The sequence below is a fragment of the Pelobates fuscus genome, chromosome 2 (genome assembly GCF_036172605.1).
Source record: "Pelobates fuscus isolate aPelFus1 chromosome 2, aPelFus1.pri, whole genome shotgun sequence".
In the NCBI taxonomy this organism is placed as follows: domain Eukaryota; kingdom Metazoa; phylum Chordata; class Amphibia; order Anura; family Pelobatidae; genus Pelobates; species Pelobates fuscus.
Genome location: NC_086318.1, coordinates 95,281,696 through 95,353,784, shown reverse-complemented (window position 1 = coordinate 95,353,784; position 72,089 = coordinate 95,281,696). Strand labels below are relative to the sequence as shown.

The 72,089-nt window shown below is 38.6% G+C and overlaps 2 protein-coding genes across 2 annotated transcripts in view; both read left to right on the top strand.

The window, feature by feature from the left end:
* The window catches only part of LOC134586720 (carboxypeptidase B-like), a 13,833-nt gene extending 11,558 nt beyond the window's left edge, over positions 1-2,275 (top strand). The window contains exons 9-11 of the mRNA XM_063442474.1: positions 1-66; positions 1,052-1,136; positions 1,887-2,275. The exon at positions 1-66 is cut by the window's left edge and continues 137 nt beyond it. Of these exons, the coding sequence (XP_063298544.1) occupies positions 1-66; positions 1,052-1,136; positions 1,887-2,071 (336 nt within the window). The 3' untranslated portion in view covers positions 2,072-2,275. The remainder of the gene's footprint in view (positions 67-1,051; positions 1,137-1,886) is intronic.
* A 17,139-nt stretch (positions 2,276-19,414) lies between these two features.
* Positions 19,415-63,964, top strand: LOC134585562 (carboxypeptidase B-like). Its single transcript, XM_063441000.1, has 11 exons — positions 19,415-19,511; positions 19,606-19,681; positions 37,960-38,084; positions 54,996-55,092; positions 55,182-55,283; positions 56,118-56,219; positions 57,036-57,146; positions 57,599-57,689; positions 60,198-60,400; positions 62,195-62,279; positions 63,668-63,964. Exons 1-11 carry the CDS (start codon positions 19,447-19,449, stop codon positions 63,850-63,852), a joined length of 1,242 nt encoding a protein of 413 aa, XP_063297070.1. The 5' UTR covers positions 19,415-19,446; the 3' UTR covers positions 63,853-63,964.
* The last annotated feature ends 8,125 nt before the right edge of the window (positions 63,965-72,089 follow it).

Genomic DNA, 72,089 nt, shown 5'->3' with positions numbered 1-72,089 from the left:
TATTCCCAGATGTTGCTGTTCCCCTACTCTTACTCTTATGCTGTAGCTAAGGACCACACTGAGTTGGTGAGTTTGCAATCACATAAGCAACAAACTTCATGTCTGCCATTGTAGAACGACAAATGTAATTTGTTAATGGTGAAACAATTGCCAAATGAAAGCAGCTATGTCCATTTATTGTGTTGATAAATAGAACATTCAAATTGTAAAATGGATAAACAACTGACTAAAAAAAAAAAAGTAACACAGATCTTTGGTGAGTGTGAACTACTTGCGTTCTTCAAAAAAGATCAGATGTAGGCCCATACAAGCAAAAAATTAAGTCTTGCAGATACTTTGAAAGACAGAGTATAGATTTTGTGGAATGGACTCTCAACTAAAACTCTATAAGCATGATATAGTTATCTTGAGAGACATATTTTAAGTAGCAAAAGGGAAAAAGTTAAAGGAAAAATATGTTGTCAGTTAAATTAACAAAAACTATGGTAGTATAAAGAATAATTTGACAAAGAGACAAAGTTTTAAATATTAAACAACCAGCAGAGACATTCCATTCATATCCATAGTAACTTCTCTATTCGTAGAACTTTGCACAGAGTAACTCTTTAATACATACATTTTGGTAGAACAAATGTCATTTCATTCCAAAAATCTAAAAATACATTTAGAAGTTAAAAATACATTTATATGAGCACTGTCATGACAATACCAGTTCACAATGAAGCACGTTATTACAATGTAGGGTTCAACTTTGAGGGAGTGTATCTCTATCTCACTTGACTGCTAATGATAATTGAAATAAAATTGTGGTCCAGGCAGTCAAGGGTCATTTATGCAGCAGATTTATTGGAAAAAGTGCAACGTTTCGATCCTTCGATCTTAACTCTAATTCTAAACACACAACCCAATTCTAACGCTTCAGTTTAAGAAGTACCCCATAGTTCTATACCTCTGTCAGTAACACTATCACAGACATTAAAAATAGAGTTATTATAAATGCCTGTGCCATATTAAGATGTTTTAACAAGATAAATATTTGTGCTTCTTTCAGAACACTGTAGCCAAGAATGCTGTGAGTCAGTTGACATCTTTGTACAACACCAAATACACATATGGAGCTGGAGGCACTACAATCTGTAAGTCATTTACAATAATATTTTGTAATTTAAAGTAAAATATGATGAAATATTACATACTTTTATATTTAGTTGACCAATTATACAGGTCTGCAGAATATGGTCTTTTTTTTACCTTTTAATTAACAATTAAATAATATTTTGATTACTTTTTTTAAAGGCTATGTTAGAACTTTGTTTTTTCCTATAATTTTGTTCATTTTCACACATTGTTCGTTCCAAGATGGCACACAGACGTGGTTGTGAATGGCTGCAGACAATAACTGCCCTCCCTTAATTATGGCATCCCGCAATTCATGGCATTGTCTCATTTGGAACTAGATGTGAACACTGATATTAATTGTCAGAGCAGGAGTTTTTTCTATTTGCAATTCGTGATGACTAGTAGACTCACCTTATTAAATCACCTTGTTATTTCTATAAATTTGAAAGCTGTTTGCTACTACAATATATAGGTAAGCTAACAGTACTAAAAATTGGCACTCTGAAATGTTTTGGTGACATAGTCCCTCTAACATAGTTTAAATAAATATGAAGAGTATATGAAGCTCCTGGAGCAAACTTCATTCAACAAAAATATCAAAGGCGACATGTCCACTTACAGTTCAAAATGATAATTTCCATCAAGCTATACTTACAAAAAAGATTATTTTATTTTTTTAATGGAAGTATTATTTTATAATACCTGTATATGAAAAAGATTTCATGACCTGTGTCCACAATTTAATGCACGTTTCTTTCTCTATATAGACCTTGCAGCTGGAGGGTCAGATGACTGGGCTTATGATGCAGGCGTGAAATACTCATTCACTTTTGAGCTCCGTGACACAGGAAGATATGGTTTCCTGTTGCCCGAATCTCAGATCCAGGCAACTAGTCAAGAAACCTTGCTGGCTGTCAAGTCCATTGCCACCCACATCCTGAACAACGCATAAGAAATGGTTTTACAGAAGATTGCGATTGTACACTTCAATCTTGTAATACATTGTCTATTTCTACTATCATTTTCAGAATTTAATCATTCTGACTACCTTGGATTTCAGTAATTGTTCCAAGAAATACTACGTGAATGGAATAATTAATTAAAAAAAAGAAAAGAAAATTTCTGCTCAAATAAATTTTGAAAACAAAATGAGAAACTGAGAAAGACTTTAATTTTTAAAAGCCTCACTTGTTAATTTAATCTTAGTAATTTAATATTAGTAAATCTTCACAACAAATAGTTTTAAAGACCTTCTGGCAATTGTTACAAAAGAATGCTTTCTATACAAACGTTCGACACAATGAACCATCTCGGCTGCATTTCAATTAGAAGCCCTGTTTATGCTGCTAATGTTATTGGTCCAGGGGTTTCTGTTTAAACTTCATGATTGATATTTTTCTATATTATTCATTTTAATCAAATATGAAATGTTGATCCAACATGGTAGAGGCAGTCTAGAAAGTATCACATTCTGACATGCACTGACAACGCTAAGTTCATGTCTGTAAGTCAAAGAAAAAGGAAGCATCTAATGGAGTACTATTGTTAATACAAAACACAAGTGGGTGGGAAAAAGAAGTGCAAATAAAGTGCAGGCTGACTACTGACCACTGGAGCAGTCCCCAATTCAACCAAACCAAAAGAAAAAAAATAGTATAGAATAAATCTATAAACAGATAAGGGCACCACAATCACCAATAAAATATATGGTTAACTCTTTGGAAGAGGAATTCTCATATGAAAGAGAAAAATAGAGAACAAATCATGCAAAACTTTAATCAAAAATGAACAGTGATTTAAAAGCCAGCAACACACTCACCGGACGGAATGGCACAGTTAAAATTAATTAACTATGCAAATTAAGCAAGTCAGCCTCAATGGGCTGAATCCCACCAGGGTAATCATACACAAGCTTATATTGGAAATAAACGTGATTCGGATGTTGAGTCATTGATGTGCCCAGCACAACACCATTCCATGTTTTAAGTCCCTGTATAATGCTCCCAGGAATATGTAATAAAGACATTCAAATTATGTACATTCTATTATCTATTTTATAAAAAGGGTTATAAATATCCACCCTAGAGAATCATTCTATATTTAACCATTGGTAATGCCATTCTACCAGAAATGCATTAAGTGGGATTGGTAAAACATGTTAAGTGTTTAAGTGGAATTCACTGGTGTAAAAGGGACACTATAAGTGGCAAAACTCCTTTTTACTCAATTGAGTGGTTTTGGTGTATAGTCCGTGCAGTCTGACTGCTCAAATCACTTTGTTTATGCATCCCTAGTCACACCTCCCTGCATGTGGCCTGCACAGTCTCCATTTACATTTGCTGTAAAGATAGATCTAATGTTTAAACATCCCTTTTTGCACAGTCTGTTTTATTTAGAATATATTATCTCATGCTCTGTTAATAGTCTGCTAGAGACTACAGTAGCCTCTTGGGTGTGATTAAAGTTCAATTAACAGAGCAGGAGATAAAAACATCTAATGCTGTCACATCAGATTTAAAATCAAACCATTTTTTCATGTAGGCTGTGTGAGTCACAGGTGTAGCTACATAAATGGGTGTGGCTCAAAAGTGTGGAGCCCCTCAAAAGTGATTTAACTGGAAGGATGAGCCCCTCACTTAGGGACTGAAAAAATAGGAGAATCCCTTAACTTTAGGGTAATGCCGCTTAAACACTTCCAGTGCTATTAGTATTGGGAAGGTGGCATGTCTACTAAATGTCTACCTTAACATTAGGAGTCTCAACATTAGTACTAGCAAGGTAAGGGGTATTTGAGAAGACTAAATCATATTTAAAAATGGTATGCTTGGGCTTGAAGCAAATTCCCAAACATACTATAAACCACATAAATCATATGACTCAGTGTAAATAAAGTATCCACTTAACAAACCCCACCTTAGTAACAATACCATTTAAAATGTAACAAGTAGGGAAAGAAAAAAAAAATACTAGAGTAATAAAGGAGAGATGAGGCAATGAGATCCTATACAGATAGACCAATATAAAGATAGGAGAGAGAATAGTGTAAAATCTTGCATAGAGTGTCCCTACATAAAAGGGTACATCAAGTATGTCAGACAAAAATCTCTCACTTAATAGAGTTTCAGGATCTTCTGAGGCCTCCTAAATGGCAGAAAATCTAGCAGTGAGGTGGTAGGAGCATGATTTATACACCAGAACTGCTTCATTAAGCTAAAGTTTTTTTGCTGCTTAGAGTATTCTTTAATTGTAATAGTTGGATGAAATTTGAAATCTGGTAGACTCTTTATTAGATTAAAAATCGAATCCAATGTCCTTTCTCTCCTTGACTACTGTAATCTGCTTCTCAGTGGTCTTATGTGTTCCCAACTTTCGCCATTACATAATGAATGCGGTGGCGAGGCTCATCTTCCTGTCCGCCCGCACCTCCCACGCCTCACCCTTCTGTCAGTCCCTACACTGGCTTACTGTAAGATATAGGGCTCAATTTAAAATTCTGCTTCTTGCTTTCAAATCTCTAAATAATGCTGCTCCCACCTATCTATCATCTATACTCTATCCTCACTGATACACAGTATGTCCCATCTAGGCCCTTTCGCTCTGCTGAAGACTTATGTCTATCTTCTGTCCATACTCCCACCTCTCATGCTCGCCTTCAAGGCTTCTCGAGGGCTGCATTGTTCCTCTGGAACTCTCTTCCCTCCTCCTTTAGATGCTCACCCAGTCTCCATGTAGCGGATGGCATGGGGCTGTCCTCAAAGGTTGTGTTAAAAATGCAATTTGTGGGTTTATTCTCATGTATCGCTAAAATTGTATTTAGCATTTGTATGATTGTTAGGTAGTTTTCATCCGTATTCCATACAAATGAAAACTACCGAACCATTAGACCACCCCAGAGAGAAGTGTGCACCTTATTAGGCTTTCACACTTCTCTAACCGCAAGTTAATTGGTGCAATCGGTACTTTGTATATGTATCTGGGTGGCCGCCGTTCGGCATACGAACACGTGGTGGCAACTATCTTACGCACGAAAAACTCAGCGGTGTTTGGTCGTCGAGTGTCTGGAACTCAAATCGGACACTCAATTACCCGAACACTGCTGAGACCTCCAGAGCTCCGTAACTCCCGAACGGAGGTGCCAACCAGCCCCTCCTTCGGTGAATTAAAAGTACTGAACAAGGGTATTCATACAAATACCGATTTAATGGTGGATGACAAGTATTTCTGTATATTTTATCTCCTGAACGGAGACCGACCGCAGGGCCAAAACACATGGAGCCCTTTTCGGCTACCACCTCATGTGCGGTCGGTCAAATTGTCTCTTCCACCTAACTCCCGAACCCCTGGTCCGATCTGGGTGAATTTTGAATATGTTGGTCACCCATATCAGGGCTACCAGGGGGTGCCAATTGGATACTTGTACCTGACTGTTTTGGGGTACATCCAGAAACCAGGTAAAACTGTATCAAGTGGATGATGTGTCACACTGAGGGGAGGAGATGTATGGGAGGTAACTATTGTACTATTGGCTACTGTACCAATTACTGTAAATCCCTCCCTTGCATTGGAGAAACCTTTAAAAGGAGTTTGTTTGATTAAAAGTTCAGTTCTGCTCCTGATGCTGTGTGTCGTCCAGTCATTGGGATTGATGTTGGGATATTGTTGGATTGTCTTGCCAGCTGGAATTATTGCCTTATGGGATTTTTAATACTTGTTCCTCAGCCTTACTGGGATCTTAAATGGAGATAACATGTGGAATAGCAGCTCTCCGCTACACTCCACTCCTTCAAAAAATCATTAAAAACCCATTTATTCAATTAAACTGTTAATTACCTTTTTGTGTCACTTTACCCCACTCAGTCTAACATGTAAGCTCATAGAGCAGGACCCTCAACCTCTATGCTCCTGTGTGTCTAACTTGTCTGATTACAACTACATGTTTGTTCATCCACCCACTGTAAAGTGCTGCGGAATTTGTTGGCGCTATGTAAATAATATAATAATAATAATAACAATAAAAACATTTTCACAATTAGTTTTAAAATCCAGTATTTCAAGAATAACCTAAACGAAGAGGACAGCATTCTACAGCATTGTTTAACATACCACACTATTGCATATCATTTTAGCTTGCAAATGAAAATATGAATGTAAGTAAACATACTTCCAATTTGAAGACAGAGTCTCATAATCTGTTTTGATTATTTTGATCTATTGAGCTCTGTTAAAAACTAAACTGGAATTTGTTGATCGTCACAGTGATTATAATAAATTAAACACCAAACAAAATTCAAGTGATGTTTTATTTCCCATGGAATCTTGATCAAAATGATAATATATCACTTTACCATATCGCCAGGAAGTTTTTGTCTATATACATTGAAAATAAATTGGGTTGCATTTTTAAAAAAAGATGTATGTAAATAAGTAATTTAAGAAAATATAAGAAAATGCTTTTTTATAGTTGCCATTACAATATTATTGTTCCTACTGGATGAGCTTTTGAAATAGGGGGAAAGGCTTTTTCCCTAAAAGTTAATATGCAGGTATTGTCTTGTGAAAATATACTATAAGGAGGTCCACTAATTTGTTGAAATTATAATGGCTGGATGGAGCTGGGTGGTCAGAGGGGGGCACATGTCTTGCATTCCCATTGCTGCTATGTAAAATCTGTATGTCTTCCCTACCTGAGCTTTGCCCTCCCTCCCCACTATCCTTTCTCTGTCCTCCCCCTTTTTTTCCTCTTCTTTCTCTCTCCCCCTCATCCGCTCTATCTTTCTAATATTTAAAGTATTTTCTCCCTTTCTCTACTGCTACCTCTTCTCCTACATATGTCCAACTAACTTCACTGATATACAGGGCTAATGACATAAGGCACCCTCTCATTCTGCTTATGAGCAAACAATCACACCCTTTAGTGTACCTTACGCATAAAGTTATGATATTAAATGCCCCGGACATGGATTTTGGCTGTTCTCTCTTAAGCTGTGCCTTGATTGCATTCTGATGGCCCAACAGTCTTATAGATTACTAATAGAGATCAGTGTTACAGAATGGTTGGAACATAGCAGGGAAAGAACTACATTTCTATCTTTCTATGCACAAAGAGTACTTTACTCGTTGATTATCATATTATACTCTCATCTTATTCATCACAGATTGTTTACTGACTGTATTCCACTCTTGTGAATTAGGTTTTCTGGCAACTGAATAGGTAACTTCGATTTACTTTTTAATACTGTACATTTTCTTTGACATAAGAATAAAATCTGGCATAACAAAAAATAAAAAATAAATAAAAAGTACAGTACAAGACTAGCGAGTAAACACAAAATTTTTGTATTGGTTCATATTGTCACAATGTAACATAGCTAAAAGGAATGGTAAATAAGAAATAAAGATAATAAGAGCACATTGTGGTTTCACAGTTGTTATATTGGTATTTCTAGAATGCAAGGAAAACTAGATGTAGCTACAATAGTTTTCACATTAGGACATGTTTTCATACGTTTTTTTTTCTGGCTGACATATTAGAAGCTCCCTTTTGAGGTAGTTCAAATGAGGGAAGTTGAAGCTCCAGTAGGAAGATTGTTTAAGAAGCATAGAAAAAAAAGAATGAGCTCTCTCTATCTGGTGCAATAGCTGCAGTTCACCAACAAGGAGTACCCCAACCTTGTGGAATACAAATCAATACAAACAAAACAAGGTGAACAGCGCTGGAACTTCAAATTACGTATGTAGAGGAAGAGGACGGTATCCAAGAATATGTATCTTAAGACAAATGGACAAAGTAATAGTGCAGCATTTTAACAAAATAGTGCAAATATTAGAATTGTGCCAAAGGAACACTCACACTTTATAGAGCTATATAAGCTCTATTTCATGGGACTGGACTGAATAATCCCCGTCTAAGGATATCTTTGTAGATGTCAGCAGTGCTTGATTCTCAAGTGGATAGAGGTCACCATGTATAAAGAGAAGAAGATAAAAAATGCAATGGTATGGTGTGTAAGGTGACAGTAATAGTAAAAGGATAAAACCTACTTACATAACCTAGAGCAAGGACCTGCTCTAGTGTATAGAAGTTTAAGTGGAACAATCCCCAACTAGGGATAGATGTGGACCCTGATCAGCAACAAGAACTGGATGTGAGGTAAGTATACAAAGGAATATGTATATGTGTTATAAAAAAAGTATTTTATTATTAAAACTGGTATATGTTAAAAAAATAAAATAAAATGAATGAAGATAAAAACCCGTCCTCTGTACTAGAGTCATTTCAAAGAAATACTGCAAACAGAGAAAATCTATAAACAATAACAGGGTGACACAATCACTATAAAATTATAATTACCAAATTCGAGGAGATGATTCTTATGGATAAAACAGAGAAGAAAAGCAATTAGGGCAAGCATGACAAACTCAAAGGCTAGCAAGGGCCAAATAAACAAGGTTTAAGTTTAAGTGGGCCACAAAAAAGAAAGAAAATTTTCATAGAAACGTAGGTTTATTTTGAAAAGTAAAGTATTAAAAAAACAGCAACCCCCTGTACTAAACCCAAGCCCCCCCTCGTCTACTAAATGCCAGCCCCCCCACATCTACTAAATCCCAGTCACCCCCTTGTCTACTAAATCTTAGTTGTCCCCCCCCTCATCTACTAAATCCCAGTTCTCACTCACACCCACTGAGACACACTCACTGACAGACATACACACACACTGACATACACACAGAATCATTCCAACACACACATGCACTCACAGACACACCGATTCACCAACAGACACACACTAACTGACAAACAGGCTCCCTAACAGACACACATAATCACTCAGACACACAGGCTCCATCACAGACACACACTGACAAACACACACAGCCAAACAGCCTCACTGACAGACACACACACACAGCCACACACACACACACACACAGACAGCCATACACACACAGCCATATACACACACAGCCACACACAGACAGCCATATACACACACACACAGACAGCCATACACACACACAGACAGCCAAACACACACACACACACACAGACAGCCATACACATACAAACAAACACACACACACACACACACAGACAGCCATGCACACACACAGACACCCATGCACACGCACAGACACCCATTTCCCCCAACACTTTTTAAAAAAATATATTTTCAATTTAAATCCATCCAGCCTCCCTACTTTTGGGGGAGCTGGGTGAATTTCTAACCTGGTGTCTAGTGGGACTGCTGGACAGGGAGCATTGATTTTGAGATCTCCTTGCTCAGCTTCCTCGTGCACCGCAGAGTGATGCCCAGACCCGGAATGTGACGTCATATTCCAGCTCCCAGCATCACTGTGGGAAGCTGAGCAGGGAGAATTTACACTCAGCGCTCTCTCGCCGTGGGCCACGGGCCACAAACATATTAGTTGTGGGCCGCATGCGGCCCGAGAGTTTGACATCCATGAATTAGGGGGTTACAATTTATTAAGATACTTATAAAAACACTTACATGTGCCTGTATATGCAGCTGTGGGTCAACAAAGAGGGGCTGGGGGAGTAGCAGCTCTGTAAAGTATAGTTAAGTGAAATGTATTGCTTGTCTGTGTCTCTCCCCCTTCCATTTCCTGTCACAGCAGGGCGTTGGCTGCTTTGTCCCTCTTCCATCCCCCATCAGCTTCTTGGGATAGAAACGCTTCTTGTTTTGTGTTGGAGACAGGCCCGTCGCTACCCGACAGGCAAACCAAGCAACTGCTTGGGGCCCCGAGCTGGCCTGGGGCCCCAAGCAGAGCCGGTGCTTCCTATAAGGCTGCAGCCGCCTGAGCGCTCTATAGAGAGCCTCAGGCGGCTGCAACACTTTCTCGTCAGTGGAGTACTAAGGGGGGGGGGGCCCAATCATCACGCTGCGCTCAGCCTCAGCCGCACCTTTGAGAAGGGGAGGAGTCTTTGGGACGCGGCGTGATGACGCCGTACGCAGCGCCGCCGTCAATCCGCCTTCACGGATCTTCAGCGCAAGGATCCAGTGGTCGGTCTCGGAGGGAAGGTATCATCAAAACGTGAGTAGTAATTTATGTGTTTTTGTAATCTATGTAATGTTATTTAATCAATTATGGGGGGTGTATATTAATTATGGGGGGGTGTATTAATTATGGGGGTGTATATTAATTATGGGGGGTGGATTAATTATGGGGGTGTATATTAATTATGGGGGGTGGATTAATTATGGGGGGGTGTATATTAATTATGGGGGGGTGTATATTAATTATGGGGGAGTGGATTAATTATGGGGGTGTATTAATAATGGGGTGATGTATATTAATTATGGGGGGTGGATTTATTATGGGGGTGTATTAATAATGGGGTGGTGTATATTAATTATGGGGGAGTGTATTAATTATGGGGGAGTGTATTAATTATGGGGGGTGGATTAATTATGGGGGGGTATATTAATTATGGGGGTGTATATTAATTATGTGGGGCTTATTAAGTATGGGGGGGTGTATATTAATTATGGGGGTGTATTAATAATGGGGTGGTGTATATTAATTATGGGGGAGTGTATTAATTATGGGGGAGTGTATTAATTATGGGGGAGTGTATTAATTATGGGGGGGTGTATTAATTATGGGGGGGTGTATTAATTATGGGGGGGTGTATTAATTATGGGGGGTGGATTAATTATGGGGGGTAGATTAATTATGGGGGGTAGATTAATTATGGGGGGGTGTATATTAATTATGGGGGTGGATTAATTATGGGGGGGTGGATTAATTATGGGGGTGTATTAATTATGGGGTGGATTAATTATGGGGGTGTATATTAATTATGGGGGGTGTATTAATTATTGGGGGGTTCTATTAATTATGGGGGGTATATTAATTATGGGGGGTGTATATTAATTATGGGGGGTATATTAATTATGGGGGGGTGTATATTAATTATGGGGGGTGTATATTAATTATGGGGGGTGTATGTTAATTATGGGGGGTGTATTAAGTATGGGGGGGTGTATATTAATTATGGGGGTGTATTAATAATGGGGTGGTGTATATTAATTATGGGGGGGTGGATTCATTATGGGGGGGTGGATTAATTATGGGGGAGTGTATTAATTATGGGGGAGTGTATTAATTATGGGGGGGTGTATATTAATTATGGGGGGTGTATATTAATTATGGGGGAGTGTATTAATTATGGAGGTGTATATTAATTATGGGGGTGTATTAATAATGGGGTGGTGTATATTAATTATGGGGGGTGGATTAATTATGGGGGAGTGTATTAATTATAGGGGAGTGTATTAATTATGGGGGAGTGTATTAATTATGGGGGAGTGTATTAATTATGGGGGGTGTATATTAATTATGGGGGGTATATTAATTATGGGGGGTAGATTAATTATGGGGGGTGTATATTAATTATGGGGGTGGATTAATTATGGGGGTGGATTAATTATGGGGGGTGGATTAATTATGGGGGTGTATTAATTATGGGGTGGATTAATTATGGGGGTGTATATTAATTATGGGGGGTGTATTAATTATTGGGGGTTCTATTAATTATGGGGGGTATATTAATTACGGGGGGTGTATATTAATTATGGGGGGGTATATTAATTATGGGGGGGTGTATATTAATTATGGGGGGTGTATATTAATTATGGGGGGTGTATGTTAATTATGGGGGGTGTATTAAGTATGGGGGGGTGTATATTAATTATGGGGGTGTATTAATAATGGGGTGGTGTATATTAATTATGGGGGGTGGATTAATTATGGGGGGTGGATTAATTATGGGGGAGTGGATTAATTATGGGGGAGTGTATTAATTATGGGAGAGTGTATTAATTATGGGGGAGTGTATTAATTATGGGGGGGTGTATATTAATTATGGGGGGTGTATATTAATTATGGGGGAGTGTATTAATTATGGGGGGAGTATATTAATTATGGGGGTGTATTAATAATGGGGTGGTGTATATTAATTATGGGGGGTGGATTAATTATGGGGGAGTGTATTAATTATAGGGGAGTGTATTAATTATGGGGGAGTGTATTAATTATGGGGGGGTGGATTAATTATGGGGGAGTGTATTAATTATGGGGGAGTGTATTAATTATGGGGGGGTGTATATTAATTATGGGGGAGTGTATTAATTATGGGGGGGTGTATATTAATTATGGGGGTGTATTAATAATGGGGTGGTGTATATTAATTATGGGGGGGTGGATTAATTATGGGGGAGTGTATTAATTATGGGGGAGTGTATTAATTATGGGGGGTGTATATTATGGGGGAGTGGATTAATTATGGGGGGTGGATTCATTATGGGGGGTGTATATTATGGGGGGGTGTATATTAATTATGGGGGAGTGTATTAATTATGGGGGGGTATATTAATTATGGGGGTGTATTAATAATGGGGTGGTGTATATTAATTATGGGGGGTGGATTAATTATGGGGGAGTGTATTAATTATGGGGGGGTGGATTAATTATGGGGGAGTGTATTAATTATGGGGGAGTGTATTAATTATGGGGGGGTGTATATTAATTATGGGGGTGTATTAATAATGGGGTGGTGTATATTAATTATGGGGGGGTGGATTAATTATGGGGGGTGTATATTATGGGGGAGTGGATTAATTATGGGGGGTGGATTAATTATGGGGGGTGTATATTATGGGGGTGTATTAATTATGGGGTGGTGTATGTTAATTATTGTGGTTCCTGTAGGCTTTGCGTGCGTAAGGTGGGGAGGGCGTGGAGGGGGGGGGCCTCCATGTCTATTTTGCTTGGGGCCCCCAAATTCCTTCAATCGGCCCTGGTTGGAGACCCTATGTAGGGGTCTGTGCATGTAAAATCTTGTGTGACGAAATAAACACTGAGGTCAGTCAGTGTTGTACCTCCAATGTTGTGTCTTGTCCAGTTACTGGGGGGAAATGGGTCTCCTGATACTCTGTATGGTTTCTAAACAGCTGACGGAAGTGAATTAGCGGAGGTAACAGGTTGGGTTACCCGTGGTCCGCTTCAGATATATAAGAGTTTGCGACTTGTTCACAACAAGATAACCAATTCTACTGGTTTTCTATCTATTATTCTTTCTTGTAAATGCTTTGTAACATTTCACAAATCATATTGATTCCATTGAGGGCCAATTGTTTCTAAAGGGTCATGATTTTTAAGTGTTGATTATATGTGACGTTTGACATTATTTTCCAGCTGCGTTTGCCCAACCTTATTGTAGCAAACTCACCCCTTTAAGAGAGTTTTCCATGAGCTTTTGGAGGGGCTTGCTTGCCCGCCTCCTGCCATGTGACTATGGCCCTGGGGGTATTGCCCTTTAAAGATAGTATTTGGGCATGATGGAGATTTATTACTCCCCAGCGGCAGAGCGCATTATTGGAAGGGGAGACAGTCGGTACCCCTCTCCACCAGCAGAAAGTGTGTAAGGGAGAGGAGCGTGTTACCCCCTCTCCCCAGCAGCAGTGTAGCCTACCAATGGGGAGACACTAAGCCCCCACCAGCACACATGGGACCGTGGTCTCTGCGCCCAAGCTTTACAGGGAGGGGAGACAACCGGTCTCACTCCCCAGCAGCTGAATATGATATTGGAAGGGGAGGCGGGCGGTCTTCCTTCCCCGCAGGACAATGTATCTCTCCCCAAAGGCCAAGTGTGTTTCAGGGAGAGGAGAGTGGCGTCCTCCATCTTCAGAAGCCAAGCGTGTTATTGGGAGAAGGGACAGGCGGTCTCTCTCCCCAGCGGCAGAGTGCCTTACCGGGAGGGGAGACAACCGGTCTCACTCCCCAGCGGCGGAATATAGTATTGGAAGGGGAGACGGTCGGTCGCACTTCCCAACAGCAGCAGAAGTTATTGGGAGAATAGACAGGAGGTCTCTCTCCACAGTGGCAGAGTGCCTTACAGGGAGGGGAGGTTATTGAAAGGGGAGACAGCCGGTCCAGATCCCCAACCACCCTCACAGGAATGCCAGGATGAAGAGGCAAAAGGTCCGTCCTCTCCACAGCCAATCCACAACCTGGTTCTGGGGATAGCACTCGCTGACCCCATCCCAGCAGAAGAGCTGGCATCTGGGCAGAGCGCAGGTAGCCTCTGCCCTCTCTACCTCTTTGTTTTGGGGCCTGACGACCCACCAACCAACCCAGTGGAACCGCTGACTACAGGGCAGAGCACCGCAGGCATCTACCCACCCGGCACCCACCGTCCCCAGCAACAGCATTGTCCAACCAGGGGAGAAGGCATCCTGGTTGTTTTTCCACAAGACCCGGGATCTACAACTGGGCACAGGTGGCAGCAGGCCATCTGGACAACTACACCTTTTGAGAAAGGCCGGCATACTATCAGAGCACCAGACCGCTGGGAGGTCTGGAGTCTGGATAGTCTCAATGGGAAAGGGGAGATATGTAGCAAACTCACCCCTTTAAGAGAGTTTGCCATGAGCTTTTGGAGGGGCTTGCTTGCCCGCCTCCTGCCATGTGACTATGGCCCTGGGGGTATTGCCCTTTAAAGACAGTATTTGGGCATGATGGATTTTTATTATGCGGCTACTGGCCCTTTAAGCACAGTGTTAATAAGTATAAATACCCCTCTCTGTCTCATATCTGTCTCATCTCTTATATAAAGATAGAGATGCTGATGTGTATTGTAGTCCTTGCTGCCAGCCCATTAGTGATGGGAGTGAGCGCAGGACTACTCTTTTTGTATTTGTATTTACTTTGTATAACACAGCCTGGTTAAAATGCTGCCGCCCATCCCATGTGTTCCCTATTAAGGGTTAATAAGTATATAGGGGTGTATGTAAAAAATACCCCTCTCTGTCTCATTAGAGATATCTTTGCCAGAAGCTCAAGGATCCAGGCTGAAGGGTCAGTGTTAGGACCCGCTTAGGGGGGTCTTCCTTGACGTTGGCAGGTGGGCATTCCCTCCAATGGCCATTGGAGCAACTAAATGACCTCCATTTGTCTAAATATACATAGGGATTAAGGAGAGAGCGCAGGTAACTTTTTTTTCTTTGGCTTTTACTATATATTGGGGCTGATGTGTATTGTAGTCCTTGCTGCCAGCCCATTAGTGATGGGAGTGAGCGCAGGACTACTCTTTTTGTATTTGTATTTACTTTGTATAACACAGCCTGGTTAAAATGCTGCCGCCCATCCCATGTGTTCCCTATTAAGGGTTAATAAGTATATAGGGGTGTATGTAAAAAATACCCCTCTCTGTCTCATTAGAGATATCTTTGCCAGAAGCTCAAGGAAGCAGGCTGAAGGGTCAGTGTTAGGACCCGCTTAGGGGGGTCTGCCTTGACGTTGGCAGGTGGGCATTCCCTCCAATGGCCATTGGAGCAACTAAATGACCTCCATTTGTCTAAATATACATAGGGATTAAGGAGAGAGCGCAGGTAACTTTTTTTTTTTCTTTGGCTTTTACTATATATTGGGGCTGATGTGTATTGTAGTCCTTGCTGCCAGCCCATTAGTGATGGGAGTGAGCGCAGGACTACTCTTTTTGTATTTGTATTTACTTTGTATCACACAGCCTGGTTAAAATGCTGCCGCCCATCCCATGTGTTCCCTATTAAGGGTTAATAAGTATATAGGGGTGTATGTAAAAAATACCCCTCTCTGTCTCATTAGAGATATCTTTGCCAGAAGCTCAAGGAAGCAGGCTGAAGGGTCAGTGTTAGGACCCGCTTAGGGGGGTCTGCCTTGACGTTGGCAGGTGGGCATTCCCTCCAATGGCCATTGGAGCAACTAAATGACCTCCATTTGTCTAAATATACATAGGGATTAAGGAGAGTTTTTACACTGCCAGACTAGTTGGAACTGGTTTGGGTTGGAAGGTTTGGGCTGGAAAGCCATGCTTCAGTGGTCCTAAAGGGACCTCCACCTAACTTTTTAACCCCCATAACTCCTGAACCCCTGGTCCGATCTGGGTGATTTTTGAATATGTTATTCACCCAGATAAGGGCTATCAGGGGTGTACCCTATGTATTTGAGGTACATTTAGAACTTGGGGAAAAATGTGTACATTTTAATTCTGTTAACAGATAAGCTGATTGGAGGGGATGTGTGGGTTGTACGTTCTACTTTATTGGTTAATGTACTAATTATTGTGGGTGGCTCCCTTGCATGGGGGCATTACATAAAAGCAGGGGTTGTGTAATTAAAAGTTAGTTCAGTTCTGCTCAAAAACAAAGTGTTGTCTCGTTATTGGGGGAATTGGATTGTATGCTGATTGCCAGGAGTGTAAGCTGATTGTATGCTTTTCCTGTTCAGCTGTTTACAGCATTCATGTGCTTCTCCGGTTCGGTGGTTGTGGTGTCTGCTGCAGTGCTTGTAGTCCTCAGGAAGCGCTAGGAGCATCCTTCAATGGAGGTACCCAGACGGGGTGCCCATCGATCCGTTACACTTATTTTATTGCTTCTTTCTAGAAATATTGACCTTTTGGCTGCTCAAATCTAGTCATTCAATAGAGGTGTGCTCCACTCACATACAACATTTTTTATCTTCTTCTGATTCTGACTGACTGAGTTGTATGCCAATGTCTACAGTAAAGAAAACATTGGACATACAGGGCTCAAATTCCAATATCTGACTGTGTGCATACTGTAAAATATATACATATTTACACTGATATCAGCATCGTCCCACTATCTGGTTTTCAGGTCAAGTAAAAAAAAATAACCAACAGAGGTAAAAGGAGGAGGAGCAGCAAAAAATATATATGTATATATTATACATTTATTATATCAATATCGATTTTTTCATTTTATTGTTATTTTGTTGCCTCTTCTCCTTTTTTCCCTTCGGTTGGTCACTTCTTATTTGATCATCATCTATCTTTTTCACCCACCAGTCATTTATTTTTGTTGATGCCATCAGAGAAATCTGAAATCACAAGCATGCTTGGGCATTGTACATCTTGGTTGATTTGTGATTTGGGTACATTTCAACAAGTTCAGGAATTCAACCAATCACCCAATCAGGTTAGCTTTGGATGAATTGCAGTTCTGATTGAAACGAATCTTCAAAGTCTAGCACCAACTAACAGAAAAATTCCAGAAAACAGAAAAAAATAGAAACAAACAAGAGAGGAGCCTGAGTAGAGAATGCTAAAGCACAAGGACAAGCTTCCAAATCCAAAAGACCAATAAAGCACTAAAAGGAGTTAAGTACACTGCAGAACATCCTCATAAGAGTAACATCTACATTTTCAGGTATAACTCTTTTTATAAAAAGCAACAATCACATGGATCATAAGACCAATGCAATTGGCAAGGGAAGCCACATTAATTATCACAAGGAGAAAGTAATTCTACGGTGCAATGGACAGCGATAATGTCAGCGATAAGTCACATGGACAGCGATAATGTCATGTGACCACAATCATATGGATCAAAGATTCAATGAGGAACAAAGATATAATCAAATATATTACATATTTGCAGCAAAAGGATGTACAGCCATCATGGGAAGTTCGGATATCTCAGAACTGGATACCACCATGTTTGAGGTGGCGAAAAGCCACAAGAAACTGACCATATTTGTTAATGGGCATTGGTTCATAACAATTAACACAACTAGACTAAATAAGAAAACTATGGGGGTATATATATATATATATATATATATATATATATATATATATATACATTGTATGAACATATGCACCTGAGGAAGACCCTGAGTTTGGTCGAAACACGTTGTGTAAGTATTTTTATAGTTTTACTTTGTTTTATGTACAATAAAGAGTTTTAACTTAATCTGTTTCCTGGCTACCTTTTATAGGATCATTGCTGCTTTCTGAGGGACCTGGCACTTGAAGTATTCTACCCTGCATCAACCTGAGATTGATGCAATGCCTGTATAGTCTAGAGCCAACTTCTAACTGTTTCTTTAATTTGTGAGTGATCCAAGTTATCTCATCATTCTGATTTGTGTTCACATACTATATCATGATATGTTTATCTATCATATTATATAGGTTTTAATTACCATTACCAACTGCGTGGTTTTACCACTGTGTGCGTAATCACCTTGTTCCCTGTTCGATTTTTTTATTTTAGTTCATTCTATTTATTTATTGTTCATTATGTTTGTTTACATATCAGTTTTTTTTGATCATTCACTGATAGAATGTGTAAGGTTTGGAGAGGTATTGCAGTGTTCAGAGCTCTTCTATTTCTTCTATGATACTACCAGTCTGCTTACAATTTTATCTATGTTCAACATACTACATTGAATAGCACGCATGTTCTATATCAATGGAACGCACAACGGATCAGAAGGTAGATTCAGAACAGGGCTTGATACGCACACCATCACACACGAGAAGCTGATTGACTTATGGCTATCAGCTGAAGATTCTGACATGGTATTAAAGAGGACTCAGCCAAGGTCTGAAATATGCCGGTTATCGCCAGACAAGAGTAACTTGATATTGTCACTGAAAAGGTCAGAGGAAATTGGACAAAACACGTTGGCATAGATGGACTTTTTATTTATTTTCATTAGTTTTAATATGTGTTTTTGCATATCCTGGTTTATTTATTTGGATGAAAATAACATATTTTGTGCCCAGGATTCCCCTGGATTGCAAGGTGGAGCATTCCGGTTTCGTAAACATTGAGATGTGCTTTTGATACTGTGTTATTTTTTTATTTCTGGCAATTCTGCACCATGTGTTTTCCTCTTTTCTAGGTTTATATACACAATACACTGGAAGAAGTCTGAAGAATCTCGGTTTTGGGAGATATGCCTACTAGCAAATTACCTACGATGAGTGTAATTCTCAACAGAACACATATTGGTGTATATACAATACTACTCTATGTTCCAATTTTTTTACATTTGTAGATATTTGTTTGTGACTGTTTTTGTGAAGATTTAAAGGAGTTTCGAAATATCTACATTGCAAGGTGTACAAGGGCAATATAATTTTAATCTCTACACTTGTTTTCTCACTGGTGTTTTTTGGTTGTCTTATGTAAATATAAAGTAGCATTGCTATCAACTTGCTCGCTATTAAGTAAAGAAACACCACAGTGTTATACACATAATTTAAGGCAAAATGTGGCATTTTACATGCAAATATTTGTTATCCAATTCCAAAAGGTCATTAAGTTGTTAAAATTCCACTTTTTTTACCTGTGAAATTTTCCATTGGTGTGCAAAAATACTTACAATCTTGACATCAAGGTCACATTAATAATTAATTACTCTGCAATACTTTGTGCTATCATTCACTGGCAGAAGCAAAAGCAAAGCTATAAAAGAGAGAGCCATCATCCACCAATCCTCTATCAAAACAGCATGTGGTCCATAATTATTTTAGTTAGCATTGCAGCAGTCTCTGCTGAACGTCTTAATTTCCATGGGTAAGAATATTTAAAATTTGCTGAATAAATAAAAGACAAAGTTAAAATGTGCTGGTTTGATCGTTTGTTTGATTGTCTGACTGTTTGTTTGAAGGGATAAAGTTTTCCGTGTAGTACCACAAAATGCTGAACACGTGGAACTTCTCAGATCCTTAGACATAAACGCTGAGGTATGTACTGATTTATTATAAAATAATTTAATTTCAATGTAATATTTTATTTTTTTACAGTTTATAGAACAATCTACACCAACAAAGTGCTCAGGTTTTTGTAGTCCAAAACACATAGTTTGCCATGATAGTCACCCTTTATGAACATAGGATTTTGAAACCTGTGATATTCTCTAAAGTCGATCCAGTTCTCTACTTCCACAAAATTGGATTTTTAAAGGTCTGTTTTTTGTTTCTAAGAAAATTAATGTAGAACTTTATTTAAAGCACTTTTTGTTTACCATCTCCATTAAAGAGGAAGCAAAAATACAAGATGTAAATATTTATCTTTCGAGAACACTGTTTCTTTTTTCATGCGGCTGTTATTATTTCTTTATGGTTTGTTTTCAACTTCATATATTAGAAGAATAAAAAACATGCTAGAGTTAACTAATATAGCAAAGGCAAAAGGGAATTGTAATTAATTAAAATACATAATTATGTAAAAATATTACATAAATATATATATACATATGTGTATATATATATGTATATAAACAAATGAGAAAACCCCTGCACTCCAACTTTTACTAATGATACTGCCAGGTGCCAAGTCCCAAATTCATAAAAAATCTAAAAATTACCGGCACTCATGGGCTTCTTTCATCCAATTTATTAATAGGTGAAGATAGTCAGGTCAACGTTTCAGCTCCCGATCGGAGCTTTCATCAGGACACCAAAGGCACATTACATGGCATAAAACAAACATATATAGGACAAAGAAATCACATTTAACCAATAAACACTGACCTTATCAGCTGTGCTCCATTAACTTAGATGCTCGGCGTTCACTCAGTCCCAAATCAAAGAATTTGATGGGGTATTAATAACAATGGATGTCAACAGTTTATATACAGTGATACCGCACCAGGAGGGTATTGAGGCGATGAGACAACTACTATCTACGTCTACACAGTACTGTGGTCCACCTATTGAATTTACTTTGGAATTATTATCTCTGGCGTTGTATAATAATTATTTTAGGTTTGAAAAGCAATGGTTCTTACAAGTCTCTGGTACGTCCATGGGGGCCGCGATGGCCCCAATGTATGCTAATACATTTATGTTCGACTTTGAACAAAAACATATATTGACACAATATCGAGAGCAAATAGTCAGATACTATCGCTTCATTGACGATATTTTAATTCTCTGGAGGGGCACAGATGAGGAAGCGAGGACGTTCGTACAACATATCAATGACCTGCCTACGCCAATAAGAGTGACCTCACACATCGATCACAATAATGTCCAATTCCTTGACCTTGAAATATCAGTCATCAATCATCAGTTGGAGTATAAGTTATATACAAAACCCACTGACAGGAACACCATCCTACACTATGATAGTTTTCACCCCCAACATCTGAAGAAAGCCCTGCCACTGTCTCAGTTCCTAAGGGTCTATAGAAACAATTCCCAGGAGGAACAACGCAAAGAACAATTGAAGATGATGTATTCTAAATTCAAAAAGAGGGGATACAAACGACCGATTCTTGAAAAAGCATTGACACAAGCAGGAGAACAATATCAGAAAGGAAATAATGTAAAAAAGGAACCCAACAATCGAATAATTTTTCCAGTAATATTACACACTGCAAGCCAGGAAATCTCTGAAATTGTAACTCGCAACTGGAACATCTTGCGACAAGACACAACACTGCCGAAGGAACTGACGAACAAGCCCATGTTCTGCTATAAGAAGAATAAAAACTTGAGAGACCTGTTAGTTAAAACAGATCCCATTCATTGTTATAACATCACAAAGAAAGGAACTATGAACAATGGTTGTGTCAGATGCTTAGGGTGTGTGACCTGTGGGCATATAATTCCTTCCAAGGTAGTTACCCACCCCCATAGTGGTAAAGTCTACAAAATAGCCCACAGGATACACTGTCGCACGGAATTTGTCATATATAAACTCACATGCCCTTGTGGGCTGAGTTATATAGGAAAGACAGAAACAGCACTGTGCGAGAGAATTAGGGGCCACAGATCAAGTATCCGCCTTGCCTATCGTGATGGCAAGTCGGACAAACCTGTGGCCCGACATTTTCTGGAAAAACAACACCCACTCTCTGCCTTGCGCTGCGTGGCATTTGACCATGTGCCAGTGGCGGCTAGAGGTGGGGATAGAGGGAGACTTCTCTTACAAAGAGAAACTTACTGGATAATAGAACTCGATACGATCTCCCCCAGAGGTCTTAATGAAAAATGTTCATTCTTTCCTTTTCTTTAACCGGTCCTTAGGTGTATGTTTAACAAGACTTACGGTTTAAGTATGTGCCCATGCCCTCTCCACTGTAATGTATGGAAATGGAACAATTCTGAGAGCCACCCTGGAGAGTAAGCTACAGGATTAGTACCATGTGTTAATAATATATGATATATATTATTTTTAAAGATATCCCCCAGAGGGAGAATTACTCTGGTCAAACTGGAATTTTAAAATGTACTTATTAATGTTTAGATTGTAACCATAGACACTGACCAAAAATCACTTACATATATATCTTAGCCTGAAGAAACTTATAATATAGACAATGCGTCTTATATTTTCTTGTTTTTCTTTTTTTACCTCACCACTAATCAGAGACAGATTATTAATGTTTTAGCACATATGAAACGCACATATTAGTACATCGAGGCACACACACAGTCTCAAATATTTGTAATATAACATAGTACATTCACTAAGGATCTTATATTTTATAAGCAAATCACTAGAACAAATATTGTTCATACAACACATTTATGATAGTGTACCAATACCTTACTGATGATACATATTGACTTATGTTTATATATAAATTGACACATGTTTATCACTTGTATAGATTTTTTTGAGCAAGCATATATTTTTTTTCTTTCCCTTTAGTTTTAAACTACTGGCTAACAGAATGTGAGTAATATAACCTACTTCTTGAATATGAATAATGAACATCTAAAGACGAATAGTAACAATAACAGTGTGAATCCATTGGGATGCTCGGCGAGCACCAAGGTTGGATCCAAACAGTCCGTAATCACTGAGAGACTGGCTCTGTATTAGTAGGGAGAATACTCCTAACGATGGCTGTAAACATAGTAGCATCCTTGCTGGTTAAACCAGCGGTTGCTTGGTTACTATGACGCTATCGGATCAGAGTTCCGGCCTCCCGATCATGTGATGCGGAAGTCCACACCAACGCTAGACATGCGCAATGGGACTGAGTGAACGCCGAGCATCTAAGTTAATGGAGCACAGCTGATAAGGTCAGTGTTTATTGGTTAAATGTGATTTCTTTGTCCTATATATGTTTGTTTTATGCCATGTAATGTGCCTTTGGTGTCCTGATGAAAGCTCCGATCGGGAGCTGAAACGTTGACCTGACTATCTTCACCTATTAATAAATTGGATGAAAGAAGCCCATGAGTGCCGGTAATTTTTTGATTTTTTATATATGTATATATATATTTTTTTAAATATTAGTTTTTATATATAGGTATATATATATAGATGTGTGTTATTTCGTTCTAACTGTATTGTGATATTAATATATATATATATATATATATATATATATATTTATATCAAAATACACGTAGAACGAAATAATATATATATATATATATATATATATATATATATATATTTATATATATATATATATTAATAGTAAAATACACCTAGACAGTGTATGTGTGTGTATGTATATGTGTGTATATATATATATATATATATATATATATATCTGATCTAAGTATATTATTTTTTTTTTTACCCTGATTTTAATTTAATTTTATTTGATTTCCAGCCAGCAAGGGGACTAACTGTTATTACATGCAGTCCCACTGCTAGCAATGCAGCAGCCATCTAACCTGGCCATGTGATTGTGAGGTCCTGGGGGGGCCAGAGGAGGCAGGAATCCGCCACGGGGGACTCCCTGGGATCCCAGGTGAGTCTCCCCAACCGCGATCGCCTATTGTGGGATCGCCGGCGGCCGGTTAAGTAAGAAAAAAAAATGGAGGACGTACTATTACGCCCTGCGGGTTTAGTGCCGCTTAGAATAGGGCGTAATAGTACGCCCTCCAGTTTTTTTTATATTCTTTATTTTTATAGTGCACAGCGTAACAATCAGAGTACACAGACAATTCCTCATGGGGATATTCAGCAATCACATAGTGGTAACATATTAGAAAATGTCATGAAATACTGCACTTTTTATATTTATGGTAGCTAAGGTAACAAGTATAGCTGGCATATCTATATGTTTCCAGCTGGGGAGACATCTTGTCAGAGGGGAGATACAGGAAATTAGAAATAATAAACATTTATGTTCTTAAGCTGGCTATCTAAATATAATCATAAAAGCTGACAAGTAATGCTGATTATGGTTTAGGAAACAGGCTAAGTGACCATAGTAGTACCGACTATGCCAGGCTTAGAAACGTGGGGTGAGTTATTCTATATTCAGGCCAGCGATACAATGATATTTTTGCTACTGAGCCTACAGCTGAAGGCAGTCACGCCCTGTCCTATGCATACAAACATATTAAAAAGTCATTTAATAAACCAAACAGCTTAACAAGATGAATACGTCAGTGAACTTAGGTTGAGGAAGTCGGCATTTGTTAGGCAGACTGATAAACAGAAAGACCTTAAACTTTGCCAATTAAATTATACAGTTGTTTGATAACACAAGAAAAAAGAGAAAAAAAAAACGAGAAATGAGCAGAGAAGACACACATAGCTCGGTTAGTGTGTAACACGCTGCGCAGTTCAGATAATTAATTATACCGCTGGGTATGGAAGCTGGGCAGTTGGAGTCGGCTAGCTGTAACAAGACTCGAGCTGGTAGACATTTTTACTTGTATGGTGTAATCTCATAAGGTCTGGCTAAACAAGATGGCGAAAGTTAATAACATGCTAGGCTCAATGCGGTTGAACAAGCTTTTAGGGCTTACTAATTGCACAATAAATGGCATGTGGTACAAGCTATAATTAAATAAATAAACCTGAGTGTATCAGAACATAAATTAAGAGCCTGAAAAATAAGCACTAACAAAATAAAAATGTTCAGGCAATGAATGATATTTTAAAATATAAGTCCATCTCTGTGCTTGCCGGCAGGCAGCTGAGTTTTCTCGGCGTCCTGGCCTGGCTTAGTGTACCGTGGTCAGTCACCCAGATATAGAGCGTGCTCTCGAGTCTTTAACCGATACCTTGTTGGGGTTGTGCTGGTCCCTACCTCGGACACCCATGTCGTCAAGTAACCGTGCGGTGAGCTTGTGGGCTTGCTGAGTGTCGTTGAGATGAATCAGTAGGCAGAGGTACAGGTGCCTTCATGGTAAGGGGCGCCTCTGGCTTGCTCGCGTTGCGGGCAGTCGGTGTTCGTTTCGCCACCCTGTATGAGTTGGGTGTCTGTTTACGTCTCCGCCATCTTCTCGCATTTTAGCGCCTCCCCTGGGGTGCAGTTGGGCTTTGCGGGTCGGGCGGTGGGCGGCATGTCGCATGATATGAGGTGTGTGGCGGCAAAGTCCCCCGTCTCAGCCTATGTTCAAGCTTTAGCCAGAAGTTGGCAAATATCATATCCAGGCTTGATAGGGGGGCTTGTTGTGCTTCATGCCCGTTCGCGGGTCCTGCGGTCTCCGCCATTTTGGGTCGGTCCCGCAGCCCACTGATGTGTTCCTTGCTCGTTTTTGCCACTGCTGAAAAGGCTGCAAATAATGGACCGGGATGACCCCCACCGGTCCGGTGGGGGATGTCGGGTACCCGGTCATGACAATCGGCTCCCAGGCTGCTCCAGGCTGAGAGCTCGGCCGCTGCTCCCGTCCAGTGCACACCCGGCCACATGTCTTCGCGGGTGTAGCCTGCTGTCTGTCTGCTGTTCACGGGCCGCATAACCGGTTTACCGTGTGCAGTGAATCGCTTAGGGTCAGTTTATGCAGGTTTTTGTGGTTCAGTTATGCCTATTTTAGCTGTTTTAGCTTAGTTCAGGAGAGAGCTGCAGCTAGGCACGTCTTCACTCCATGACAGTCAGGCCCCGCCCCCGCCCTCCAGTTTTAAGGGGTTAAAATACATTTTAAAATGTATGAGGCTACTTAAAATCACCTATCTCAGCAAACAAATCTGGGGATTCAGTTCCACCATATGGCCATTTTGTGTTATGGCCATTTCTACTTCACAGTACCCCAATATCGGTGGGTCCTACACTAATTCCAACATGAGAGACAAATTAAATAGTGATTGTGCTAAATAAGCTGAAGTGTATTTAAATAATGTGTTGTAAGAGCATTGTGAATATATATAATGCTAAATTAGTGTGATAGATGAAATAAAAAAATACAGTATCAACAATAAACTAATGAAAAATGATAGTGCTTTGATGTATGTGCTCACAATGCAAATTATATATTAACTCAATAAAAAGTATTATTATAGTGACATTACTATCCAAAACATACTCAAATATATACCTTTATGTGTGCATTGTTTCTTAATCTGTATTATATATAATTTTTGGTCACCAAGCCAGCACCATTCCTGCAAGATGCATGTTCCGGGTGTGCCCCCAATTCCCTTTTGTCTTTACCATGTAAGTGTGGAATCCAAACCAGATTCATTTTGGGTTGAGCACCTGCCCAGCCTCCCCAGACTCAGAGGCCCCTTTGGAGGTGACCATAAGCATATATTTAAGTAGGTTTTGGATAGTAATGTCACTTTAATTATAATTTTAATTGAGCAGATATATAATTTGCATTGTGAGCAATAGACACATTTTTTTAATTGCCTTTATCACATTAATTTTGCATTATATATATTCACGTTGGAATTCGTGTAGGACCTACCGATATTGGGGCACTGGGAAGTAGTGGTAGGCTTAACACAATGTGGCCATATGGTGGAACATAATACCAATATTTGTTTGCTGAGATAGGCTATTTTAAGTAGCCTTATAGAAATGAGAAATTTATTTTTTTATGTGTGCACTGTTCATGTATTATAGTTAACTAATATAATAGCAATACATACATTTATAATTTATGCTTATATAGCAACGGTAAGTGGCAAAATATTTAATATCCATATGTACAGAAACGCATAACCCAGACACCTTAAAATATGAGACAATGGATTAGAATTTTTTTTTTTAAATAGTCTATCTACAGCTTGTTTACAAATCTTCCACCTCCAAGCTACTGTTATAAAATAAACTGAGGCATTAACCCCTTAAGACCGGAGGGCGTACTATTACATCCTTTTTAAAGCGGCTCTAAATGCCGCAGGACGTAATAGTACGCCCTCCGTTTTTTTGTTACTTACCCGGTCGCCGGCGATCCCACGGCGGCGATTGTGGTTGGGGGGACTCCCAGGGAGCCCCCCGCGGCACCTCTGTCCTCTTCAGCCCCCCCGGTCCTGTGAGAGTGAGGTCCTTGCGAGGACCTCACAATCACATGGCCGGGATAGCTGGCTGCAGCAATGCCAGCAGGGGGACTGCCTGTAATGACAGTTGGTCCCCCTGCTGACTGGAAATAAAATTAAAATAAGTTAAAATAAATGTAAAAAAAATATATATATACTTAGATCATACACACACACACACATACACCGTCTAGGTGTATTTTAATATTAATATATATATATATATATATATATATATATAATTATATATATATATATATATATATATATATATTAATATCAAATTGCACGTAGACTGATACTGATTAAATATATATAATTATTGGTAGATATATATTTATATATAATATAAAAAAAATATGTAAATAAGTAAAAAAATAAATAAAAATAAAAATAATTAAAAATAAAATATTAAAAAATATATAGATGTGTTTTATTTCGTTCTAACTGTATTGTGATATATATATTTATCAAGATACACGTAGAACAAAATAATATATATATCTATATACATAAATATACATAAATATATATATATATATATACGTATAAAATAATATATATATCTATATACATAAATATACATAAATATATATACGTATATATCACTATATATATACCTATATATAAATAAAAATATTTAAAAAAAATTATATATGTATATATATATACGTATATATACACATATGTATATATATATACATATATTAATTCTCCACATATATTTATGTAATAATTTTACCTAATTAGGTATCCTAATTAATTACAATTAGCGGGACCTGCCTGACAACCCATGCCGAAAGTATAGGGAATTTAATTTGCTAGCACTATATTTAACCCTATAACTTTCCAAGACACCATAAAACCTGTACATAGAGGGTACTGTTTTACTCGGGAGACTTCGCTGAACACAAATATCAGTGTTTCAAAACAGTAAAATGTATTACAACGATGATATCGCCAGTAAAAGTGACGTTTTTTACATTTTTCACGCACAAACAGCACTTACACGGACGATATTATTGCTGCAATACTTTTTACTGTTTTGAAACACAAATATTTGTGTTCAGCGAAGTCTCCCGAGTACAACAGTACCCCTCATGTACAGGTTTTATGGTGTATTAAAAAATTACAGCGTCAAATACAAGGCTTGTGTTTCATTTTTTTCACATTAAAATTCGCCAGATTGCTTACGTTGCCTTTATGACCCTATGGTAGCCCAAGAATGAAAATGACCCCTATGATGGCATACTATTTGCAATAGTAGACAACCCAAGGTATTGCAAGTGGGGTATGTCCAGTCTTTTTTAGAAGCCACTTAGTCACAAACACTGGCCAAAATTTGCGTTTTTTGCATTTTTCACAAACAAACAAATACTAACGCTAACTTTGGCCAGTGTTTGTGACCAAATGGCTACTAAAAAAGACTGGACATACCCCATTTGCAATACCTTGGGTCGTCTACTATTGCAAATGGCATGCCATTATGGGTGTAAATTAATTTCCTGGACTACTATACAGTCTCAAAGGCAACGTAACCAATCTGGTGAATTTCAATTTCAAACGTAACACGCTATATTTGACCCTGTAACTTCCCAAAACACCATAAAACCTGTACATAGGGGGTACCGTTTTACACGTAAGACTTTGCTGAATACAATACAATTTGTGTGTGTGTGTGTGTGAGATATAATATAATACAACATAGTTCTCCTCTATCTTTCTGGACTTCAAACTTGAAATCTACAACTTTCAAAATGGTTTTACAGTTCCAAGAGTGGTCAAAAAAGAACCTGGATTTATTGGATTTTATTTGCCTGGGAAAACAATGAAACTATCATTTTATTGTTTGACACATTTATTTTTTTCTGGATTCAGAAAAGCAAATATTTAATACCGGAATACATTGTACCTAGTTAAATATTTGTTCATGTAAAAGGAAAATGTTGTCAGACTTAACAAGTGCAAACTGTATCTTGGAAACATTTTAAGGTATGTTACGTTCACGTTTTATGCATGGCAACTATTCTGTATGGTTAAACCTGCTGAGTGCTATGAACATATTATGGAGAAAATGTGAAAAGGCAATGTGACATTTTAATTATCTTTGTTGGAGTGGGAGGTAGTTAGTGATCCTAGAAAGGAATGGGAATACCGGTCAGTAGTTACTCCTACAATCTAAAATTGTTCATTAAGGAAGTAGTCTTAGAAATTGAATCAAATGATTGTATTAACCAGCTGTATTTCCACTGTCTCTTGGATTTCATGTTCACTATCTAGATGGTAAAAATAGCATTATCATAAAGCAAAAGTACTAGAAATATGTATTTATGTATCGTGGGAAAGCTTACTGTTTGTTATAAAAAGATATCAATTAATATCCACAAAAATCTGCCATTTCATACAAGACAGTTTAATATCATATGCAAAAGAATGTATAAAGAATGTATAAATAAAATTGATAATAATTTGATAAGTTGAATTATTAAATTGATGATGATTAATAAGTAGATAGATAGAACAGCTGTAGTTTCAGAACAGCTATGAACAACTTGTGTTAGGAGAAAGGTATTTATACAATCCGGTCACTTCAACCATTGACTTATCTGTTGTCAGATGATATTTGCAGGTGAAATCCAGGACAATGTAAAGAGTCCAAACAAGATAACAATATCATAAGTTCTCTTATGGAATAATGTCTTTCAATAATATACACTGCTCAAAAAAATAAAGGGAACAAAAAATAACACATCCTGAATGAATTAAACATTCTTCTGAAATTCTTTGTTCATTACATAGTTGAATGTGCTGACAACAAAATCACACAAAAATTTTAAAATAGAAATCAAATTTTTCAACCCATGGAGTTCTGAATTTGGAGTCACACTCAAAATTAAAGTGGAAAAACACACTACAGGCTGATGCAACTTTGATGTAATGTCCTTAAAACAAGTCAAAATGAGGCTCAGTAGTGTGTGTGGCCTCCACGTGCCTGTATGACCTCCCTACAATGCCTGTGCATTCTCCTGATGAGGTGGCGGATGGTCTCCTGAGGGATCTCCTCCCAGACCTGAACTAAAGAATCTGCCAACTCCTGGACAGTCTGTGGTGCAACGTGACGTTGGTGGATGGAGCGAGACATGATGTCCCAGATGTGCTCAATTGGATTCAGGCCTTCATCTTGCAGGAACTGCTGACACACTCCAGCCACATGAGGTCTAGCATTGTCTTGCATTAGGAGGAACCCAGGGCCAACCGCACCAGCATATGGTCTCACAAGGGGTATGAGTATCTCATCTCGGTACCTAATGGCAGCCAGGCTACCTCTGGCGAGCACATGGAGGGCTGTGCGGCCCCCCCAAAGAAATGCCACCCCACACTATTACTGACCTACTGCAAAACCGGTCATGCTGGAGGATGTTGCAGGCAGCAAAACATTCTCCACGGTGTCTATAGACTCTGTCCCGTCTGTCACATGTGCTAAGTATGAACCTGCTTTCATCTGTGAAGAGCACAGGGCGCCAGTGGCGAAATGTCAAACGTCCTGCACGGTGTTGGGCTGTAAGCACAACCCCCACCTGTGGACGTCGGGCCCTCATACCACCCTCATGGAGTCTGTTTCTGACCGTTTGAGCAGACACATGCACATTTGTGGCCTGCTGGAGGTCATTTTGCAGGGCTCTGGCAGTGCTCCTCCTGTTCCTCCTTGCACAAAGGCAAGCGGTAGCGGTCCTGCTGCTGGGTTGTGGCCCTCCTACGGCCTCCTCCATGTCTCCTGAAGTACTAGCCTGTCTCCTGGTAGCGTCTCCATGCTCTGGACACTACGCTGAAAGACACAACAAACCTTCTTGCCACAGCTCGCATTGATGTGCCATCCTGGATGAGCTGAACTACCTGAGCCACTTGTGTTGGTTGTAGACTCCTTCTCATGTTACCACTAGAGTGAAAGCACCGCCAGCATTCAAAAGTGACCAAAACATCAGCCAGGAAGCATAGGTATTGAGAAGTGGTCTGTGGTCACCACTTGCAGAACCACTCCTTTATTGGAGGTGTCTTGCTAATTGCCTTAATTTCCACCTGTTGTCTATCCCATTTGCTCAACAGCATGGGAAATTGATGGTCACTCAGTGTTGCCTCCTAAGTGGACAGTTTGATTTCACAGAAGTGTGATTGACTTGGAGTTACATTGTGTTGGTTAAGTGTTCCCTTTATTTTTTTGAGCAGTGTAGTATGATTAAGAAGTAAGCAGGATAAATAAATAGAAGATGTTTATAGTCAGAGCTAGTGGAGGAAGTGCTAAAGTTGAAATGTACGGTATATGATATCATGAAAGTAAAGAGAATAATGATAAATATCCATAAACTATTAAAGATATAACTCTGAAATAAACAAGCTCTGGGTATCTGTAAACATTTAATGTAGAAGTAGAGCATAGATTAGCTTCATAAGTGGTTATTCGACAAATAGATATTGTACATGGCAGAAACAAGGTTATGCCGATAGAGAGTGTTCAGTGTTAATAGACATGATGGGTTATCTAAATTGTGGAAATTGTCATATTGATAAGACAATGAGTACATGGGCTTGACATACCATACGTATCAGTCTTCCTCTTCTAATAAAGCATAGAGAAGTTGTGTGCATGCCTGCACCTCACATAATGCTGGATCTTAAATACTGTCTATGGGCATGAGGGCCCATAGTTACCTAGTTTCTAGATATGAGCTCCATCTCTGAGTTTCTGACACCTGCGTGATCATCTGGCAATGCAATTTATCCTATTTTTTTCTACCACTGTGGTTTAGCTACATCCCATGAAATGTGTCTCTGATGCTTTCAAAGACTTTTCTGAGCACCTTAAACATTAGAGCCTTCTGCAGTAGTTTTGGTGGGCCCCACGCCTCTGTCTGCATACAAAATCCCACTGCTTAATTATTACAGATATAGCCTTTAACAACACTTAAATAAACTAGTGGAGTGCCTATCACAGAATTCATTCATTGTATTTTGTTTGCCAGCAAATTAATGGGCGATCAGACAAAAAGATCTTTTTGACAGATGATGATGGGCAAACCGATAGAGGAAGAATGGAATAAGCTTCAAATGCAAAACCAACTTTCTAAACACAATAATGCTTAAATATGCTGCAATTGTATAATTAGATGTTAGGTCTGTGCAGCTAAACATGTCTTCTCTAATGTATTAAAGGTTGAGCTTGATTGACTTGAGTCTTTTTTCAACCTAGATTAATATGTATCTATGTAACAGTCGTAGTATACTTGCAATATTAAATGAGAGAATGTCAGTATTGACAAGTAGACAGGCTGAATAACAGCATACTATGAAAGGGAGTCACTGAATTGGATGACAGGGAGAGTTAGTGATCCATCTGTGCTGCCTATTGTGAATTTGTCTGAAAGCCTTCATTTAAATATAAGTTGTGCCGTCCCTGTTTTTCGTGCAATATGTCTAACTGTAATAAAATCACAATAAACATTGTATGTTATGCCTAACCATTGTACTGAACTGTAAAAAAAAAAAACGACCAGAGCAGTCGCATGTCTGTGTAGCTCCTGCACTGAACAAAGTTGCAGCAACCGAAGGCCAGCAACACCACAAGCCAGCAAATTTTTCTTGCCCCCGTCACTCACACTTTCCCTCCCTCATGAATCTGACCCGGAACCAGCATGCATAAGAATCCTCAGAGAGCAGCCTTTGTAAGATGGCGATTATGTAAATGCCCTATCACCTAGGTCTAACAGCATCGGAATCGGAATTCATAGGGAAACTCTCAGACAATTGCCCTGCCCACCTTGGGGAATGTAAACTGATGATATGCTACAGGACCTATGAGCAACAATCCAAGCAGACTTCAGCACTATAACAGCAGATTTACTCCGCAATCTAAGAACACAGGAGTGGTAGATGCTGAGGACATGGCCAGGCATACCAATGTTAGGGATCAGTGCACACTGGGGCAGGTTACCCGAGATGAGTTGCCAACTTACCTTATACTCTTACCCTAAATGAACTAGTTTTCCGGTGGCTACTGGACCAAGCTCATTGTATTGCTAAACCACGCGGTTTGCTTGCTGATACACCATGTGATGTAATTACATGGCTGCACTATCTACATTGCATTATCTGACCTCACTGCAGCCATGATTTCCAGTAGAGATGACTTTGCAACCCCCAATAAACAACTGAGACAACACATTATAGCATACAGATGGAGGTAACCTACAAAAGTTCTAGTGTGGCACAACAACACCCTCAAACTCATAATTAATCCCAAGAAAGTCCGACAGACACTCAAGTCCTGGGATCTGCAAGTGGATAACCACCCTCTTTCCTCACCATCAGCACCACCGCGCAAAGTGAGAGCAACATTGAAAAATATTTAAACACCCGACTTCCTTAGATGCTACCAGAGCACCTTCCTCTCACACATTCCAACTGGAGCAGTTACATTTGGGACAATGCTTAGAGGAGCACGCACCTAAACCATTACCATGTTAATAGCTCCATGCAGAAATTAACCTAAATATGTATTATCTACTACGATTTCCCAGCCAAGTACAACCCCTCAGTAAACATTAGCTGTGCTATTTCCTTATGTATTGTAAAGAGTATGCGGTCAATATGTATGCAAGGTTTACATCTATTTGAACAGTAGGAAAGCAGAACTACAAATAAAACAAAACCAAAGAAAACTGAGTAACAAGAGGGGAAATAGGCGTCATAAATAATAAAAAAAATTAGAAAGCGATAAAGGGGGAAGGAGAGGAGTGAAGAAGTTGAATGACATTAAGAAATTATGATTTGTACTCCACCTTACTCTACGGTTGCAGGTTAACTGTTCAACTGCCTGTAAGTTCAGGAGTTACTGACAACTCCCCATTAGAGAAAGCATTGGAAAAGTGATATCCCATATCCTTAGTTATTACTACACTGCATTCTCTCCCATAACATTGCTGCCTCTGGTTTGATGTTGTAAGCTCTAAGCTAGATCATAAACCTACTATATATTCTTTAGTTTTTTTATGTGTTGTTAAGTATTCCATTTCCTTTGCCTCCCCATTCCACCATGTCCTGCTGGGTACTGCTAGAATGGAGTCCTAAAAGCAAATCCAGCTATTGCCTTATGTTGGTCATCACAGATACAAGCACATCAGTTATGGAATAAAAAGCTCCAGGAGAAGACTACATTGCACAAAACAGAGGAATCGTAGCTTTAGTCAAGAAACATTGTTTACAGTTTTTTTTTCACTTAATGCGAAAGGATTAAATAGCCCACATAAATGTTGCATGGTCCTCCACAACACTTCAACAGTGATCTGTGGTGATCATTTGTTGCCAAGAAACATATTTCTGTAAATCCAACCCTCTGAAATTCTCATCATGACAATATCTTACCAGCTATCATGCATACTCCTCCTGCAAAACAAATGGGGCATATATAATGTTTCACAAAGATTGGTTCTGCTCCCTCACAGAGAAACTTGCTGACCCAAAAGGAAGACTCTTGATTCTGGTGTTGATTTATTCCCCAAACGAGAATCAAATTGTATTCCTTAACAGATGCTTCAAAAAGATTCAAAGCAGGCAGAGAGGTAGACTTGTTTTTGCTGGGGGGGCTTTGAACTGTTACGGTGACCCAACCTTAGACACTAAAGATATGTTAGTTAGACCCCCAACTAAATGAGCTCTCACGTTAAGCACACAATTTTCACTTCTACTATCTCAATTTAACTTGCATAACACCTGGAGAGAGAGAAAGAAATATATAACACTTACTACTCAAATGCGCACAAAAAATATTATATTCCTATGTGTCTGATGGATCCACTTACTATTCAACCTCTGAGAGACTACAAAATCAGCCTTACCATGTGGTCTGATCATGCGCCCATCCTAACCTTCTTTATAGCTCACTATCCGGTGAGAGGTCTAGGCCAGTGGAGATTGAATAAAGCACTACAGCTTAGCTCACTTTATAAAAAGAAGTGGCAAGTAGAGCACCAAAAACTGATCACACAACTGCAAAATCTAGAAAAGAAGAACAAGTCTTACCCCACGAAAAATCCTGCAAAATAAATTTTATATATTCCACAAGGTCCAATCCTTACAACTTCATCATATCAAAAGAAATCTACACAAACTCAAACTAACGTACTACACCTAAGGCCAGTATTCTGGGCCAGTATTCTAGCCACTCACATATGATCTAAACAGGCCCAAGCTAAGACAAGAATGGTATGAAATACACCAGAGACAATCAATATACTCATACCAATTCTAAGCAGGAAATTGACAACTATTTGGATGCTTTACAACTCCCCCAAGTATCGAATGACAAAACCGCAAAACTCACACTCCATATCACTGAGGAAAAGACCCTCGCGGCCCTAAAATGTTTACCACTACAAAAGGCACCTGGCCGTGAAAGGCTACCCAACTCCTACTTTAAATCATATACTGATCTACTAGTGCTGGACCTTATAGCCCTGTTTAACATATTTCAAGATACTAATGCCATTCCTGCAGAGATGTCAACCGCCTGTGTAATCACTCTGCCTAAACTTGGCAAACATCCTATGCTCTGTGCTAATGTTCACCAGATTTGTTTAATGTTTAATGCAATATAAACGTATATGCTAATATACTAACTGCCAGATTCAGTATGCTTTATCCTATCCTAACATCTAAACAACAAGTAGGGTTTACGCCTCACAGGCAAGAGTTAGATAACACCAGTTGGGTAATGAACCTCATAGAATTTATTCTAAGAAACAGAAGCCCTAGTGTGTGAGTGGCCCTGGATGCACAAAAGGTCCCACTCTCTCTGCAAAAGTGGAATTCTTGCCTCATTCCTTCAAGTGATAATGGATCAATATTCCTTTCCCTCTGCATTTTTATCTACTCCCCTGTATATAACTAATGGTACCAGACAAGGCTGCCATCTTTTGCCTACTTATACAGTTGTAATCAAAATTATTTGCAGAAAAATTCCTGGGAAATTCTACAGTGGCTATCACAGTTTTGAGACTGGGAAGTCATTATATGCGGCATTTTCTGTTGAATTTGGGAAAACCACTTGAAGCACTTGTTGTGTTGAGCTATTTCAATAGTTTTTTTTTTATTTGTTCATTGCAAACAGCTGAAAATAGAGAGAAATACAGCAATATATCATGCTACAAAAATACTCAGGTTTTACCACTGTGCCTCTACACTGAGTCCTCTCACACTCTACAACAAACTTTCACCTTTGACTGGAGGAAACATCACCTTAAATATTTGGGAGTCAACCTGTCTGCTAGTAGAGAATCAATCATGGAGGCAAACTACTCCAAATTACTTAAACTTAATTACTTAAAATCAACTTTAAGACATGGCAAACCAATCAACTGTCAAGGGTCGGTAGAATTGACTTAGTCAAAATGAGCACACTGCCTCATATAGTATATTTGTTCAGAACTGTGCCGTTCCCATTATCTGAGACAATAGGGAACAGCCTTTAAAGAGTACAGAAAAAAAAGAATGTCTGTGTAAGATACACAAAATGTTTCACCATCATTTTGTGTATCTATCACAGACATTCTACAACAGATTATTTACCATTACCCATATGCAGAGCATGTGATAGTTTCTAAATTTGTAACATCTAGTGTATGTCATAAACATTGACTTTTCTCTTTCTATAGCAATATTTCAGATATTTTGAGTAGTAATACAAAATATTGTTTTAAGCTATTTATGTATTCTCTATTCTGTAGAAATATTTCAGGCATTTGAATATAGTAATGCAACATGTTGTTTTTAACTATGTATAAGTAATGCGGAAAAGACTGACTTGCAAATACAGACTAAACCTTAGCCTGAACTGCAAGACAAGCCGAAAGTTATATTGATGTGTATTACCATAAAGGAAAAGTCACCAGAGAGGCATTATTGCAAATTTTAACAGAATAGAAAAGGATGGTAAAAATAAAAGCTGAATGTGGGATTCCAGAGATACTCATATATGACAAACAAAGCTAACATTCGAGGACATATAAAGTCAGAATAGTCAATAACTGGTCATCCACACACAGAAAACTGAAGAGTTAAAGGTACATAGTAAAGGACTGCTAGAATCACACAAGGTTAATGAGTCTTCGGTGGTTCCAAGTTTAAACATACTATTAATTAGCGACTCATGTCCACTCTGCCAAGGCAGAACATACAGGTACACAGTTCAGCTTAAATTCACTGACGCAGCAATGATGTAAGTCAGCTACAAAGCAGGTTGCATTGGATTGAGTCGTGTTGGAGGTGGCAGTCTGTTGTCCCTGCAGCAACGTTAGTAGTATTGACAAGGATGAACAAACAATTGAAAAACTAAAACTTTGATATCTAAACGACTGCCTTCCTTTCTTCCCCTCTATACCCATTCTTTTGACAAAAACTCAATGATAAATAAGTTAAACATTTTTATCAAAATTATTTTATTTTTTATTTATTCTGTATCCAGAATAACAATATATTATAACATGTAACAACATGTCATTTAAATTCAGTATTTCTGTGCAATATATACATCCTGGATTTCAGAACAAAAACCTATTTAAATAGCTTTAAACCTTGGATAAAGCTTGCCCAAAAATCCTGTATCCATCATGAATTCATTCATTTTCAATAGAGAAGAAGATAGGGTTAGTCAAAAAACTGTAACATTAATAATCATGGACGCATGTTGCATTAACTTAGCATGTTGCAATTTATTTGTAGTAATCCATCTTTCATTTACAGAGAAATAGTACAATTTCATAACAATTTCTGTGTTCTTTTCTAGCTTGATTTTTGGGTTCCTGCCTCCACCTCAAGCATAATTGAAGGAGGACGTGTTGATTTCCGTGCGAAAAGCCATGTATCCTATGACGTGCAGGCTCTTATTGCGCAAAGTGGCATGCCCTATCAGTAGGTCAACTATTATTTTCACAATAGTATATCACAGTTAAAAGGATACAGTTATTCTAGTTAGTAAAACAGTTGCTAATCTTCTAATCTCATAATCAATAAGTATCAGTAGATCAAATCTAATATTATTTCAAATCATACTGTATACATTGTCAGGTAACATTGCAATCATGTGCTATGCATATTGGCAAAGAGAGGTTACATTAACAGATCGTCTTACTAAAACCAAAGGTCTTGTTTCCTTGCTGCTTCCATGAATTACCAACAATCTGTTATTGTTAAAATTAAAGCTGCTATCTGTAAGGATCTATGTTACAGAATGTAATGTGTAACAATCGGTAATTAGCAGCTGATGAAAGTTTTAACAATTCCCATCAAAAGGAGATGCTAAACTCTAACACCTGACTTTTATGCTGGGTGGTAAAATTTGACATCTGTCACTATTGAAATAAAATTACACCTGATTTCTAGATATAATTAGGAAAAGACAAGTCAATGATGCAAAGTCTTAAGGCATCATATAGTAAAATGTATTTATTCTATATTTAAGTATATTTAGGCATCAAACCTTATTTAAAACTTTTTGTATTTCATTTTTGTTAAATGCCTTCAAATTTTGTAAAGTCATGTGTATGCAATCACTAAGAGGAACTTGCTCAGATTATCATCATTTCATAAAGTTCTGGTCGAGACGTGGAGTTGTTATGACAACAAATTGGAAAGTGTGATATCTTGATATCGCCTCAATTCGCGAAACAGTAAACACTTAGTGGAGGCCAGTGAGTTTGCAGACTTGTAACTATAGTTTAAAACTATAGTAGTGGAGTAGTGAAACAATCTTCCACTACTCTCTATTCTCTCTTCATCACAATTGTTTTACCTTACCTCAGTAGTTTCTCTTTACTTTCACATATTCCGTTCCCGAGGGTCATACAAGCATCCTACAAGCCAGAAGGCTGAGGCCCTTCTTGTCACCATTCTTTTGTTGTATTAGCTTAGAATGGAAATATCTAGCCTTTGCAACCTGCCTGTTACAACAGTCAGTTATGTGTTATTTTTCCTGTTGTCATAAATGTGAGTGAATAGGTATTTATTGATGTGCAATATAACCACATACATCTCCTCTGTTCCTGCTCACTAGCAGCAGTATGAATGCAGTCTATACTGTACACAGGACAAGCAATAATACACAATGACAAGACTATCATACATACATACATAGTACTTCACAAAGTGGAGATGACTAGCCGACAACCAACCAGTGTAAGAAACATGACCAAGCACTTGGATTGCATCCATATGGAACTTAGAACCAAAGATCACTATCAAAATCGCTATTCAAATCTTGTTCTTTAGTTTGTGTGCTTGTTATGAAAATTGTCTTCACCAACATAAGTCCCTAAACATAAAAATGTCTTGAAGTTGTTTTATGTCTTCCAGCCAGTTGTAGAACCTTGCAGAACATATTCACACTTTATAAACATTGATAAGTCTAATGATAACAAAAAAATAAAATGTAATGAGGGTTAAATTGAAATCATAAATTTGCTTGCACATTGATTTAAGAAGAAGAAGCATGGGATAGACAACATCTCAGGATGATGGTCTGTAGTGCATTAGTTTTAAGGTATTTGAATCAATGGTGTGGTGTTAGGTATGAATATGCTTCCATCATGGAATGCCCTGGAATTTATTAACTAATTTATTACATGGGGCAAGTTTTGTGAATTAACAAAAGACCAACGTCAACACATTTCTTAAGCAAGTAGCATTGGGTTAACTTAACATATGGTATGTGAATGATGTGACATATGATCTTTCAATCAATTGCATCAGCGCTTTACAATGGGTGGTCGAACAGACATGTAGTTGTAACCAGACAAGTTGGACATACAGGAACAAAGGGGTTGAGCGCCCTGCTCAATGAGCTTACATGCTAGAGGGAGTGGTGTAAAATGACACAAAAAGGTAAGGATAGTATTAGACTAGTGACAGTTGCAGAAGAGGAATCAGTCAGGAGCTATTAACAGCTTAATTGATACGCTTTTATGAAGAAGTGGGTTTTTAATGATTTTTTGAAGGAGTGGAGACTGGGTGAGCATCTAACAGAGGAAGGAAGCGAGTTCCACAGGAACGGTGCAGCCCTCGAGAAATCTTGAAGGCGAGCATCAGAGGTGGGAGTACGGACAGAAGATAGACGTAAGTCTTCAGCAGATCGTAAGGGCCTAGATTTTACACTTTTTTATTGTCATAAGTCTCCTTCACATATCGAAAACTAAATTTAAAACAGTGAGCGTTATGATGGCAAACAGTATCCATAGATAGTTTGGGGGTGACTGGTAAGTTAGATTTCTGGAAATCATAGCAGGTTTGTCAGTAGTTTTCCTGGCACTATAGCTCCCTATAGTGTCAATCTATCTGATGGCCCCCACCTGCAGTGCAGAATAGGTTACAAATCCCTTCTGACACTTACCTGAGTCCATGCTGATGTACCTCGGCACTGGATTGGGCTTTGCCTACGCTCCTCCACAGTCGGCAAGCAGTGGAGACACATGCACTGCCCATGTGCTGCAATTGCTGCCCTCGCAATAAGGATCCTCTTATAGGAAAGCATATATAATGCTTTCGGTGATGCTGGACATCCCCATGCATAGTGAGAGGACATTCAGCATCAGTTGGGTGACCAAAAGTCGCCTAATGACGTGGAAGTCCCTCTAGTGACTGTCTGGGAGACAGCAACTAGAGGTGGAGTTAAAACCTTTCTTAAAAACTGCAATAATTACCTTTGCATTGTTAGGTGACCGGGGACACTGCATCCAGATCACTTTAATGAGCTAAGTGGTCTGGTTGCCTATAGCGTTCCTTTAAAGACTATAATTTAAAAATTAGGTGAGATGGAAAGATAACATGTTTTAAAGGTGTTAGTTATCTTATCATTTCTACAAGGAGGTAAACACTATATGTAGTGCAATAACTGACATGTTTTTTCTTGAGATTTTCTGATGCTCTTTGGAAAAACTGAATTGTTTTAATTGTGAATTGTATTGTTAGCAACTGCATATGTACATGTATTTAGAGTGTGGTGCCACAGGTTGCATTAATAGACTATGAGAAATAGAGTTCAAAAAGGATGAAGACCTTACTATCAGATAACCAAACACAAGCTTTCATTGTTATACTTTCCTCATACTCCAACCTTTTTATACTCTTCTTATATCTTTAACACAAATTATCAAAAGTTCATAGTTACCAAAAAAAAAACATATTTGGCAGGATGGTTTTAGAGAAAAATCCACATTAAGCACACAAAGCTATCCAGGGAATATATGCTCATATTAGAGTGCAAGAGCATGGGCAACCTTAATGGGCAGCCTTAATAAGACAAATATTTTGCAACACAGTGATCACCTCTAGTGACAAGATATGCATCTCTCTTCCAACCATCAAACTAGCTCTTTGACCCCCCATCCCATTATGAATTCTGAAAATGTAGGTCTGCCAGCATGCCATGTGGATTGCTATAGGTTCTCTCATTAATGTGGACATTGCATATTCAACTATTTTAAATATAACAAGTTTTATAATGGTAAAACTAGGTAAAGTCATCCCTATCGAGACTTAATGGTGTGATGCAAGACCTAAAGGGAGTAACCCTAAATCTCATATACGAAAAACACAAGTGTCTAATGGGTGATTAAAGCCCAAAAGGCACAGTAGGTCCCTAAGGAAAAAAAAAAAAAAAAAAATATATATATATATATATATATATATATATATATATAGAAACAGTTTTATTAATGGATACAAAGGGACAGATAAGAAAAAAAGGAAAAGATACTAAAGATCATTAAAAAACCTTATCTGGCTGTATGGGTAAAAGGAGCAGAGGAGCGAGGAAGAGTTAAACTTGGAGGTAAAGTTTGCTGGTAACTTTATTAGTGTATAGCGCAGGGCTTCCCAAACATTTACGGGCTAAGACTCACTTTTGAAAATGATAATTTTTTGAGACACACTCACTTTTAATGCATATTTTTAAAATTAATAAACTTGGCATACCATGGCAGCTTTAGAGGGAATACAATGGCACACCGTGGCAATCACATTTAGAGGCATAAATTGACACCATGGCAATCCGTATTAGATGCATAAAACTGGCCCATCATGGCAATTGGTTTTAGAGGCATACAACTGGATCACCATGGCAATCAGCTTTAGAGGCATACATTTTGCAAAGCATGACAATCAGTTTTAGAGGCATACAATTGGCACACCATGGCAAGCAGTTCTAGAGGCATAAATTTGGCACCATGGCAATCAGTTTTAGAGGCATAAAATTGGCACACCATGGCAATCAGCTTAGATGCATACAATTGGCACACCATGGCAATCAGCTTTAGATGATTAACATTGGCACACCATGGCAAGCAGTTATAGAGGCATACATTTGACACCATGGCAATCAGTTTTAGAGGCATAAAATTGGCACACCATGGCAATCAGCTTTAGATGCATACAATTGGCACACCATGGCAATCAGCTTTAGATGCATAACATTGGCACACCATGGCAAGCAGTTATAGAGGCATAAATTTGACACCATGGCAATCAGTTTTAGAGGCATAAAATTGGCACACCATGGCAATCAGCTTTAGATGCATACAATTGGCACACCATGGCAATCAGCTTTAGATGCATACAATTGTCACACCATCGTAATGAGCTTTAGATACATAACATTGTCACACCATGGCAGCTTTAGATACTTAAAATTGTTACAACATGGTAATCAGTTTTAGAGGCCTAGAATTGTCACACCATGGCAATCAGTTTTAGAGGCATTAAATTGTCACACCATGGCAATCAGCTTTAGAGGCATACAATTGGCACACCATGGCAATCTGCTTTAAAGGCATACAATTGGCACACCATGGCAATCAGTATTAGAGGCATTCAATTGGCACACCATGGCAATCCGCTTTAGATGGATAAAAGTTTCACACCATGGTAATCAGTTTTAGAGGCATAAAATTGGCACATCAGGGCAATACGTTTTAGATGCCTAAACTTGGCAAATTATGGCAACCAGTTTTAGATGCATAAATTTGGCATATCATGGCAGTTTAGAGGCATCATTTTGGTATATCATGATAGTTTTAGAGGCATAATTCTGGGATCCCATGGTAGTTTTAGAGGCATAATTTTGGCATGTCATGGCAGTTTAGAGGCGTAAACTTGGCACATCATGGCAATCGGTTTTATTGGCATACAACTAGTTACACACAGACTTAGAATTACTGTGTCCCTCTTTTTCTCATGTTGAGTATCCCAGTGGTAGATCGTCTGTCGGAGAACTCCAACAATGCTATGCCAGCTGAGGATCTACCATTTGCCCAAAGTTGCAGGGTTGTATTTGTGAGCAGTCTTTGAGCTTTTGAATGTAAGCATGGCTTTGCATGAAACATATGTGTGAATGTTTGAGTGTATTTGTGTGTAGTGTTTGTGTCTGAATGCAGTGGTGTTTATTTGTAGTGATGGATTTTAAATACAGGTGTTCTTTTGTGTGTAGTGTTGGTGTTTGAATAGAGGGGTGTTTGTATTTAATAGGGGTGTTTGTATATACAGCTGCAAGAAAAAGTATGTGAACCCTTTGGAATGATATGGATTTCTGCACAAATTGGTCATAAAATGTGATCTGATCACCATCTGAGTCACAACAGTAGACAATCACAGTCTGATTAAACTAATAACACACAAAGAATTAAATGTTGCTTTGTTTTTATTGAACACACCATGTAAACATTCACAGTGCACGTGGAAAAAGTATGTGAATCCCTAGACTAATGACATCTCCAAGAGCTAATTGGAGTGAGATGTCAGCCAACTGGAGTCCAATCAATGAGATGAGATTGGAGGTGTTGGTTACAGCTGCCCTGCCCTATAAAAAACACACACCAGTTCTGGGTTTGCTTTTCACAAGAAGCATTGCCTGATGTGAATGATGCCTCGCACAAAAGAGCTCTCAGAAGACCTACGATTAAGAATTGTTGACTTCCAGCATAAAGCTGGAAAGGGTTATAAAAGTATCTCCAAAAGCCTTGCTGTTCATCAGTCCACGGTAAGACAAATTGTCTATAAATGGAGAAAGTTCAGCACTGCTGCTACTCTCCCTAGGAGTGGCCGTCCTGTAAAGATGACTGCAAGAAAACAGCGCAGACTGCTCAATGAGGTGAAGAAGAATCCTAGAGTGTCAGCTAAAGACTTACAAAAGTCACTGGCAAATGCTAACATCCCTGTTAGTGAATCTACAATACGTAAAACACTAAACAAGAATGGATTTCATGGGAGGATACCACAGAGGAAGCGACTGCTGTCCAAACAAAACATTGCTGCACGTTTACAGTTTGCACAAGAGCACTAGGATGTTCCACAGCAGTACTGGCAAAATATTCTGTGGACAGGTGAAACCAAAGTTGAGTTGTTTGGAAGAAACACACAACACTATGTGTGGCGAAAAAGAGGCACAGCACACCAACATCAAAACCTCATACCACCTGTAAAGTATGGTGGTGGGGGCATCATGGTTTGGGGCTGCTTTGCTGCGTCAGGGCCTGGACGGATTGCCATCATCAAAGGAAAAATGAATTCCCAAGTTTATCAAGACATTTTGCAGGAGAACTTAGGCCATCTGTCTACAAGCTGAAGTTCAATAGAAGATGGGTGTTGCAACAGGACAATGACCCAAAGCATAGAAGTAAATCAACAACAGAATGGCTTAGAAGAAAAACAGAAGAAAATAGTCCTGACCTCAACCCGATTGAGATGCTGTCGCATGACCTCAAGAAAGCGATTCACACCAGACATCCCAAGAATATTGCTGAACTGAAACAGTTCTGTTAAGAGGAATGGTCAAGAATTACTCCTGACCATTGTGCACGTCTGATCTGCAACTACAGGAAACGTTTGGTTGAACTTATTGCTGCCAAAGGAGGTTCAACCAGTTATTAAATCCAATGGTTCACATACTTTTTCCGCCTGCATGGTGAATGTTTACATGGTGTGTTCAATAAAAACAAAGCAACATTTCATTCTTTGTGTGTTATTAGTTTAAGCAGACTGATTGTCTATTGTTGTGACTTGAATGATGATCAGATCACATTTTATGACCAATTTGTGCAGAAATCCATATCATTCCAAAGGGTTCACATACTTTTTCTTGCAACTGTAATTTTAGTGTTTTAATACAGTGTTTGTTGCGTTTGACTGCAGTGCATATGAAACATAGAAACATAGAATATGAAGGCAGATAAGAACCATTCTGGCCATCTAGTCTGCTCAGTCATGTAGTGCAGTGCTCCCCAACCTTTTTATCGCCGCGGACCGGTAAACGTTTGATAATTTTTCCGTGGCCCGCTTGTTTTGATTTAATAAGACAAAAAAAACCCAAACAGTCACATATATTAAAAAAAAACACGCAGACACATACATAGTCAGAAAATCACAAACACAGTCACATAAAGACATAGACTCAAAATTGTGTGTATGTGTGTGTGAGCGGTGCAGTGTGTATGTGAGGGTGGCAGTGTGTGTGAGAGTTGCAGTGTGTGTGTGGGGGGCAGTGTTTGTGGGGCAGTGTGTGTTGTGTGTGTATGGGGGAAATGTTTGTGGGGCAGTGTGTGCAGTGTGTGTATGGGGGAAATGTTTGTGGGGCAGTGTGTGTATGGGGGCAGTGTTTGTGGGGCAGTGTGTGTAGTGTGTGTATGGGGCAGTGTGTGTAGTGTGTGTATGGGGTAGTGTGTGTATGGGGTAGTGTGTGTATGGGGCAGTGTGTGTATGGGGTAGTGTGTGTATGGGGCAGTGTGTGTATGGGGCAGTGTGTGTATGGGGCAGTGTGTGTATGGGGCAATGTGTGTAGTGTGTTTATGGGGCAGTGTTTGTGGGGCAGTGTGTGCAGTCTGTGTATGGGGCAGTGTTTGTAGTGTGTGTATGGGGCAATGTGTGTAGTGTGTGTGTGGGGCAGTGTGTGTATGGGGACAGTGTTTGTGGGGCAGTGTGTGTAGTGTGTGTATGGGGCAGTGTTTGTGGGGCAGTGTGTGCATGGGGGCAGTGTTTGTGGGGCAGTGTGTGCATGGGGGCAGTGTTTGTGGGGCAGTGTGTGCATGGGGGCAGTGTTTGTGGGGCAATGTGTGTAGTGTGTGTATGGGGCAGTGTGTAGTGTGTGCATGGGGCAGTGTTTGTAGTGTGTATGGGGCAGTGTTTGTGGGGCAGTGTGTGTAGTGTGTTTATGGGGCAGTGTGTGTATGGGGGGTAAGGAGGCTTTTTAAAAATTTATTTAATTAAAATTAAGATATTCATGTCCCCCCTCCCTTCTTACCTTTACTGGGAGGAGGGGGGACATTTCTTAGTCCCTGGTGGTCCGGTGGGGATTCCCTGGTGGTCCGGTGGTGGTGAGGTGAACTCTAGCCCAGTTACAGGGCTAGAGTTCACTCTCGCGAGATTTGGAGCGTTGCCGTGGTTACCGCGGCAACGCTCCAAATCTCGCGAGAGGAGGACCCGGAGGAGCTGCAGGTAAGAGCTCCCGGGTCCTCTCTCACTCCCCTGCCGGCTGTCAGCACAGTGCCTGCAGACCGGGGAGGGAGATCTCTGATCTCCCCTCCGGTCCGCAGGCACATTGCAGGGCTGGCACTTGGGCAATGCCAGCCCTGCATTAGCCGGCAGGCTCGCACACCCCACACCCCTGGGCGGCCCGGTACCGTTTGATCCACGGACCGGTACCGGTCCGCGGCCCGGGGGTTGGGGAACACTGATGTAGTGGATCCAATATGTAGTGGATGCAGTGTGTGTATATTGTGTATGTAACAATATATACATATTGTGGCAGGATGGCCAGGCTCTTCACAATAAACTTCAAGTGCAACAGTCAGGATAAAATAGTACTGCAGTTTATTGTCACTTTCCACAATTTATACAAGGTTGTGCTCTCCCACAAAATAAAACAAAAAGAAAATAAATCCTACTCCAACTTGGAGACTTACTAAACAACAGTATTACTAACTATCCAACTGGCCAGCTAAGCTAGTTCCCAGTTTTAAACAAAATGAAATACACCACTTTTAGCAGGTTTCACACAGTACCTTTTGTCTCAGAGTCTCAGGCTTAACTACCTCCTCTCTCCCAGCTGTTAGACTCCCTGATGTCTTCAGAGGCTAACCTTTTAAAACCCTAGGGCTGGTTAATTACATTCACCTGGTTGATAACATTCAAGGGGTGACTCCCCCCAATTAACCCCATCATGCTGGGAATAGAGATCGCTCCAATCTATTACTAACATAGAAAGCCTCTCTGACCTTGCCACAATATATACAATGTGTGTTTGAATTTAAGCAATATTTTTGTATGAACTATGTGTATAAATGTAGGAGTTCGAATGTAGGTGTGCATTTGTGTGTAGTGCATGTAGGTGTGCATGTAGGTTTAGTGCATTTGTGTGTAGTTTAGTGTATAAACACACTGAAACACATACACGCACATACAGAGACACACGCATGCAACTACACAGACACACAAATACTCAGACTGACAGCAATGAACATGCAGAAACACACTGACACAGATACACACTGACGCACAATACACACACGGACACACACGGATACACACACATACACACACACTGACACAAAAGAACACAAAGATACACAGACACACAGAGACAGGAGCTGAGGGTGATAGTGTGTGTGGGGTAGGTGAGGGTGACAGTGTGGGGAAGGTGAGGGTTGCAGTGTGGAGGGGAAGAGAGGGTGACAGTGAAGGGAGTAGGTAAGGGTGACAGTGGAGGAGGAGGTGAGAGTGACAGTGGGGGAGGAGGTAAAGGGTGACAGTGTGGAGGGAGTGAGGGTGACAGTGTGGAAGGGAGGTGAGGGTGACAGTGTGGAAAGGAGGTGAGGGTGACAATGTGGGGAAGGGTGAGGGTGACAGTTGGGGGGAGGTTGACAGTGTGGGGGAGGTAAGAATTAGAGTGTAGGAGGGAGGTGAGGGTGACAGTGTGGGGGGGCGGGTGACACTATGGGGGTAAGTTAGGGTGACAGGATGGGGGGGAGGTAAGGATGACAGTGTGGGGGGAGGTCAGGGTGACAGTGTGGGGGGAGGTAGGTGATGGTGACAGTGTTGGGAGGTGATGGTGACAGTTAGAGGGAGGTGAGGGTGACAGTATGTGGGAGGTGAGGGTGAAAACCATTAAAATACTTTTTGGAGAGGTCCCTGATGATCCAGTGGTCTCTTCTCCTTCCTTCCTCCCTGATGGTCCGGTGGCCCTTGCTGTCCTGTCTGCAGTTCCGCCTCTGCCGGCTGCAGACCTGTCAGGGTACCTGAGGTCTCTACCTTTGAGAAGGGTAGAGACTTAGTTGTTTATCCGTCTAGACACGCCATATCTCCCGTTCCTCGCGGTCCATCCAGTCATTCTAACGCTGGCCGCAAGGGATCCGCTTCCTTTTCTAACATGACGCTCGATACGTGACGTCTTGACGCTATCCCGAGCGACCTGTCACTCTATTGGCTTTATCCTATCAGCGCTCAGCTGAGGCGTGTCTACTCTCCGGACTCAGGGTATTTAAGCTTGCTTCTCTCGTCAGCTCATTGCCCTGTCGTGGTTCTAGCTTGTATAGTCACTCAGTGCTCTGGTATTCTAGTATTCTCTTTGGTTTTGACCCGGCTTGTTGTACTATTCTGCTTATCTCTGTTAACCCTCTGACCCGGCTTGTCTCTCGCTTACCTGTCTTCTCGTTCCCTCAACCCCGGCTTGTCTCTGACTATTCTCTGTTATTCTATGTACGTTAGTCCGGCCATTCTAAGGCCCGGTATACGTACCTTTCTACTGTTTGTACTCTGCGTGTTGGATCCCTGTCCCGATCCTGACATTACGACAGGGCCAATGGATCCTGCAGGTACAAACAGTCAGCTTGGTTCTTCCGACCCCAGGTTTGATGCCATGGAACACAGGATGGATCAGATGGTCCTAGCACTACAGGCGCTATTGTCTCGTGCTAGTAACCCACCAGAGGAGACACGTACTCCTTCGATCTCTCCTGTAAGTTCAGGCCTAGAAGTAGCTACTGTTGGGGCTTCTTCTCGTATTACTCCACCAGTACGTTATGGCGGTTCTCCTGAGAAGTGTCGTGGCTTTTTGAACCAGATCAGCATCCATTTCGAATTACAACCCCGCTCCTATCCTACAGATAGAGCGAAGGTTGGATTTATTGTTACGTTACTCATTGAAAAGGCTCTGCGATGGGCTAATCCTTTATGGGAGAATGATAACCCGTTAGTCTATAACTATAATGCCTTTGTAGCTGCTTTTAAAAGAACTTTTGACCCCCCTGGTAGGAAGGTCAATGCAGCTAGATTACTGTTGCGCCTTAGACAGGAAAATCGAACACTTGTGGATTATGCACTAGAGTTCAGATCCTTGGCGGCAGAGGTTAAGTGGAACGAACAGGCTTATATAGATGTATTTTTAAATGGGCTATCAGATGTAATCCTTGACGAAGTCGCTACTAGAGAGCTCCCTGAGAATTTGGAGGATTTAATTTCTTTTATCTCTCGCATTGATGAACGCTTAAGAGAGAGGCAGAACACTCGAGATAGGACTCGTAGACCCTCCTTTAAACTAGCTCCTGCATTTCGAAATTCTGAGATCGAAACCTCACGTTTCCCTGAGCCTATGCAGATAGGTAATACTCACCTCACAGAGGAGGAGAGACAGTACAGGAGAAGGGAGGGTTTATGTATGTACTGTGGAGACAGAGGTCATCTACGCCTAAATTGTCCCAATCGTTCGGGAAATGCTCGCACCTAAGTTTCTCTAGAGGACAGGCCTTGGGTGTATCTATTTTGTCCTCTGTTCACAATTATAAAGATCACAGGCTTCTGCTACCCGTTTCTTTGACTTGGGAGAAGGGAGTAGTAAAAACCATGGCTTTGATTGATTCTGGAGCTGCTGAGAGCTTTATCGATCAAGTTTTTGTTAACAAGCATACTATCCCATCCCAGTTAAGGGAGACACCTCTGGCCGTTGAGGCCATAGATGGTAGACCTTTACTTGAGCCTGTTATTTTCCGTGAGACCATACCTATTAATTTAACTGTTGGTATCTTGCATGAGGAAGACCTACCCCTGTTGATCATTTCCTCTCCTTCTATTCCCATAGTCCTGGGGTACTCCTGGTTAAAGAAACATAACCCTATCATTAATTGGGAGTTAGGGGAGATAATCTCATGGGGCCAGAATTGTCAAGAGAAATGTTTGCGGAAGGTCTCGCCCCTTTGCCTGGCGAGCACGTCGGCTAACTCCTCTAATCCTACAGAGACTCAAATACCACCTCAGTACCTGGATTTAAAGGCAGTATTTGATAAAAAGAGAGCCGATACTTTACCTCCACACAGATCCTTTGATTGCAAGATTAACCTACTCCCTGGTACCATGCCTCCCAGGGGTCATGTATACCCGTTATCTACTAAAGAGAATTCAGTTCTAGAGGAGTATATTCACGAGAATTTAGACAAGGGATTCATTAGGAGATCCTCCTCCCCTGCCGGGGCTGGATTTTTTTTTGTTAAAAAGAAGGATGGTTCACTTAGGCCTTGTATTGACTATCGAGGTTTGAACAAGATAACCATTAGGAATGCTTATCCCATTCCTTTGATTACCGAACTCTTTGATCGTTTAAAGGGTTCTACTATTTTCACCAAGTTAGATCTCAGAGGGGCATATAACTTGGTGAGAGTCCAGCAGGGACACGAGTGGATGACGGCGTTCAATACTCGTTATGGTCACTATGAATATACAGTTATGCCTTTTGGGTTATGTAATGCACCGGCTGTATTCCAGGATCTGATAAATGAGGTTCTTAGGGAATTTCAGCAGGAGTGTGTTATTGTATACCTGGACGATATACTCATACATTCTAGAGAGATTGAGACTCACCACGAACAGGTCAGAAGGGTTTTGCACAAACTTCTTCAACATGGTCTGTACTGCAAATTGGAGAAATGTAGTTTCGACCAAGCCCAAGTAAATTTCCTCGGTTATGTGATCTCTGGGGAGGGATTTAAGATGGACCCGGATAAGCTCCAGTCCATTCTGGATTGGCCTCTACCCAAGGGTCTCAAGGCCGTTCAGAGATTTATTGGGTTCTCCAATTACTATAGGCGCTTTATTAAGGGCTATTCTTCTATTATTGCGCCCATCACCAATATGACCAAACAGGGGGTTGATACTAAGAATTGGTCTACGGAAGCTCTCCTTGCTTTCAAAACTCTCAAGGAGCTTTTTGCTTCCGCCCCAATTTTAGTTCACCCTAATACCACTCTTCCTTTCCTACTTGAGGTAGACGCCTCGGAGACTGGCGTAGGTGCTATCCTATCCCAAAGGCTAGGTGTGGATAAACCATTACATCCATGTGGATTTTTTTATAAAAAATTGTCTGGTGCTGAGAGCAGATATGACATTGGTGACAGAGAACTACTAGCTGTTATCAAGGCTTTAAAAGAATGGAGACATTTATTGGAAGGGACATTACATCCTATTACTATTTTGACGGATCACAAGAACTTGTCCTATATTGGAGAGGCCAAGCGATTGTCTTCCAGGCAAGCTCGTTGGTCGTTATTCCTCACCCATTTCAACTACGTTCTTACTTATAGGCCTGGTTCAAAGAATTCTAAAGCCGATGCTCTATCTCGCCAATATGAACCTTTGGCTGCTTCTGAACCGGTTCTGTCCTCTATAGTACCCCAATGCAACATTATTGCTAACACAAGTCTCAAAATCCATTCTCCGTTGCTTGCCCAGATCTTGAACTTACAGCATCTGGCACCGGGACAGACCCCTGAGGGAAGAAAATTTGTTCCTCCTGAACTCCAACTGGAGCTCTTACAGTGTTTCCACGAAAGCAAGGTGGCTGGTCATCCTGGCATTCGCAAGACTTATTCCCTGATCTCCAAGGATTTCTGGTGGCCTTCCTTACGAAAGGATATTAAGGAGTTCGTCGGAGCTTGCGAGACTTGTACCAGGACTAAACAGCCTCACGCATCTCCTTGTGGTTTGTTGCTCCCCTTGGACATTCCTGAGAAGCCATGGTCCTGTTTGGCCATGGACTTTATTGTGGATTTACCTGCTTCCAAGAGACAGACTGTTATTCTCACGGTGGTGGATAGATTCACTAAGATGGCTCATTTTGTGCCGTTGCCTAAACTCCCCACGTCTCCTGAATTGGCGGAGATTTTTGCGAGAGAAGTTTTTCGCTTACATGGGATACCTTCTGAAATCGTTTCTGATAGAGGCTCTCAATTTGTCTCACGATTCTGGAGATCCTTCTGTTCTCAATTAGGTATCAAATTGAACTTTTCCTCTGCATATCACCCTCAGTCTAACGGAGCCGCTGAGCGTACTAATCAAAAGATTGAACAATATCTGCGCTGCTTTGTTTCCGAACACCAGGATGATTGGGTCGGTTTGATTCCTTGGGCAGAGTTCGCACACAATAATCTCGTTTGTGATTCTACTCGTTCCAGCCCCTTCTTCATGAACTATGGCTTTCATCCCTCCATTTTTCCTTCGGTCTCTTCTTCCCAAGGAGTACCGTCGGTTGATGATCATGTCGCCAATCTGAAGAAGTTGTGGGATCAGACTCGTCAAATTCTCCTGCATAATTCTATGTTGTTCAAAAAACACGCTGATAAACACAGAAGGGCGGCTCCAGTTTTTGTCCCTGGGGATAGAGTATGGCTGAGTACTAAGAACATTCGTTTAAAGGTTCCCTCTATGAAATTTGCACCTCGGTACATAGGTCCTTACAGGGTTTTGTCTCGTATCAACCCGGTTGCGTATCGCCTAGCTCTGCCGTCGGCCTTACGCATTCCCAACTCCTTTCATGTGTCTTTGCTGAAACCACTGATTTGCAACAGATTCTCCTCTACGGTTTCCTCACCTCGTTCGGTTCAGGTGGACGGGCAGGAGGAGTATGAGGTCAACTCCATTATCAATTCCCGATTTTCCCGGGGAGGACTACAGTATCTGGTCGACTGGAAGGGATATGGTCCCGAGGAGAGGAGTTGGGTACCTCAGGAGGACGTCCATGCTCCTCGTCTCCGCAGGGCGTTTCACTCCCGCTTCCCATCTCGTCCCGGTTCCTTCCGCACGGTGGGCGTATCTGAGAGGGGGGGTACTGACAGGTTACCTGAGGTCTCTACCTTTGAGAAGGGTAGAGACTTAGTTGTTTATCCGTCTAGACACGCCATATCTCCCGTTCCTCGCGGTCCATCCAGTCATTCTAACGCTGGCCGCAAGGGATCCGCTTCCTTTTCTAACATGACGCTCGATACGTGACGTCTTGACGCTATCCCGAGCGACCTGTCACTCTATTGGCTTTATCCTATCAGCGCTCAGCTAAGGCGTGTCTACTCTCCGGACTCAGGGTATTTAAGCTTGCTTCTCTCGTCAGCTCATTGCCCTGTCGTGGTTCTAGCTTGTCTAGTCACTCAGTGCTCTGGTATTCTAGTATTCTCTTTGGTTTTGACCCGGCTTGTTGTACTATTCTGCTTATCTCTGTTATCCCTCTGACCCGGCTTGTCTCTCGCTTACCTGTCTTCTCGTTCCCTCGACCCCGGCTTGTCTCTGACTATTCTCTGTTATTCTATGTACGTTAGTCCGGCCATTCTAAGGCCCGGTATACGTACCTTTCTACTGTTTGTACTCTGCGTGTTGGATCCCTGTCCCGATCCTGACAAGACCATGCAGACAGTCTAGCGAGCTCTGACACGTCAAGTCTCAGAGCGTTACCGTGGTAACCCGCGGTAATGCTCTGTGATTGGCCGAGCTCACTGACAGTTACTGGCGGACAGTAAGGCAGAGCTGCAGACCGGAGGATGTAAAGAGCTTTATCCCTGTTACAGAGGGGTCCTGCACACAGCGGCACTCCTTGCAACCTGCTGGCACCCCTCTTGGTGTCGGGCCTTTGGTCATGGGCCGAGGGCCTGACAGTCTCCAGAGTCCTCAGCATGTGTCAGCGCGACTCACCAAAAATCAGTTGTCGACCCACAGTTTGGGAAACCGTGGTATAGAGAATATAAAATAAAGCTGCTCTAAATAGCAGTTATAAAATACAGCCGTATGGAATGGACTCTCTGTAATATATACTCTTGCACGTGAGTAGAGAACAAATCATTAAGGAAGACCAACTAAAAATTAACTGGAAATATATTCCCAATGGTACATATATACCATACAACTAGAATGCCGCATTAGTGAAATGGTAAATTAACCAGCATGCCTCTAAATTGTAGAATAGTACTGTAGTTAAGTATGTAATAAAATACAGCTGTGATACAATTTTTGCAGCTAAATCAAAACATGTTTAAAATGGATAGAGAGCACTTTGTAATAATAAAGCTACTACAGAGTTACAGACCTGACAACAGATTTACTAGATAGTACTGCAGCTGTGCCTATAAGTTCCCTGATCATTTCCAGCACATACTCCCTCCTCAGATTGTCTTATGAGAATTCTCCATCACTATACCTCCCCCCTAATAGCCGAGATCGCTAAAGAATGAACCGTGCACAGTGAGTGAAAATGTGTAAAGTGGCAAAAAGTAATTGCCCATAATGGTAAAACTAAATGAAGTCTAATCAACTGAAGTTGTAACACTTGAGAGAATGCAATTGTTACAGCTTTACACAACAATACTACTTTGTGTTATTCTTTGTCCTTATGTTAGAATTTTTAATTATTACTTTTATATCACTAATTTCTGTCCCTGTTGTCTTTGGTCATTAAATATTTAGACATTGAATGTTTTGAAATATCTTAAATCTGAGAATAATAAAAGCATCTCTAAATCTTTTTTTTCCTTCCAGAATTTTGATTGAAGATGTCCAGTTAGCTGTGGAAAGTCAACAAAATAGCAGCATCCGTGCTGTCCACAGCTACCTAAAGTACAATGACATTGATACGGTACAATCCTAGAACATATGTGTCTGTATTTATAATAATAAAATAACTAGTGCACTATAAAACAATCTAAAACTGTATCCACCCTACAGATTAATGCATGGACTGCCAGCATTGCTGCAGAGTACCCAGATCTTGTGTCTCGTTCCCTGTTTGCAACCTCATATGAAAGTCGTCCTGTCTACTTACTAAAGGTAACTGTAAATATGCGTAAATTCATATACACACACACCTTATAACAACCCCGATTAGAGATTTAGGCAATACAATAAAAAGCAGATTATAAAAATTGCAATGTAGAAAGTAAGGTAAATAAAGTTTGCTAAGTACAAATAAAATGAACAGTCGTAGTACATCTGCTATTATTTAATTCCCTTGAAAAATAAATAGTAACTATCTATCTGCAACCAAAAAAAAAAGATGAGCAAGGTACAAAGATGCCAAAAATATATGATGTAAAGATACAGGGAGAATGTTCTCAAACTGTCCCAACAATGATATTGTAATTAGTTCAATATGAAATAATGTAGCCAGCCAAGTTCTAGTTTTACGTTTGATGGCACAACTACCTTTTGTTGCTACAGTTCTGTTAATTTTATTTGCCAGGTATTTCATCTCAGCCCTCCACAGTGTCCCAACCTCTAGCAGCTAAGGGTACTTAACTTTTGAAAAGCACATTTTAGCTTTTATAGCTAGTTCTTATTATTGCAGTATATTTTAAGAATAATATGGATGCACCGGCAGATTAATTAGTACTCTGTTTTGGTACTCTTCTCTAGTAGGTAAAAAGATATAATTGATACTACTCACTTGTGAGTCCTGGCAGAAAAAAAAATGGATGCGATGCGTTAACCCCTTAAAGACCAAACTTCTGGAATAAAAGGGAATCATGACATGTCAGACATGTCATGTGTCCTTAAGGGGTTAAGGGTTAAATGAAGTCTCTCATCCTACAATAATATATTCCTTATCATTAACATACTTAACATTGTTGAAAATAATGTGTTTTTATATGTTTGTTTTTTTAGGTTGGCAAAAGTGGTAATAACAAGAAAGCAATTTTCATTGACTGTGGTTTTCATGCAAGAGAATGGATTACTCCTGCTTTCTGTCAGTGGTTTGTTAAGGAGGTGAGTACTAACTAATTGAATTCTTGTATAACTCGTATTCTTTATAATGTGTGATACAGGGGCAAACATCTGTATTATACACACAGTAACATTCACACATGGATTAACTATTATCTGCATGATATGCAAAATAACATGGTAGAAAGCAAGATTTGGTAAATACTTCTGACCTTATACGAATAATTAGTAATGTTCTTAAAAATGAAACTAAAAAGGGTGATGTAGATTTAATAAACTGTGATCCACCAATATGTGTATTTTAATGCACAATAAACATTTTCTAGTAGACTACTTTTACGAAACAGAAACAGATTTTCAATAGAGCAGTAAAATATATTTAATATCTTTCTACAGTCCTAAAAAATTTAAAGGATACCATTATCAATATTAATTATGTTTATTTCCCAAGTATTTACAGCCAGACATCAACATATCGGTCCGTTTACATTAATTTAAACATTATAGCGAAAATGACTCGCATGTGAAACAATGACTGTAATTCTAGATTTTTACACAACTTAAACATGTAACAGACAAAAGTTGTCATACTTGCATAGGTTAATTGAGAAAAAAATAGAACTGCCAGGAGAGAGCGAGATATAATAACTGTATCACTGGTGGAGTGGCAAATATCAACCAATTAGGCTAGCTATTTCTAAAAATAAAACGTAACTGTTAATATAGCGATTAAGAGGTTCCCCTTGCTTTAGGAGGTTAATAATGACATTATCTTTCTGTAGTCTTTTATTGTCTTTACTTGCAAAGGTTGCATTAATCTGACGTCACATTATTGACTGTTTGTATATACCATAACAGGCTGTTAATTCATATGGAACCGACGCTCAATTCACCAAACTTCTTGACAACTTGGATTTCTATGTTGTACCTGTTTTGAATGTTGATGGTTATGCCTATTCCTGGACAACTGTAAGTATTAAGATTAAAAAAACAAAAACAATTAAAAAATATTCGTTAACTAACTTCTGTATACCTTATTTTATACTTCTCTATCACACAATGTGACATCAATCAATAAAAAAAATAAAAAAATGAAAAAGAAAATGTATACTTAAAACATATATTTTATATAAAGTGTGTAATTAATCACTCTTAAAATTAAGGACACTGTGGTATGAGATGTTATGAAAACCTTTGTGTCTCAAGCTGGCCTACCACAAAACTTTAGTGAATTTTGTTATATTATTTTGGTGGCAAGCACCTGTGGGACTGGGTATTTTTTAATTGAATATATATATATATATATATATATATATATATATATATATATATATATATATATTATATTATATAATTAACCTGCTACCTTTGAAATATTGATATTCCTTGTAGTTATGACATTTAGTAATACTGTATTGTAGGACCGTTTATGGAGAAAGACACGTTCTATTAACAAGAATACAAAGTGTGTTGGAACTGACCCAAACAGAAACTTTAATGCTGGATGGTGTAGTGAGTATATACATACATTTCTTAAACAACAATATTGTAATTAATAATTATTCTGTAATGCAATAAACACACTGTGGATTACAACTTCTAATTAAGTGATTGTGTAAAATGGTTTAAAATGAATATTAGTAAATAAAATATCAATCAAAATTACTAGGGTTCTAGAGAAGCTGCATATTTTCTATTGATTAAAGGTTAATATGTTTAATGTTCAACTGAGTGAGTTTAAATAAATAAATAAATAAATAAATAAAAGAACATTCTAAGCACTATCTCAAGCAGATTGTAGTGGTTATGGTGCCAGGAGTGCCCTGGTCCCCCCAATGTAAGTAGTCAAACTGTTTTCTAATTATTTGACCTCTTCCATGGGGCCTGCCGGATAAGGCTCCCTGTGTCCACACAGCTGGAAGTGAGAACCACAAACACTTGCCAAGAGCTTCTGTTGGCTCTAGTGAGCTAAGTTCTGCTTTGCAGGGTCAGCTCACTGACATAGAACATCTGATGATCACAATCAGCCAATGAGCTAAACTATGTACTGGCTCCAGCTGTGAGGAGGCTGAGGCAGGCACACATGGAAACTAGGAAATATTTACATTAGGGGAAAACAGGCCACTCCTGGTACCACAGCACATTGTAAAGGTTAGGGTTCTTTGAGTTTTTCTTTAATGTTCAATGCAGAAAAATGTAATATACATTTGATATGTCACAGCTGGTGGATAGCAATAAATCACCCTGTGCACTGTATTTGGTTTATAATTAATTCATTTGGGGTTTTAGAGGATCTACTTGGCCAAGGTGATGACCTGCTCAATGACCTTTCCCTATCTTAATGTGCAGCAGGTGAAAGCTCAATAACAGTGTGGGTGACCAGCTACAGCTGTCCACCTGAACCTTCTCACTTCACTTTGTCAGGGTGGCGGCACGGAAACCGGGACCCCTGAGTCTGTCCAGGCAGCGGAGCGAGGACCAGACCCAGTATGCCTGATGTTCAGAGTCACAGTGTGGAGGTGGATTAGCAGGGTCTGGTGCAGGGTAACCGCACGCCCCCTGGTTTGAGCACCAGCGTTTGTGCAGCCACAACCAGAACCCTGATTCAGCTTCTGCGGATCCCAGGAACTAGGAAATAGGAAATAAGCAGACCTCCCAGGAGCTGAATAGGGAGGCTCTGCAGCAAGAATGTATCCAGTACTAGAAACAAGACAAGGCTAGAACAGGCACCAAACATGAAAACAAGACATAACTAGCAGAACCCAGAACTGGAGCAGGACAGAAAGCAGAACATGTACACAAGACATAAGGAATCCATGAACATAACATGGGCATGACTGAACAGAACTGTACATAGACTGGGTACAAAACTAAAAATAGACAGGATATAATAGGCAAAACAAGAGGAGAAATAACTAAGTACTAAATATGTAAATCATGAGGATTTTGTCACATTATATGATCATACATTGCATAAGCCTGCCAACAACGCCAATGTACCCCATATCTGGCAGGTCCTACTCTGCCTAATGTACACTAAAATAACCACAGAACACATATATAGCACTTACCTGCAAGAACTCTGAAACCAAAATGAATGAGGGAAAACAAACGGGTTTGGCAAATAAAACAAACATTTAAATGAATCCAAGAGACTGGGAAATCCAAGGGTGGATTACAGGAATGAACCCAGAAAAACCCAGCATAAAGAAAACCAGACACAGAATAGAAAACCAAAAAAACAAGAAAAACTAAACAAGAATAGTAAAAGGAGTACTGGATACCAGAAGCCATTACCAGAATGATCCGCAGCCAGGAACAGAACGTGACACACTTGTGCTGTGGGATGTAGACTTGATTATTATTATTATTATTATTATTATTTATAAAGCACCAACAAATCCTGCAGCGTTGTACAATAGGTGGACTAACAGTTGGACACACAGGAACAGAGGGGTTGAGGGTCATGCTCAATGAGTTTACATGGTAGAGGGAGTGGGGTATAGTGACACAAAAGGTAAGTAATACATTTGGTTGCCCAGATGACTCCCTATTCTTGAAGGAAGGGCCTGCCTAGTAGTCTCATCCAAACATAGTGGGTTATGGAGTTAATTAGAAGATTCAATTGACCACTAGACACAAGAATAGAACCACAAACTCCCTACAGTACCATGCCAAACTATGACAATCTCATTATACAAAATAAACCAAGACAATAGGTTACCCCTACAGTTAAAATTGCTCCCATGCACTATAGTGCACGGGATGACCAGTCCTCGTAGCATTATATAAACATCCTTGCTTTAACTGTGCTCCTAAACATATACCAGAATGGGGGGTTCTTCCCTAAATTTTTCCCTGTTAAGCAGTTGTGGTAGATTCCAGTTTGTTTCTTGCATTAGTAATTAAGTAGTTTTCACATTTACTGCACTTATGTACTTCTATTCATCTGGTGTATGTTTTTTAAACAATAAAATGAAAGGACTCTGTTTACATTCCTGCTATGTTCATATATTTCAGCTAATGGTGCGACTTCCAGTCCATGTAGTGAAGTGTATTGTGGTGTTACTCCTGAGTCTGAAAGTGAAACCAAAGCTCTGGGTGACTTCATTCGCAGTAACCTGTCTTCTATCAAGGGCTACCTGACAATCCACTCCTATTCACAGATGTTGCTGTTCCCCTATTCATATAAAAATTCTGCTGCAAAGGATCACTCGGAGCTTGTGAGTCCATGGAAAGGACAAGCAGAGATTAAAAAGTATAGCATGGGTTCAGAAAGCTGCTTAAAATTATTAAATAGACCAGTGTGGGCTTCATAAAATTAAATAATAATGGAAACATGAGTAAAGCGTATTAAGGGAAGATATCGTGAGTCATATAATTATTAAAGATATTTCCATTCTCGTACTGCTTTGAAATAAATGAGGGTTAAAAAATAACAGGATAGAGACAGTGGCTGAAAATGTTGGAGGAGAGAATGGATTGTACAGGAATAGTATCTCTATCAAATCAAAGAGATTTAGATGATGATGGGATGTTGATGTACAGGTATATGTGTCGTTTATCCCCTTCACAACCAGTCAGTTTTTTGTTATTTTTTTATTTTTTAAAATATATATTAGCACAGCATTTATTTCAAACTTGGGATGTTTAGCTAATTCTTAAATATATGGTAAAATTGCAGGTATTTGTGTAGCTTGCTGTTCACAAATACGTACATTTACAAAATGTTACGTTTTGATTAATTAATTCATCCTTAAATAAATATCAGGAAATAATGTTTTTTAGAAATGATATATCTTTTCTGATATTGTGTGAGACCGGTTCTGATATATAAAAGCATAATTTGTAACATTAAAACCATTGACAGGTGAAGTGAATAACATTGATTATATTGTTACAATGGAACCTGTCAATGGGTGGACTATATTAAAGGTGTCAGAACACACAGTGCATCACAGTTTGCTGCGCCTAGGACTATATAGCCGTAGACCCATCAGAGTGCCCATGATGACCTCTGTCCACCACTGAAAGTGCCTTCAATGGGGATGGATCATGGTGCATATATAAAAAATTGTATCTTTGCATATTAGTGAGGAACTAGGTGATATGTGCTCCTTCAAATACAGTTACAATAAACTATTATTTTAAAGTAGGATTCTAAAATTGATTAATTGAAAGCTTTTACCTTAATCAAACAGTAATTGAGTTTTTGCTTTTTTTGTTGTTGGAAGTTATGCTAAAGTTACAAGTTGTTAGCAAGTTGTTTTAAAAAGCAACCTAAACTGCATAGTGTTACTAAAACAATAAAGCTAAGGAAATGAATGTTAAATGCTTGCAATATTTACAGTTTAAGCACACACAATTTAAAAGTCATTGTTGTAAATTTGACATAAGATAGGTTTTATGTATAGAACATAATTTAGTCCATTAAAGGGGAGCACTTGGTGCTGGCCTTGGTGAAAGATATATAAGTTACTTTATTAAAGGGACACTATAGGCACGCAGACCACTTTAGCTCATTAAGGTGGTCTGGGTGCATAGTCCCATGTCCCTTAACCCTGCAAAGGTAATTATTGCAGTTTTTTTTTTTTAAACTGCAATAATTACCTTTGAGGGTTAACTCCACCTCTTGTAGCTGTCTATCAAACAGCCACAAGAGGGACTTCCAGGTTGTTAGGCGAGTTTTGTCGAGTTTTGGACGTCCTCACATTATGCACGAGGTCATCCAGTGTCATGTAAAACCACATAGGAAAACATTATGATTTCTTTCCCATGGGGTAAATAAGTGGATATAAATATTGCAGTTTACATTTTTTCACCAAGTCCCGTGAGTGCTCTCCTACTGTGGACTTTGACAAAGATTATCGGGCACAAAAAAAGAAAGAAAGAAAAAAAAATAAATAGAGAGAGGATTGCTTAGATGGACAGGTGCAGATAGACTGAAAAGTAGACAGACAGATGGCAAATTTGTAAAATCTCTGTACAAATTCATAAAACCCGATTGTTCATTTCAGAACTCTCTTGCCAAGGACGCAATTGAAAAACTAGCATCACTGCATGGAACTGTTTACACCTATGGACCTGGAGGGAAAACAATCTGTAAGTTCATTAGTGCGATAGATAGATAGATAGATAGATAGATAGATAGATAGATAGATAGATAGATAGATAGATAGATAGATAGATAGATAGAAACAGACCTGCAAAGCTAAACTATATATTTCTATCCCTTGGCAGAAAACATGAATACATTCAGCTCAATAAGACTATTATCATTATATTTACAATATTTAGTGGAAAAGTAATTTATTTTGCCATATTGTCAGAAATATAAATACACAACTACAAGAGTATGAGTATATAATTACAACAATTTATCTGAAAGTTTCCATTTTGATGATGTTGATGTGTTGATGTTAATGCTGTATGCTCGCAAGCATTACAAATTTCTAGTAACTTTTTAATTGGCATATATTTGCCAGAAATGTGTTATTATATATATGTGTGTGTGTGTGTCTATATTATAAAAAAATTTAATTATATTTGTTATTTACATTTTTAATGTTGTCTGTGCAATGCTTACAAGTAAAAAATGCTAAACAGATAAATGCTAGCAGACTCTGGGGGAACTAAATTGGTTTGTTATGGTTACATTTCTTTTACAAGGTGGTAAAAAAAAAACAATATGGACACATCACTATAAATTAGACTAAAAGCCTTACATATAGTATATTTATTGTAACATATGTAGATGATCTTCAGCATGAAAAAAAGAATACTGATCTACTGTACAAATCCATTTCCCTTTTCTTTGATATACTTTTGATATACTTTTATGTCTCTGTAGTTGTAACCATACAATGTAAGGTATTGCAGTTTTGTAGAACATCTCTACTGGCTGTCTTTCACATTTCAATGGTTTCCTATGAGAAACATTTGAATGTGCGTACAGCACAAGCCGCAGATGTGCATCATAAAAAAAGGGAATTGGGGGTACACCCAGAAAATAAAATTTTCAGCAATGGCTCTGCCGTAACAGACCAAAATTTACACAAAATACAGATATAGTAATATTGCACATACAAAAATACAGTTTTACATTTTAGAAAACTACTTAAACTCAACTATCTCGGCAAACAAATATGAGGATTCATTTCCACCATATGGCCATATAGCGCACATGCGCATCCGTCTATAGTGATCCTCTTAGCCTCTCTGCTCTTCTATGAGAGAGTAACATAATGTCGCAGCAAAGGGCGGAAAAAACAAGAGTTTCAAGATTTGTTTTCAGGTTTTTACAACAAACTGGAGACAGGGGGGTGGGAGCTAAAAGTAATCAGACACTAGGACACTATAGCATTAGGAATGCAAGTTTATATTCATAACACTATATTGTTCCTTTCAAACTGAAGAGAGAGTTTGACCTTGAAATGTTTCCTTTGTTATTAATATCTGCTTTAACAATATTTCATTGTTTCTTTCATCAGACCTGTCATCAGGGGCCTCAGATGACTGGGCATATGATGCTGGTGTTAAATATTCGTTTACCTTTGAGCTTCGTGATTTGGGAAAGTACGGCTTTTTACTTCCTGAATCTGAGATCAAGGACACGTGTGAAGAAACCATGCTAGCTGTGCAATATATTGCAGAGTACATCCTGAACAATGCATGATTAAACACTTTATCCACCTGAAAAAAATACATAATCAAACATTGTACATCTATTCATTAACTCTGCTTGTAATGAACAAGCATATTAAATTAGTATTTGATTAAATTAAAAATGCTTCATGTGTATGAATTGTATACAGGACAAGGTTAATCATATATTGGTGTGCATTTATTTTCTGATCTAATATTCGGAGTTCACATTTTTGTAGACTTGGGGAATGTTGTCCATGTGCATGCTGGAAATTCTTCTGTCTTTCAAATGAGACTATCAAAATTCTGAAATATTCCATAGGGTCAAATATAATAAGAACACTTGGGTGTAATATGTAAAATACAGACTTGATTACAGTTGTACTAAACAAATAATATTGTGTTTGTAATAATTAGTATTTGTTTTACATAAGTCATTATCTACATTACCCAGGCAATGCTACATATAATTATATATAATATATATTATATCACATACCATTATATATCTATAGTTATTGCACACATAAGGCTTTGCCGGTAGAGTGAGTTAATAGTGCACACTGGGCATAAGAACAGCTGTATCTCACTGAGGATAAACACAGTATTTCCTGATTCAGACATTCTTGTACATTAAACATGGAATAAGTCACCTCCCTAAATTCAACATTCACAGAATAAAAATGCTTTAACCAATTAATAACAGTAAAAATATAGAAAATGAGACTGGTTACAATAAGAATCTGGATGATTATTCTGGGAGAGACTTTTGTAATGTTTTGAATGTAACAAAATATCTACAGATTACAGAGAAAACAAGAAAAATGGCAAAGAAAAAAAAAATAAATATAAAAGTCTAGTAAAACATGCCTACACAATTATTATTAATTTGAAAGAAGAAAAAAGACACATAGAATGATTTCATTTACCTTTTTTAATACCAGATTGCATATATGTCTTTTATGACAGCATAAATTCATAGAGAAATCGTGTGTAATATAAGCATAAGAAAAAATAACATAGTGTAATCTGATTAAACAATAACAGTAGTGAGGTAAATTAGAGCACTCACACTTTACAGAGCCCTTTTACGAGCTGTAAAAGCACTTCTTCCACATATAAAGGGGTAGTTGGATAACTGGATACTGAATCAGGTCCACTGAATTGTAATGGTAGCTCCACCAGCCAGGAAAATCAGGAATAGGAATAGGTAGATACATATGTATTGTCACAATATCAATAGTGACAGTCTCTTTCGTAGTATTAAAGCATTCTTTTTTAATTATTAGTATTATATATGGCTTTTTATACTGTTTTTAATAACTCCATCTAATTAATTATTGACTAAAATTAAAGTAATGTTATTTTAATCATTACACTTTGATTGATGTGCTAGTTTAATAGGGTTTATACATTTCCAAAGTATGAAAGCTTTTCATACCCTATTTGAATAATTGTGTTGACACAATAAAATGTGAACTCTAAACAAACAGAGGAATCACAAATTATTTATAGTCTTGACAAATGTTTGGAGTTGGGAAATGTATAGCAAATGTCTTGACTTTCAGCCGAGTACAACTATATTATTTCTGAGTCATGGTTTCAGAATGTTCTGTGTTATAATTATTAGTGACAAAGCTGATTGTGGTAAAATATGTTTTCACGCAACAGATATGATTAGCATGTCAGTAAATTATTTAAAGAATTCTGGTACTAACTGTAAACTGAGTTTGATAATTTACATATAATTTCTGCATTGCAATCTAGCAAAAATGGTAGTTAGACAAAGTTGCAGCAACAATGACACCGTGTGGTCCAGGATGGACATGGTTCATAAACTCTACAATATTCACAAACCTGTACTTTTGATTTTGCAATGCAATTATTTTATCTACATATACCGTAGGTTGAAAATTGTGGGATAATGTCACAGTAACCTGGGGGTGGAATTTTGTGAAACGTGTACAACTCATTACTTTTGTTTTGCCTTTTTGTCTCTTGTGCCACTCTTCCTCCGAGTGAGTATAATAACATTTTACATTAACATTTTAGAAACAGAAGCCACAAGATGGCACAGACATCAAATATTTGCATCTGAGCACAATGCTTATATTTTGACTTGAAGTAGGAAAGTCTTTAATCACAACCCAAAGGATGTCCTCAACCTCTCCACATGACTCCTAAAACAGGTATTACTCCCATTTAAAAAAATAAATAAATACAGGAGACAAAAACTTCCTTAGGGTAAGTGCTCCATCGTCTTCAAACAACTATTATAGTAAAATTGATCCTAGAGAAAATCAGAGGACTTCCTCACTGACAAAACATCTATTTATGGTGAGTAATGGCCACTAGTGGTGCTATTATAAACAGTTGATATCTCTCATATTCTCCAATGCCCTACGTTACTCACGAGTGTTAGAGAAAAGGCACTCATTAAGATTTTAAGGAACTATTATCCAAATGATATTACTTTTGACTTTGTCTTTGTCAATTTCATCCACATCTCCAAACTAACCCAACAACTACTATACACTCTTGACTCGCATAAAGCTTATCACAGAATGCACTGCAGGGTATAACAGGGCTGTCCCTATTCCTAATACCTATTTAACTTAGCCTTTCAACTTTTTGGAATTTTAAATTTTTATCTTTCTTAATGATCCAAATAAATTCCCTATTTTTTTTACCATGCACCTAAGACTATGCACCTATTTAGAAAGTTTATATAGCTAACTTTAATTTGTATTTTTCAACACTATTTGTGAACCACCTTTGAGACACATCCTGGTACCCGAACAGACTTTGTCACAATACCTCATATTTTGAACACCATAGAACTAGTAACTTTCCATACAGCTTCCTAAACATTTGGATTTAATATTTATCTTGTTGTATTACACAATTCTGACTTATTAATTATCTAAATTTGAACCACAAAAGTTAACCTCACTTATACATCCATTGCTATATCCAGCTATTCTCTTCCTAGTATGCATTTCATAGTGCCTAGTACACAGCAGAGCAAGCAAAGCAATGTTTGAGACAGACAGTTTACTATATGAAATGTGTATCTTATTTTGTTGAAGTTATTATTTATGCTATTTTTTGGTGAAGCATAATATTTTATACTTGTGTTGAATTAATTTATTGAGAAAATAATTAAATAACTAGACTTGTGCATGCCGATCTGTGAATAAAATCAACATTAAGTGACTGTCCCCTACTCATTAAACATCTTTTTCCCATCAATCATGTCTTTTTTGGTGCCAGAATTTAGAATCACAAATCAAAACAAACATTGCACGTTTCGGTTGGTTCCCTACATTTCAGCCCACTATCCAGAATTCTATTGATCACCCGCTTGGCCCATATGGAGACAATTTGCAGTTTGGGTCAAAACAAATCTCCAAGTCTAGAAATCATTATATACATGCTCTTTCCAATTTACTTCTCAATGTAAGGCACAAATATGGGTTAAATAAGCACCATAACCACTTCAGGCCAACTTAGTAAGTATGGTGTTAGAAGGCAGCAGGTACATTCCCCCAGGTCTGTATCAAACTGGAAAAGAGACAAACACACATCCACCAATACGTTTTCTTTGTGGATATATGTCCCATATTAATTCTTGTAGTCGATCATCACAATTTCTGAATATTTTTTGTCCAATTCAGATTGTTCAACAGAATAAAGAGAAGAATATGTTTATTTATGAATGTATTTATTTATAGGTATTCATTTAAATGCATACAATGTTTCAGGTAGCACCACAAAATGTAGAACTTCTCAAATCCATAGATAAAAAAGTAAAGGGGATTTAAAAATTATTGGTAAAGTAATTTAAAAAAAACTGCAGTTTTACTGCAACATTACCATTATGCATGCTTTCAAGACAAGCTGACATCCAGAAGGTCATCGTGTTGGTCCTCCACCTGATACCCATCAGCTATATTTACTGTGTAATATTATTAGTAGTGGAGACAATGTTCCGTTGTCACATATTATTGTTTTTAATAAGTTGATTTTTCTAAGAAAGCTTGAGAGACATTATTCCGAGGATTTAAAGTACTAGCATCTCCATAACAAAGGAAGCAAAAATCTAGCATTTAACTACTTTGGAACACTAAAATATATTATATTATTTGAACTATTTTCAAATATTTCGTCTGGCTTGTCACTTTTTTTCATTTATAGGAATAAGGAAAAAGTGAGACATTGCAATAGTTATTTGATAGTAATGCATAAATGTAGATTTTAGCCATATTTAAGCTTGTTTTATGTACCACCGAGACATAACGTCAGACACGTAAATAAAATTATGAGTATTGAAGAGAAAACTTTAAGTTTAGTTTTACAAACAGTACACCCTTCTGTACTCGGATTAGCATTTGAAGTTTTTGTGGTAGCATTCAGTTTTTTGCGCAGTTACACAAAATATGTCTTATGTATTTCTCATGTGTTATTGTATTACATATTTGTATGTAAACTTCAAAGGTTTGTTTATTTGCACTTAAATAATTTGGATTATTTAAATATTTTTAAAGGCACAGCACACTTTATTTGTATTTGTTTTGCGCTTTTTCACATTATAGAGAGCAGCTATCGTCACTGTTTGTAATTACGGTATATATCCATTTTTAGAAATATTTAGCACCATACTTTTACCTGTATCTTTTGTATATTACCTGATCCTATATTTATAAAATACACTCTTGCTACATTTAAGCTATGATGTATTAACATTTCATACCATTACATTAAAACATTGCAACTACAGCAAAACCACTGTGCTGTATAATTAGTATGTCATCGTAATCTAAACTAGGTTATCAACACAAACATGGGATGACACTTTCAGACGCAAGCTAAAACTATATTGTGACCATTCGTGGCTTTTTCGAGATAAAAAAATAAAAATAAATAGTTTAGCTAACTTTTTTTATACTCTCTATTAACAATACATCATAAAAACAGGGAACTTTAACTGAAATTCCTAAAAAGTAAAATCATAGCAACATCCCCTAACTAGTCATTGGAACTCTGAGATCTATATCAAATAAATTCCTTCGTACATTCCAGCAATATAAAATGGATTTATTAGTTTTTACAGCGGTTGTAACTTTGGATACTGTGCCAGAATTTGGAAGGAGGTAATTATTAAAATTGTGGCCTCGAGCATTCAGTTTTTGCAGTCATTAAATGATTGTGGTAGCATTCCCGTCTAAGGTTCATGATTTAGAAAAATATCTTCTTATAAGATCCAGGCACAGATTTGTGTAATTATATTATAGTTTGATGCACACAATATCAAAGATACAACGTGATATTTGCACTACATGTTAGCGCTTTAAAGGCCAATAATAATGTTTATTCAAATGAAACCTCTCTCTAAAATATATTGTCCCAATATGATATAAACATAAACTTAAATAACTGGTAAAATAATCTCATTTAAACATATTAACTGAATATAGAAAAAAATGACATACCTAGGGCTATTTACTAACGTAACAACTCAAAGTGAGTTTCAAATTTAAAGCAAGTGTAGCTGAGCTGAAAGCTCACAGTTTGGTAAATTTTAACTTTAACCCATTCGCGCCATTAGGACGTGTCATTATGTCCCTAACGGCATGGGCTTTAACAACATTAGGGTGTAATGAAACGTCCTAACGTCTGTGCTCCTGCAGCCCCCCCAAATTATACTCACCTTGCCAGATTGAATTGGGGAGACTATCTGACAACCCAGGCAGTCTCCCAGCAGCCAATCCCACATAATTGCGGTTGTGTGACGTATTCTGCCTCTCTATTACCTCACTTTGATCTGAGGCGAGAAAGGCAGAGAGATCATTGCTGGCTGTGTTCCAGATTGTTAGTTGTTTTTGTTTATGTTTTATTTAACCCTTTTACTGTTGATCACAGTGTTAATACTATGATCAGAGTGACCAGTACACTAGTACTGCTTTGATTTTTTTAGGGGGGGGGGGCAAGGGTGTCAACCTTTTGGTTAAATTTGACCTTTTTTACCTAATTTGTTCATTCCTGAACTTTTTTATAGTTCTTTAGTTTAAAAAATAATAATAAATAAATAAATAACCCTTTTAGTGCTGATTGTGGCGTTTTATAATGCAATCATTCATTCATTCATTATCTTTTTAAAGTTTTGGGTGTAGGGTTCAGTGTGTGGAGGTGGGAATTAGGGGGTTTGTTCAGAGATTGTGTGTCAGGCAAGCAGGTAGGGAAAAAATTATTTTATTTGTATTTATAACGTCATTCTAAATGTTTTTTGAATTAAATATATATGTATAACAATATCAAAATACAGTTAGAACAAATTTAAACCGGTATATAATTTTTTTTCAATTTATTTATTGATTATTTTATATATATATATATAAAAAATATATAAAATGTTATATATATATATATATATATATATATATATATATATATATATAAAAAAAATATATATATATATATATATAAATATATATAAAATAATCAATAAATAAATTGAAAAAAAAATTATATACCGGTTTAAATTTGTTCTAACTGTATTTTGATATTGTTATACATATATATTTTTTTATATAATTTTTTATATAATTTTTTTTCAATTTATTTATTGATTATTTTATATATATATATATATATATATTTAATAATCAATAAATAAATTGAAAAAAAATTATATACCGGTTTAAATTTGTTCTAACTGTATTTTGATATTGTTATACATATATATTTAATTCAAAAAACATTTAGAATGACGTTATAAATACAAATAAAATAATTATATATATATATAATTATAATTATATATATTTATAATTAACGTTATTCTAAGTGTATTTTAATATTAATACTTTTTTAAACTTTTTAATAACTTTCACTAACTTTTATAACTTTTGTACAAGCATTAGGGGGACTGCCTAAGAGCTCAGACAGGCAGGTACTGCACAAGCTGGTTACATGGCACGGGAGGGCCGGATCGGGCAGAGGGGGTCTGTCTGAGCTCCCAGGCAGACCCCAGGATTGCGATCACTGGCAGGGGATAGCCAGCGATCAGGTAAGTGGGGATTTACTATCGGACGTATCAGGTATGTCCGAGGTCATTAACGATCATTTCTTGTGGGACGTACCTGGTACGTCCGAGGTTGGGAAGGGGTTAGTCGCCATGGCCTCTTACTAAACAGTGGAGGGGGCTTAAACCCTGCTGAATTTTGAATCATAGGAGACTCCTTTGATCTATCTGACAGTGAGACACTTACTGAGTCAAATTTAAAGCCCATAACTTTTGGTGATGGTGTTCTAGGCATTTTGCATTTATGCAGGAAAAGATGGTCAACTAGATACAACAGGCTGCCCTAATACTGCGGGAACAAATGGCAAAATTGTTTGGTGTCTCCTCCTTCCATTAATGATTAATAGGTGTCATCTATGGCTAGATATTTTTTATGCAACCATAGACTTATTTAAAATGTATTTTACTTTAACACCCAAAGTGTCACAATGCAGAAGAACCAGAAAGGTTTCCCCCATTAGCTGACTGCAGGCAAAAACAGCAAAGCACAACAAATGCCTTGCGAAATGAAGAGGTGCTGGCCCTTAGTTACATGGACAGAAACATGTGTACATGTTGTCCACACTTCATGCACAGAGCACAGTGCCAGTGTCGGTCCAAAAAAGCAAAGCACAAATAAAGAACAAAGCACAAATAAAGAAGCTAAAGTGCATTATTGAATACAATAAGCATATGGGGAAGTAGATTTGTCTGACTAATGTATTCAGCTATATCTGGTTCACCATAAAACAAAGACGTGATGTAAAAAAGTTGCCACCTACCTTGTCAAGATAGCAATGTCTAATTCCTAAATACTGTACCAAAAGCAGCCACAGGGGAGTAATACAAGTTCTTGGAGTTCACTTTGAAGCTTTTGCCCGACATTTTATTTCTCCAGCCCTCTAATCCTTTGCCATTGCAATCTGAAGATGTCCAACGATTTTGAGAAAGATACTTCCCTAGCAGAATCCCCCTCACAACCTACAAAAAGGCACCCCAGAAAAAGTGTAGAGTCTGCTACAAGAGAGGAGTTACTTATGATGCAACATAAGTTGCATTTCAGTTGAATTTGGGGAAACCACTTGAATTTGTTGTTTTGAGCTATTTCAATAACTTTTGTTAGATTTGTTCATTGCAAACAGCTGAAAGTCTGTAAATGTTGACAATAATCATGATTTTCAATGAGTTTGAAGAATTTTGGTTAC

What these genes read in the sequence shown, in the direction of transcription:
- LOC134585562 (XM_063441000.1), top strand. Translation starts at nt 19,447, where the DNA reads ATGTGGTCCATAATTATTTTAGTTAGCATTGCAGCAGTCTCTGCTGAA. An exon ending in CCTTAGACATAAACGCTGAG is followed by an intron (nt 19,682 to 37,959) that starts GTATGTACTGAT and finishes GTTCTTTTCTAG; the next exon opens with CTTGATTTTTGGGTTCCTGC. An exon ending in ATGCCTATTCCTGGACAACT is followed by an intron (nt 57,147 to 57,598) that starts GTAAGTATTAAG and finishes ACTGTATTGTAG; the next exon opens with GACCGTTTATGGAGAAAGAC.